The sequence below is a fragment of the Seriola lalandi genome, unplaced genomic scaffold, assembly GCF_002814215.2.
Source record: "Seriola lalandi dorsalis isolate HSWRI2012SDOR001 ecotype SW California unplaced genomic scaffold, Sedor1 jcf7180002054887, whole genome shotgun sequence".
Lineage (NCBI taxonomy): Eukaryota > Metazoa > Chordata > Actinopteri > Carangiformes > Carangidae > Seriola > Seriola lalandi.
The window spans coordinates 1,643,592-1,715,680 of NW_019525439.1; the positions used below are offsets into that span (position 1 = coordinate 1,643,592).

The 72,089-nt window shown below is 40.1% G+C and overlaps 3 protein-coding genes across 5 annotated transcripts in view; 2 read left to right on the plus strand and 1 right to left on the minus strand.

Moving 5' to 3' along the window:
* Positions 1 to 3,399: 3,399 nt before the first annotated feature.
* Positions 3,400 to 31,653, minus strand: LOC111671881 (prolyl endopeptidase). 2 transcript variants are annotated; one of them, XM_087180067.1, is made up of 15 exons: positions 31,615 to 31,653; positions 13,408 to 13,482; positions 13,183 to 13,316; positions 12,933 to 13,063; positions 12,615 to 12,824; positions 12,405 to 12,526; positions 12,194 to 12,299; positions 10,986 to 11,177; positions 7,888 to 8,085; positions 7,361 to 7,464; positions 6,895 to 7,031; positions 5,745 to 5,839; positions 5,479 to 5,610; positions 4,548 to 4,704; positions 3,400 to 4,053 (listed from the first exon to the last, which is right to left on the minus strand). In XM_087180067.1, exons 1-15 carry the CDS (start codon positions 31,636 to 31,638, stop codon positions 3,759 to 3,761), a joined length of 2,112 nt encoding a protein of 703 aa, XP_087036193.1. In that variant the 5' UTR covers positions 31,639 to 31,653; the 3' UTR covers positions 3,400 to 3,758. The 2 variants fall into 2 exon arrangements, with proteins under 2 accessions (XP_087036193.1, XP_023284881.1); XM_023429113.2 differs by lacking the exon at positions 31,615 to 31,653 and adding an exon at positions 16,247 to 16,470.
* Positions 29,694 to 41,657, plus strand: prdm1b (PR domain containing 1b, with ZNF domain). 2 transcript variants are annotated; one of them, XM_023429015.2, is made up of 7 exons: positions 29,694 to 29,860; positions 30,392 to 30,719; positions 34,420 to 34,539; positions 36,031 to 36,271; positions 38,074 to 38,996; positions 39,120 to 39,248; positions 39,722 to 41,657. In XM_023429015.2, exons 2-7 carry the CDS (start codon positions 30,549 to 30,551, stop codon positions 40,295 to 40,297), a joined length of 2,160 nt encoding a protein of 719 aa, XP_023284783.1. In that variant the 5' UTR covers positions 29,694 to 29,860; positions 30,392 to 30,548; the 3' UTR covers positions 40,298 to 41,657. The 2 variants fall into 2 exon arrangements, with proteins under 2 accessions (XP_023284783.1, XP_023284784.1); XM_023429016.2 differs by lacking the exons at positions 29,694 to 29,860; positions 30,392 to 30,719; positions 34,420 to 34,539 and adding an exon at positions 35,600 to 35,721.
* Positions 41,658 to 49,399: 7,742 nt separating this feature from the next.
* The window catches only part of crybg2 (crystallin beta-gamma domain containing 2), a 43,053-nt gene continuing 20,363 nt past the window's right edge, over positions 49,400 to 72,089 (plus strand). The window contains exons 1-5 of the mRNA XM_023429094.2: positions 49,400 to 49,673; positions 55,626 to 55,731; positions 61,130 to 61,285; positions 62,086 to 64,754; positions 71,749 to 72,089. The exon at positions 71,749 to 72,089 is cut by the window's right edge and continues 842 nt beyond it. Of these exons, the coding sequence (XP_023284862.2) occupies positions 49,474 to 49,673; positions 55,626 to 55,731; positions 61,130 to 61,285; positions 62,086 to 64,754; positions 71,749 to 72,089 (3,472 nt within the window). The 5' untranslated portion in view covers positions 49,400 to 49,473. The remainder of the gene's footprint in view (positions 49,674 to 55,625; positions 55,732 to 61,129; positions 61,286 to 62,085; positions 64,755 to 71,748) is intronic.

Sequence of the window (72,089 nt, forward strand, 5' to 3'; positions counted from 1 at the left end):
TATTACGCAACGCCTACCTCTGGACAAGCACTGAGCATATGGGAAATTATTGTAAATGCAAATTAACTTTTGCGTGGGATTGCTGTGGGCAACTGTGTGGGTGTGCAAAAGTGGGCACACTGCTATGCACTTCTTTGTCTGCTCACATGGGTCAGTGTGTGTGTGTGTGTGTGTGTATAAAACTATGTGTATGTGCAAATGTACTGTAAGTGTGTTGCCGGTCCATGGGCATACATCTGAGAATCAGATCTTTTTATTTATCTCATGCAGTCGCTGCAGCAATCCATACTTTTTATATTACAGTCTTATTGGAGTTGAGGATTGGAGTTTGAGACTTAATGAGTTTCATCTCTGAGCCATCGCTGGCTGCTGCTTTCTGAACCTCCCACGCAATCAAACATCACCTCCCTCAGATGCTGCTTAGCGGACCCCGGCTGAGAAGCATTTGAACTTCAGTAACACCGGACTTGGATAAATCATTATCGGAGGCTTATTGCAGATTGATGCTAGCTTGCATTCAAGATGTAATATGATAAAGAAAACACAAAAAAAGATTATTTACATGTCTTATTTTTGTCTTTTGAATAATACTCAGCTCTGGATAAATGTTAATGAATTAATTTAGATGGACAAATAAAGAATTATTCAGATTACTGTATCAGACACATTAAATAAATAAAATCAAAAATATAGCTGTAGAAGAATATGTTGCTGGCTCTAATCTACATAATGTCAATGATGAAATCTTAACAGGCTTGACACTTGACTCCTGCCTGCTGTAGGTCACAAACCATCTCAGCATCTGTACACATGCTAAACCAACCAAAGAGCACGCCTAATCAGCCGCTATCTGCCTCCTATCCCTGTGTGGTGCATTATAATAATTGCTCTTGGTTTGAGTTTGATGTCTTAGTATGCAAACAACATATCCCACAGTAACCCTCCTCAGCGGCAAGGCAGGTTCTGTCTTAGTTGGTGTTTTATTAGGCTTCTCACGGTTGGAGCGTAAATCTTCAATCAGAGATGCCTGTTTATTCACTGTAAATGAGACTGGGACAGGGGGAGATGGGCAGGGATTCTTCCAAGAGATACAAGGAAATCCGTGTTTCAAAATGCAAAAATATAGATTGGAATACCTGAAAAATCCATCACTTTATCTAAATCAAGCCAACACTCAAAAGTATTGTACGGCCTTTGGATAATTTAGAGGAAATTAAAGTACGCTACATGTGTAGATGTATTAATAATGAAAATAATGGTTACTTGCAGCCCTAACTTGTAGGTTCCAGCTGCTGTCCGCCGTTTTATATCATCATATATCTGGTTTATCCCTATATCCCTATAAAATCAAATACAAAACTTTCGCAGTTGAAAAACAAAGAACAAAAACTTGTTTAAAAAAAGAGTCAGAAATATAAGGGGAAGAAATACCAGAGAGGTAGTGGAAGAGGCAAAAGGATACAAAGAGGCACATGGGAAAGCAGACGACACCTCTGTAAAGACATTAGTGATTCCCAGCTGTGTGTTGAGAGCCCTCTCTCCTTCTTGTCCTCCCTCTATCCCCCACTCCCTCTGCTCTGTGTGAAGATTAAAGTGAGCAGCATAAAGGGGAGAGCGGTCCACCTCTAAGCTAGTGTGAAGGGGAAACTTCCCCCAGCACAAAAGTTCTGCTCTGCGCTCTTTGCCAAAGCGTGCCGCAACTCAAATCGGCTTTTAGAAATTAATCCCCGCATTATGGAAAGAGTAAAGTAAACAAATGGAGGACAGGATGGGGACCTGTGAGTGTGAGACAACTGTGGGGGGGGGGTTTGTAGGTGAAAGCTTGTGTTTCTCCAGAGAGAAGGAGATGCGAAGGCCATGTGTGCCTCTACATGTGTGAACAGTAGGGAGGAAAAGGGAGCTCAAGAGGTGACATGCGGGGTGGAAGAAAGAAATGAAGCAGCACAAGTCTGTGCAATCCTCTGGGACACTCCTGGGTGAAGAGCGTCACAGCCTTTTTGCTGCATGATCTCAAAGCCCTTTCTCTGTCTCTCATATGTCCAGCTTATTACTGGCTTTGTCTTTCCATGGCTTCATTCAACCACTTTTTCCCCTGTGGCAAAGAGTCATTGTCTGCAAATCCTCCTCCTGCTGCCTCCTCTGCTTGCCGCTCTCCTTTTCCCATCCTATCTCTCCACTGAGAGGTACTTAGATAAGGCCCGGGGTTCAGTCTGACGAAATCAGAACTTCCCACTGAGCCGAGATTAAACTCTGAGTGACCGAATGGACAACTTCTCTCACTCTCCGTGGTTGGCTGGAAAAGAGTTTCCCTCTCTCTTTTTGACAGTTTAAACACTCGTCTGTCTGTCCGCCTCCCGAGACTCTCCATAAGTGCACTTTAAGTCTCTCCCAGCTTGTCTGCTTGTTGCCTCTCGCTGTCTCGCCATATATCTGCCGTCTATCATCGCTCTCCATCTCTCAACTTCTCTGTAGGCTCTAAAGATCTTTCCAAATCTCTCCTCTGTCTCCTTCCACTTTGAAACTTTACAGCTCCACACGTCCATTACTCTTATACAAGTCCTCGTTCTTGTCCTGTTTTATACACACATATCCTGCTCGTCTATCTACCAGTGATCTGACCCCCCCCTCCACCAATACCACCAGGCGGATCAACCAGCAGATAGATAATATAAAGGATTAAGCAGAGTGGCATCCTGCTGTTTGTGTTTTTTTTTTAAATCCTCAATCCCTCTCAATGATGCAGCCGAGCAGAATGACACTAAACTGACACCCAGCCTTTGACCTCGAGGTGTTAGCAGAGGGTTGAGCTTAAAGGGGAGTTTCTGCAGTCCCATACTGCCACTTGGTGGTGGATGTGAGAAGTTGATTAACTCAAATAATGCACAATATCTGAGGTATGTGTACTTCATTTAAAAACTGTTTTACATTTAACGATGCCTTATAACTCTGCTCCACTACTTTTCATGGGGTTTTTTCTGCTACTTTGCATAATAAGATTTATACAAAACATATGATCATCTTATGATGATGGATTGCTGTAGACTGAATGATACTGGTATATACAGTAGTTAGCTCCACCTGAATCAGCTGCCGCAATAAAATACTGCTTATGTTAGTGCACCAGTAATGTCAATCCAATGATATAATCTATACAATAATACATTTGAAAGGGGCAGTATTAAAGTTTGCTGAAATATTTCTGAACTTCTACATTTTAAAAAGCTGAAACCAGAGATTTTTTTAATCTTGAAAAATGACTTCAATGACAAAGATTAACTGCTTATTAAAATAGTTAGATTCATTTCTAAAGTCTTTATGCTGAACAGATCTAGTTAGATCGACTTTGGGAGGCACCATTTACATTTAGGACACTAAAGATTATAATACGATAGACAGAAATCATAGTGCAAATGAAGGTTTTATTGAAACTTTAAATTCAATTTCAAATTTACAATGGGTTTTTAAAAAATTTCATCTTTTAGTGCATTTTATTAGTTAAAGTAATCTACGGTTAAGAGCTGTTTCATAAGCAGCAATTTTCTGTATCTTTCTTTAACCGTTCACTGTAATTATTCCTCTCTCATTCACTTACGCTCTTGTCAACTCACTCTTCCCTTGTCCCAGATCTCTTACCCATCCTTTCCCTCTAATTGGTTCTCATTTCTACAGTTTAAATAAAAACAAAAAACAAGTTCAGAAAGTAATCATCATCCCTTTAAAAGCCTTTCTCACTGTGCATAGTGGTTACTTCCCTCCCCTCACTCCTTCCAGCTGAGGCCCAAGGTCTCAGCAATGAAAGAAAAGATGTGAGCATCCTCCAGGATGGCTTTGGCGGTGGGTTTCCCTGCACCGTGCCCACTACGGGTGTCCACCCTGACCATCAAGGGCTGGCGCTGCATGGGGCCGCTGCCCACGCCGTGCTGCAGTGCAGCGCAGTACTTGAGGGTGTGCAGAGGCACCACGCGATCGTCGTGATCTGCTGTCAGAAGTAGGACAGCAGGGTAGGGGTGGCCAGAGTAAGGTGGCCGAGGAAGATTATGAAGAGGAGAATACCTGAAGAGAGGGTGAGACACACCAGGTGGAGGGAAAAATGTGACAAAACACCAAAAATAGAGCCAAAGGTGAGTGAGTGACATACAAGTGAGGTGAACTTAAGGTGAACTGCAGCTCCGCACTGAAACCTGATGGACTACTTAATAAAATAATGCTCACTCACACCAACCTGTGCTATTTTACTGTTTTCAAACAGTTATTTACTAAACTATCATTTCCTCCAGTCAGCGCTCCTGAACATGCTTTATCTGTTATTGATTCACATACTATGTTATTTGATCTCCTAGACTTGTTGAATTGGTCACAATGCCAAAATGAGGACTATAACTGGTCCAACAACTGTACTGCATTTCCACCCGTCAGACAGGATGGGAGCGGCAGATCAGGATTTGAACGTAACTGTGATGTATTCTGATAGAAAAGTGTGTTTTAGTGATAGTGATTGTGATTGTGCTGTGTTGTGATTGTGTTGTGATTGTGCACGTGTTTCATACTTGATGAGCCACTGGAACTGCTCCGGCTCGTCAGAACAGCCGTAGTCGGTGGTCCAGGCGTGGCCGATGGTGAACTTGTGGAACTTCAGCATATCCATCACCCCCACCTCCGCCACAGCACAGCCATACAGGTCTGGACGCTGGTTCACGCAGGCCGCTGTGTATGTGTGTGTATTCATAATTTTTGTTACAGATTTAATTTGCTTATAGACGCACACACACATATACATCCTCTTTACTTCACATTGTAGGACACAATCACTCCTAAATGGCCACTTACACACCACAGAAGAAGACATTATTTGGGTTTGTGCGATGCCATATGGCAGTCGCTCTTTGGTAAATGATGTGACTAATCACTGTTTAATGTTCTGTTTAATTGCTTAATTAATTGAAGCTAAGCAGCTAACTGCTGTTAGAAGAATTTGACATTAGCAATTATAACAAAAATGCACTGTAAAGAATACAAAACATTGTGATCAATGCAGCTGGGACTTACAACACACCAGTAGTCTTAGCTTTGAGGTTGATGTGATTTTTTTTTTAGGGTGCAAAAACTTGGAGTGTGCTGTGCCTTTTAGTAGCCTCATGGGTTAAACTGTGGGAGCTGAGCTGTTAAATTGGGAAGAAGTCGAGGTAAAGCTCCATGACGAGATTTCAGCTATAAAAAATAAAGTGCAGGGCTCACCCACACTCTCAGCTCCAGAGTGTAACAATGCATAATAGCTATATACCTTTGAAACCCTTTCACTTTCTCTTGCTCTCTCTCCCCCTCTGGCTTTATCGCTTCATTTCCTACTAAATAAAAACATACATAATGCACAAACACACACACACACGCACACAAACAAACAAACACACACACACACACACACACACACACACACACACACACACACACACACACACACACAAATGATCACGTACTTACCCACTAGCAGCCCTCCGTTAGAGGCGCCATTGATAGCGATGCGGCTGGCTGTGGTGTACTCTTCCTGGATCAGATACTCTGCTGCATACTGGAAGTCATCAAAGCAATTCTGCTTGTTCGCCAAAGTTCCAGCTACAAACGCATGACACAGTGGAAGTTGAAAGTGTCAACCCAGAATTAAATAATAGAAAACTCTCTCCATTACCTCTATCGCTCTGACATGAGTAACTTAGATCTCCCTGGGTTTAGATGTCCTACGCTTGTACCTTTGTGCCAGGTGAGGCCATACTCTCCGCCCCCTCTGATGTTGGCCACTGCCAGAATCCCTCCCAGGTGTCTCACATACAGCAGGTTCGCAACACTGAAAGAGGCAAAACAGACAGAGGCAAGAAAATAAGTACAAACAGGTATAAACTGGAAAACACACTAGAAAAAAGAAAATGATGCTCTCACCATTTTCAAATTATGAAGAAATTATAGAAATGGATTTTTATGAATTGAAATGGTAAATGTAGCAGAAGTAGTGTTTCGTTGAAAGAATACTTTTGAAATCACATCACTGCGTTATGTTCACATTTTGATCACATAGGGTACACAAAGGTATACACAGCTCTTTTTCAGTGGGCATTGTGTACACACAATGCAGTGTTTCTCAAGCACCACTGATGCATTTATTTGCATCAACAGCCAATCATTAACTGAGAAATCAGACAGCAACTAGACCCTTGTGTTTTTATCCTTGTTTTGAAGTATCTGCAGACGGCTGCTTTGTTTACACCAGAAGCGAGAACAAGCCATCAGCTAACCCTCATGTGCTTTTCAATCAGAAATTTCTTATATAATCCTACTGGTGAGTGTTATTTTATACTGTAGGTGCATCTTTTGTGTTCAGTTTGTGAAGGTTCAGATAAAATAATGTTTTTTTTTTTTTTATTATAACAGCTCAGGGGCAGCTGTGGCTCAGGAGGTAGAGCGGGTCGTCCACTAATTAGAAGGTCGGTGTTTCAGTATCTTGACCAAGGTTTGATCCCCATCCTGGAGAAGCCGGGGAATCGAACCTTGGTCAAGATACTGAACCTCACGTTGCCCCTGATGGTTCTTCCATCAGTGTATGTGTGTGCATATGAGTGTGATGTACGAATGTGTGAGTGAATAGGTGAATGTGGCAGGTATTGTCAAGCGCTTTGAGTGGTCAGTAAGACTAGAAAAGTGCTCTATAAGTGCAAGTCCATTTACATTTTATAAAAAACTGGTACGGGCACCTGCATTGTTCACACTGTTCTGGAGTTCTAGGGGCAAGATGACTTACCACCACATCTCTGACAGTTTGTAACTGATTACTGGTCATCTGTGTCTGCTCAGAAAAGATGGTAGTTACAGTGGTTGAGAGATTCTGGATAGATCAGTTGTACTTACTTGTAGTACGGTTGTATGGAGTGTTCAAAGCCTCCATACCCATAAAGGAAAACAGGATGAGTTCCATCCTTCTTCAGGCCCTTGGTGTGAACTAAAAACATGGGGATCTTGGTTCCATCTTTACTGGGGTAAAATACCTGAGAATATATTAGAGATTACGTTTTACAAAACACCTCTTATTGGGGCTCTCAGATAATGTGTGAATGTTTATATCTGATCTCTATTTGTCTATGTTTCTAGTCTAAAATGAGCTGTTTGCACACACACCAGTCACCACTTCCTCAAACATAGTACATTCAGTTCTGGGAAATTGCCATCATTATATGAAAATGCAAAGAGTAGATGTGGTAACACGACATAAACACAAATAAACTGGAAAATAACACTAAAGAAAGAGTAATGGGGAAGTGTGAGCACAGAGACATGGTGTCTGCTCTACAGAAATAAGTAAAGGAGATAAAATGACCTGGGTGGTCTGGTAGTCCTCTTGCTTGATGCCTTTTACCTCCACCTCCCTGAACACTTTGGGCTCTGGGTTCGACACACTCAGATCACAGTGGTAAATTATACCTTTGCACCAAAGAACAAAGGCCACACAGGTTAGAGGCTACTGCAAGTTTAACTCGACAACAGGTACATTTTTATAACTGGCTGCTCACATTTAGTGAAAATTTTCAACATTCAGCATATTTTTTTCCCTGACATGTACTGTAAAATTTAAAGGCAGTATAAGCAGTGAAAGTTGTCATTACAATAGCAATGCAGCACTTTCAGAGAAAAAAAAGCTTTATCAAAAGATATAATCACTAGATTGATCAATAATAAAAGTATCATGAGATGCAACCCTAATTATCTTAATGTACTTTAAAGAGATTCTGCATCCATCGATGGTCATTGTTTTTGTTGTTCTTTTTTCATATGGGAATAACATTTTGCAGCATTAAATTACTAATATGATACAATTAAATATAATTTATCAAATGGCTGAGTTACCTGGTGTAGTGAAGGAGGTGAACTTGTAGAAGAATTCAGAGTGTTTCTTCTTGCAGCTCACACCGGCCACTGTGCCAACATCCAGTGGCAAGTCCCTGACCAGCCGGCCTGTGGACAACTCATACACCTGCAGGATGTCCTTCACGTCATGGACGTAGTTGACCAGCAGGTGGTGCTGGTTGAGACAGGAGACAAAGCCTGCAGAGGGATACAAAGAGGAAGTGGTAAAACAGTGAACATGACAGTATGTAGCTGTTTTTGTTGAAAACTGAGGGAGACTGTTTTTCGTTGTCTGTCTTCATTTATAGCACATAAAATATAGTATGAGCTACCAATTTATCTTGTTGAGTTATCTCATGAACTAGTAACTGCACATGACCTTATCGATTAGTTTGTTTAATTTAAATGTTACTGTACATATGCAGTAAAGAATTAATACAGATATAGACTGTGAATCCTCTTACTGGTGGCCTTTTCTCATCAACAGCCAGCAGAGGGCAGACTAATATACAGTCAGCTCGATACTGTATGCTGTAAATGTAGGACGTTTGATCAGTAGATGGCAGTGGTGCTAGAGAAGCTGTCTTCTCTTGGTTGTTGTGTTTATTAAACACAGCAACCAGCATTCAATATAAGGCATTTTTCTTTGAGTGTCCTCAGTGTCAAAACAAGGACATCACAGGGTAAACTGATGAATGTGTGACTTCATGCTTCACATCAATGATGTTATAGTGAACACTCTGATGCCCATAACCACCAACAAGAGGACTCAAACGGTTGTTTTGGTGTAAAGAAGTGATGTTGGGCATATCACTGAACTTATGTTGGAGCTGGGTCCAAGACAGTATCATTATAGAGGAGACAAGACAATCTTGTCAGCTTATAAAAAAGGGCTGGAGATGGTGCCATTCACTGGCCATGCAGCATCTGCAGAAATGATTTATATTCATTCATACAAAATACAGGAGCTCCATTCAAAAGCCCTGGAAGAGCATGATATTGTCAAATGTTAAGTGTCAACTCCCTACTGTGGATTTCATGCATATGTGGCACATAGGATAGTTATTTAATATTATTTATTAATTTAATTGCCCACTCATTAATGTGTGTTGTTTATATGTATATATGTTTTATATTTTTACAGACACCCCCTGTTAAAATTTTAAAAATTCGTATTCCAGGCACGAGACCACCTGTGAGGCGATATAAGCTGTGGGCGAGCTGCAATCTTCAGTTGGCAGTTAACGTTTTGAGACCAGCTCACCCACAGTGCCTTTGTTGTTTGTCCTCACAGGTGGGTAAATTAGGTGAAAAAGGGTCATACATGTTGTAAATATTGTGTGCTTTCTGTTTTGTGTATTGTTATGTGCTTTCGATAATTTTGCTTATATGTTAAATGTATAACTGTCGGTATTAGCTTAGCGTTTCTAGCGGAAGCGAGTGAGAGGTGAAGTTTGCCCTCCTCCGCTGGTAGATGTGTGTGTGAAAGTTACTGCTACAGTGTTTTGTGGTTTATATTTAGTATGTTTTGTCATTAGGTCCCAATAGTTTTGTTAATTTGTTATTTTATAACTGGGCAGTTAGTTAACGGTATATAACAGCTACAGCGCGAGCCGCAGCTGATTAACAGCACAGCGTAGTTTACCGTTGTTAGGCAACCAGAACGCTCAGACTGCGGAGCTGCAGAAATAGGAAGAGGGAGATTTTCTTATAGATACATTGTAAATATGATTGTTTTGTGATTTAATATATAAAGGGGAATAAGATAACTGTTTATACAGGGAAAGATTATAATTATAAATAGTAAAATTATATAGAATTAACATTGTAAATATCTGGTGAATAGTTTTATTGCATTTTTGAAATAGAGTAATTTTGATATTGTTATTTGTCCTCACAGGCCCTCTTTTTTTTTTTTTTTTAAGTATGTCACCCCAGGAGTACGCAACTTCATGGGCGTAACACACACAGTGAATGTTTGATTCCATGGCAACAACTGTATGTTGCTGTTATACCCAGATGAGACATGCAGGTACACATCTGGAGGTGCAAAACTTGTCTGAAAATGTTTTTAAACATTATTAATTAAAAAAAATATATACATAATATGAAATAACACAAGATCATTAACTTTAACTAATAATAATAAAAATAATATAAAAAAAGCAATATAAACATTAGCATAATCTTTCGGTAACACATTATTAATTTGCCCTATTTAGCATTTATGAGTACAATATACAGTAAACATTTAATTAATTGTTTATAACACACACCAATGTAGTTCCACGCAGCTATAAAAACATTTTCAAGTGCTTATTAAATTACAATATTTGTCAGCAATGATAATTTCTTCACTCCACTGAAGAGTGCTCACACGAGGAGTTTTAGTGTGGAGACAAATACATCAATAAATGCCTAAATCTGCATATTACTACATTATATTGCATTAGAAAGCATTTATTAAATATTTATATCTTTATTGTAAATGCTCAATAGGGGGGACTTCAAATAAAGCTTTGTCCATTTATTCAAACGATTTTCCTTAATATATATATATATATTATATATTGTACTGACGTGTTTGTGTGTGTCTATATTTCCTACGGGAACCGTGAATATTCACTTCTGTATGTTTCATTGATCTTCAGGGACAGTTACCATCACTTGAATGACTCATAGCAAAAAAAAAAAAGAACAAAGTGCTTATGGACCAAATTTCACTTTTTGAGCAGAGTTCCCCCTGACGAAGGTCTTCAACCACAGAAAGAGAACTTCCAGTTGCGGTGGCTGAAATGTCATTGGGACAGAATTCAATGAAACAACGTTTTGCAAGATTTCGAGGGCATGATAGTGGAACTATGATTCCATGTATGAGCCTTTTACGCATTTCTAAAGCTTGGTGGAGTTTTCACACACTCCAGCACAAGCCCGCAGCTGTCATGCCAACAAAGGTCTGTTTTACAAACCAACCACATAACTGCTCTTTTAACTCTCAGACATATTTACATTTCCTCTGTAGTGAACTGGTACTGTATAGGTTGACCACATAGCCGACTTCTACCTTATATTCTAATGAAATTTCCATTTAGTCTCACCTAGAACATCCTTGTTGTGCTGTGGTAAGAGGGTCATCCAGTGCTGCCTGTCTGGTTTCTGGATGTCTATGTTGATGAGACAGTATCGAGGAGCATCCAAATTGGAGCGGAAGGTGAATACAGTTCCCTCGTTGGTGACGTAGGAGTACTGGGCCTCAAAGTTGTCCACAAGTTTTACCCATGGTAGCAGCCCTGGAGGAGCAGAGGGAATAAAATATGATATATATATATATATATATATATATAAAATACAAAACATTTTCTTCTCTATAACACTGACCACTGGGAATTCCAATTCTTTATGACATTTCACTCTGTGACATTGTATTTAATAACCAATTTCACAACACTCTTGCACTGAAAGTTTCAAAATTCCTGTTTGTGAGAGAGATATTTTTCACACCAGAAAACAAACCAAAATGAATTTTGAAATCTCCACATCTTGTGAAGTAACCGTTGAGTCACTGCCAGTGGTTTCAACTCCTCGTCTGCTGATACAGCACAGTCACTGTGTATTACGCAGAGATAAAATCTATTGCCGTTTGAAAATCCATTAATGGTTTTCAATGAAACCATTTTTGAGAAAGAAATCAAATACATTTGTACTATTCTACGACTATGTACTACTAAAAGTAGATACAAAGAAGGAAAACAATATCAAAGTTACAGGTCATGTTTTCATGCTGCAGCTCCTGTGCCACTAATAATTGCTATTAAAACAGTCAGAATTCACTAAGTTGATAACGGATTTCAAGGAACATTCATTTCAAGCTTTTCAAACAACAGGACTCGCTGTATTTCTTTGACATACACTATTTTGAACGGAATATTTGTTGAACAAAACAAGATGTGAAGACATCAACTTGCATCTGGGAAGTGGGACGGGGTGTGATTTATCCAAAAAAAATGGCCAGTTTAGTCAATACAAAAAATCATTCCATCATTTGCAGAAGAAAATCCTTCAAAATGAAGAGAAATTTATGTCAAGGAGGTATGTATTTTTCTAATCCCTCTGGGCTCCCATGTTTGTGGATTTACACTTTGAAAATCTAATATAATTATAGTTTTTCTAGTTACATCAGCTTAACATCATTTTACCAGGGCACGTGATCCTACTTCCTAAAAAACCACAAGAACTGTTTCTAGCTGTGTTTATGGAGTGCTTAGATCACAGTACATGTATGGTGGACACAAGAACACAGACAGACCTGTGATGCCACTGGGGAGCTGCTGCAGGTCACAGTACCACAGCTGGTTGACCGGCTCACAACCTTCAGTGATGGACAGAATGGCATATCGACCATCGTCTGATATCTGGGAAGAGGAGGGAATCAAAATGGGTCGGAAAGTTAAGCTCTGACGAAGCTTTAAATGATCTTGATCATAATATTAAGTGATTTGAGATCATTAAAGACTTACAGTTACTGAGCTGTGCCACTTTGGATGGTCGGGGAACTCAGCAACCAGAATGTCTTCTGACTGCTTGGTGCCGATGACGTGGTAGTAGAGCTTCTGATTGATGTTGCAGGTGGTTTCAGTGCCTTAAGTGAAATACAGAAGGGTTAAATCTTGAATATATTTGTATTAGTCTTTGTGTGGTGAATGGTTGCATTTGTGTCTCTTCCTAACCATCTGTTTTGCCCTCCTGGCGTGGGTAGCAGTTGTAAAAGACGCCCTTTGCATCATGAGTCCAGGCCAGACAGCTGAACTTAACCCTCTCCAGTACATCAGGCAGTGGGCTGAGGTCATCAGCCTTCATGAAATGCACTGTCACCCAGTCTGAGCCACTGCTGCTCAGACCATATGCAAAATATTCACACTCCTCCGACAGACGGCCCACTGGATGGAGAGAAAGGACAAAAGAAAGAGGGAAGTCATCAGCAGTGTAAATCTCTTTCTATTCACCTGTGTGTATGTGTGTTTCTGCACAATACAAGCGTGACTCACTCTTCAGTGCCACAGTGCCATCTTCAGAGAGTTTGTTCGGGTCAAAGAAGATGGTGGCAGGTGCATCCAGAGAGTCCTGCACATACAGCACATCCTGGTTCTGGAGGCCTTTGTTGTGAAAGTAGAAATACCTGAAAAATAAAACAGGAAATAAAGTCAATTTCAGACCTGACCTTTAGGTAAATCCTACTCATAAGTGTAGTTGTTTTTAAATCTGTGCAGTGCCCATCCTTTAAATTTTAACTAGTACCTCTTCCCTCTTTTGTAAGGGCAGCTGTATTTAGGATAGTCATAGAGGTCAGTGAGGCGCTGGTGGAACTGAGCCCGGACAGCACATTTCTCCAGGTACGGCATAGTCACTTTGTTCTGCTCTTCAACAAAGGCCTGAAATAAAAAGGGAGAGTGAGGAGGGATGAAATTAGGAGTGCTTTCGTCAAGAGGCAGCTTCAGCGTTCTGCAGGAGATGATCGCATACCATCGTTTCTGCACTGTCAGGGTCCTCCAGCCATGCATAGGGATCACTGATCTTCGTTCCATGGTAGTCATCCACCTGTTGATAAGACGTCCAAGTTAAACAGGAATAGGACTTTGATCGTTGGCTGTTCTAGACAGATTCTTGATGGATTTTCTTTTTCAATAGCGTGTTTGTAGCTTTCCTGCAGAAACCGTTTCTGATCAGCTGCATTTTATCTGTCAACTGTGGCATAAATATCTGGCTCGTCACTTTGTCCTTTGTCAGTGCTGGCTTGGTGTTTTGCTTTTGAAACACCAACTGTTATGCATCAGTTGATATTGACATGCTAAACAAACGTTAGTCTTTTTTCTTTCTAAGTGCAGGCAGCTGCCCAACTGACTTGCAGTGAAAGAGGCAGATTCCTGTGCGGATGAATGAGAAAATTTGAATGATTTTGCCAAGAGCTGTAGCCAGTTTCCTGAGAATCAGCTCATCAGTATTCCTGAGAATTAATATCAGCTTGGCACCAATTAAAGAAACTACAATCAATGTGAAAAGCAGGCATGCACAAGTTTTGTTAAGCAAGTTGAGACTAGACCTTTTGTTTTTTAATCGATATGGGCATGTCACTTTATTTCATCGGACCTGCAGCTTTCAACATCACTATCAAGGCAGGACCCATCTGATATTGGATGGGTACACAATATTGCTAAATAGCCCAGTTGATGATTTGAAGTGCAGATAAAGAGAAGATGGATCTTTGCATCTCAAACCCTGAGAAGATGGCAGCCCTGTAGTGGGAAAAATTTCTGCAGAGAATGTTTCACACTCCTACGTGTTCGTTCCCAAGAAATTAGGGAGCATTTGCCCAACCAAAAACCTACATGTTCTCAAATGTCATACCGCATAACAACTATCATACACTCCACACTGGTATAGTGTTTAGAGAAAAATATGTCTTACCCAGATAAAGAGCTGATTGATTGTCACATCACAATGGTAAGTGAAGATTCACACATTTCTGACAGCACCGCACACCTCAGGGCCTTCCAACGCACTACAGCATGCCGCAGCTAAGTCAGCAGACACTGTATATGTGAGTTTGTGAGTTGATTGTTTCTCCTTTCAGTGCCCACTCAGATATTATGTTGCAGGGTTTGACACATGAGACACATGGTTTGGATCATGTTTGTTATTCTACTCATGTATTCATTCATACCTCATCGTGGGAGGGGACATGATGAGCTGATCTTTTCTAAGGTTACAGAATTTCTAAATGTAACATGTAGCATTTTTTCTTCTTCCGTGAACATTTTAAAAGTAAATGAAGCTTTATTTTTTCCATCTAATGCTTAACAAATTAGTATGTAACTGTGTGTGTAAATACTTTCCGAGTTAATTCTTTCATTGCGTCAGATGAGACGTGACACATGCACTACCCTGTTTGGGACTTGTGAAAGTCATTGTTTGTGGGGTCTTACTTCACCTGTTCCGCTTTGCCAGTGCAAATGTCCTCTTTTAGACGTTTTCTCATGTTTTGAGACATTTCCCTTTGTTGTATTACATAACTGCAACTGAGACACCAGCAATTCAGGCAATGCCTATTTGGCTCTGCTGTATTCTGAGAGCTCAATCGTTAAAATAATGATACAGGTGTGTCAGTTACAAGCATAACACAATTGTGTACTATGGCAAAATAAAACATAGACCCATGGCCATAGCTATAACCAAGACACTGAGGCCATGTCCTCTATATTTTTTCTGGGAATTTGCACCATTTAATCACCTTAAGAGGAGTTTAGATTTTAAATCTATAATAACTCTGACCTGACATGGAGTGGAGTTCAAGGGCTCATTCTGATGCATTTACAGTTTTAGGCAAAGAAGATTAAAAATCATTAATTTGTTAAATTAGAGTGGAAATTACTAGTCAATCGATAAGTTGATTGACAAAATTGACTGGCAGCTATTATATTTGTTATTTACGTGTCATTTTTAAGCAAAATGCCTAATACACTGTGGCTTCTTGTCAAATGTGAATATTTTATGCTTTTCTTAGTTGTCTATAATAGTAAACTGAATATCTTTGGGGTGAGGACAATTAATATGACAAAACAAGCAATTAAATGAGTTTGGGCTTTGCAAAATTGTGATGGACATTTCTGCACTATTGTCAGGCATTTTATGGAAACGATTGATAAAATAATTGGCAGATTAACCAAAAATAAAATCATCCTTAGCAGCTCATTTCATCTCTATAAAAAACAGACGCGTTTCTCTACTAGAATTAAATCACTGGGCGTGTGCTGAAGGAAACACGTTTTATACCATGATGCATCAGGCAGGAAATTAGCATAAAACATAAATTATTAGCTGAAATGATAAATACATTTTTTGTGCCTAATCTATAATTTCTTTAGTGGGTGTGGATATTATCAAAATCAAAGATAAGGCCCTACGCACACCACACCTGAACAGGGTAGTCATAAAGGATCATAAAACAATGCTAACTGTCAACCAAACTAGTCAGCGTGAAGTAGCTGCTGATTCACGGTGACGTCGTTTCGTGGGGTGTTGGTTTTACTTCACCTGGACTGCACGACAAATGCGTGGAAACGCAACACGTGCTCAAATAGCCACTTCTTCGTGTGTGTTACACTACTTCAACGACTTCCTTTCAGTTGGCCTTATAAGTTTGGTTTTTGTTCCGTCATTCTATCGCCATTCGCTTCTGTAACCATACACCCACATAAGTCGCCTTTCTCTTCCTGGTCTCGCTTTTTCTGCTTGTGAATTTCACCGACAAAAAAGGGAGATAAGAAAAAAAAAAAAAGCTCACAGCAGGACTTTTGACACTGACCTTACTCTCATCTCTTCGAGCAGCCGGGTACTTAAACGCCATTGTGGGGGTTCCTATAGTGCTCCTCTGTTTAGCCTTTCTCTTACTAATTTCTTTTTTCTTTTTTCTTTTTTTTTATCGTTGTGAGTGCAGCGCCTCCAGTGAATCAATGGGACCTCGAAGTGAAAGTGAAATCATTCCCCTCCCCACACACACACTAACAAGTCTGCACGAACCGCCTGGGTTGGTTCTGCAAACAGGAAATGATGTGGCATTCAGGGCACGGCCGTAGTACGTGCTTCTGCGCATTTGTGAAATTAAAACGACACTTTTTACACAATTTAAAATCTCCCCCACCAAAACATTTCATGTGACAAAATAGTACGTGCCTGCAGGCGCAAGTGTCTTAATGGGAATTTGTAGATAAAATGTGACATTGTGGTGAGGGACTCAAAGCCTTGAACTTGTTATTAAAGGGGCAAAATAAAGAGGACGTGTTTGCAGGGAGACTGAAGAGCAGATGAAGCAAAGAGAAGTTGCGCATTGATACTGAGAACTGCAGGCTTGTGGAGACGGCATACGCACTGAAAGACTGTAATGATAATGATAAAAAGCAGTGCTGCTTTTGATTAGATATGATCATCCCCAACAGCTGCATGGTGTCACAGGCCTTTCAAAACCTGCAAACTGAAACTAACCATTACTGTCATTACTGGTTTTAATCTTTTCATTATTATTTATGATTAATACGTAAATAATTTAGTCAATAAAATTACTAAATGAATCACATTAGTCCAAAAGATACTTAATTAAAAACAATGTAAAACAGAAAAGTAGTACATTTTGACAAAGGTAAAGCTATAGTATTTTTACAATTGACCTCAATGATTTATTGATTATCCAAATTGTTGATCATTTTCAGTCAATTGACCAATCAGTTCTAAAGCTTTCACATAAGGCATTTCTTTATCATTCCTTTAGAGTGAACAGAGTGGTAGTATTTTTTTTCCATTTAGAAGTGATTAAAAATAGTAAGATGACAATCCCATTATTCATTGTTCTATCTTCTCCACTTTTCTTTTTTCTTGGTGGGAAGTTGCATTTCTTACGGTAAATGAACCATTAATAGTTCAGTCATCTGACAAGAAAATTAAAGGCCTGCAAGTGTCAACAGCAACACCTGCATTATGTAATTGGTAGTCACACTATGACACAAACAAAACTGAAACCACAAGCATATGATGCACCTGAGTTGTGAAACAAATACAATTTTCAGCCCCAAACCAGAGAAACAAGATAATGACAATTTAATTGAAAATAAAAACAAGTTCTACAGATATGAGTCTTTCACTTTCCGACACCTCAACGTCACAACTATAAATAGTTCCTTATCTCTTTGAAAGGTTTGGTTTTGACATATTTTTGCCTCACTTTTTCCCTAAGAGACACAGTGTTGTTTTAGTCAGTCAAGACGTTCATAATTAGCTCCATTAACCTCCGTCATTTCATCACTTCTATTTGTTGTGTTAGGAATTTACTTGTAACAGATTTAAAACTGTTGAGACATCGTAACTCCTGGATTAATGACCCCCACCTCACCCCCCACCCCCAAAATGGAAGGACTGGAGCTGAGACAGAGAGAAGGAAGAAAAACAGAGTTTCAGACGTGTAATCTGTCTAATCCACAAAGCTGTGAAAACGACTGGGGAGGAAAGGAGGGAGGAGAGGAGGGGAAAGATGGAGGGCAGGGAGTTAGAAAGAGGGCTAATTTCAAACTAATTTAGTTAAGGTGATTAAGTGAGACTGGCTTGATGAGAAAATAAGCTGTTAGAAGGCCTCTGACCTTGTTTCAGTGTATTTACCTCTGTCACATTGTATGTGTATATAATGATTTCACAGAAACCAGATACGATAAAAAGACAAAAACAAAGCGGATAGGTTGTCTATTATAAATTCTATATCTATTAAAAAATAAGAAAATACAAGCAATTATTATATTGTGTCACTATTAACAAAAAGGAAAGCCGAATTGCGTCACTATTCATCATAAAAACACAAGATGATTCACAACACACTCACTATCTGATGGTTAAAATGCTGACAGTAAAATACAATTTTAGTATAGCCACACCTAATTCATGTTATCATAAATTATGATTAAATCTTATGATTAAATTTCTCAATGATATTCTGGGTTTACATGTATATCTGTGTGTATGTTGTCTGTTTTCTGTGCTACATCTAAAAATTCTGAATATTAATACATTTCATATTATCTGACGTTGTGGTGAAGCAGCCCACTCTGAATTGCAGAAGGGATAATTATAAAAAGGCAACATTCGGTGCTAAAGTAGCCAATTTAGCCCAAGCTTTGGCGATTACCTAACAACTGTATGGCAACAAGTGCTTTAATTGGCAGTAAAGTCTACAGAGGGATCCCTAATCTAGGGGGCCGTTGGGGATGAAAGTGGACCAGGCCAAGCCAAAGGCAGATGGGCTGTTACAGCAGATATTTGGGGCCCCAGACAGCCTGAGCCATCGCTGAGCCGTGCAGCAGTCCGACTGCGCTGGCTAGGCCCCTATACGGAGGCCGGCTTCAGCCTGGTCTGCATGGCGTGCTGTGCAGATGGGCCCTAATTGGCTGGAGAGACCCAGGTAGTTTGCCAATCTGCGAAGACAGAGAGATTAGATTAGCCATGTCAGATTACAGCAGAGCAGAGTCAGACAGTGTCGTCTGACTGCCATGAAAAGCTCCAGACTCACCCACTGAGAGAGAGAGAGAGAGAGAGCGAGAGAGAGAGAGGGACAGAGGAGAGGAGGAGGGAGGGGCTGAGCTGTTGATGTTGTGAGGAGGAAAACAGACGGGGTGATGAAAAGTGTGTTAATGAAGGTGTGTAAATTAAAGGGAAGCAATGGGAGAAGACCTAACTTTTTAAGAAAAAAATGATTATGAATAACAATAATAATAATAAGAAGAAGAAGAAGAAAATGTGCCTGGAAGTGAAAAGAAAATATATAATGGGTAGAAGAAATTCAATAGGCCTGTAGGCTTGTATGTATGTAAACATAAACATATAAAAACATACACACACAAGTGAACAACATTACTCACTCCTATAGCCCTGCTCCTCAACAGATGGTGCAGAGCGCAGCCACTGAAACAGATAATCCGTTATTGTTCTGAATATTTTGATTATTGTCCTGGTTGTCATTTCAAAATCATACACAAATCACCTCCTAACCTTAGCTTGATCCTGGGCTTACCGCTGCTCCGAAGCTAATATCGTTGGCTCAGCACCCAAAGCCGTATTGTAATATAACTGAGAGTGCTATTCCATAAGCTTCTCATTTTAGAAATTGATGATGTAGAGATTTGTTCTCTGTATGGAGAGAGCACAAAGAGAGGCTAGGGGGGCGGGGGAGATTTGAAGAAGGTGTTTACAATTGCTGGCTTGTGTTGCTGCCTTCAAGTTGGATTTAATCCATAGACGCACAAAATGTTGTTTTTTGTTCATGATTCCACTGCGAAATATGTCCTTCATTCCAAGTGGCACCGCTGTTTGGCACCATATTTGTAAAATTTTTGGTTTTGTTTATTTATGAATTTCACTTTTATAATTTTTTTTTTTTTTTCATTTCTCAGACCTCATTTTTTTCACCTAGAAAACAATTATTTTCATATGTCTTCTAAAACCGACATACCCCAACCTCTTTTTATTTCAATTAAACCCATAAGCAGTGCAGCCCGACCTTAAATTAGTGATAATCGATGAAGACCATGGTGGTAGTTGAGGCCTGATGCCAAGTATTGATCTGTGGTTAATGTTTTTGTTCTGCGGTACGCATGATGCCCCAGGGACAATAAAAGACCAGTGAGATTAAGACAATTAGGGGGTTGATTGTTATCCAAAAGACGAGAAGAAGAAGAAGATTAAATGAGGAGATTTAGGTCAAAGTGGTGATGTCCAGAGGAGGGAAGGAGGAGGGGCAGGGAAAAAGGAGGAGGGCAAAGAAAAGGTGGGAGGAGGAGGAGGAGGAAGGATTTGGGTCAGAGAAACTGATCGCTGGTAGTGTGAGAGGTTGCCCTGGCCTAGAGAAGAGAGTGATAGAAGGAGGGAGGAAGAGAGGGCCTGATTCCAGGCATGACTACATTGGATTAACCTGGAGAGCAAGGTGGGGTGTCACCTAGTGTACTTCACCTGATTTCCACATTGGGCACACCTGTCTGGGGATTTTCCTTATCTGTCTAGACTTCTGAATCAGCATCGCTGCTGTGAGGTTTTTCTTTTCTGCCTTCTCTCTCTGTCTCACTCTCATCCTGTTGCCCCTGATGCCCCTCCCTCCTCCTTATGTGGCCAGCCTAATTAGCAGACATTTTTATTGATCCGCTGGATTTGGTGCTGAAATCCCCTTCTCTGTCTGCCAGACAGATCTTGGACTAAAGTCTTTCTCTTTAGCTGTTGGTCTGTGAGATTGGGGAGGGGGCGGCAGCACTTGGGCCCACCTGTTGACCACAAGCCAAAAGCGTGCACGACTTTGCTACACCCATACATCACCCATTTCTTGTTCCTGTTCTCCGCATCACAACATCTTTAAGTCTTAAGGACCTCATGTGATCTGGACCTGCTAGTTATTAATTGCCTGTGTTGGGGGGGGGGGGGGACTAGATTTAGCAATAATTAGGGTTTAGGCTTGTGGACTCTCATTAGTTCAGGAAGTAGGGGATTGAGATAAACACACCCTGATAATTAAGTGGTAGGGAAAGATTATAAACTACCAATTAGCTGCCACACCGTAGCTAATAAACTTACATCTGCTGGCACTTGTTGTGTTTGTAAGCTGTTGTTCCTGTTGTTCACAGTGTTATGCAATATGGGATCATTGCATGACATCTCTGGTAAAGTACTTCAGTATAATTTTAAGGTACTTCTACTTTACTTCCCTCTCATTTCCAATTCATGCTACTTTATTCTTCTGCTCCACCAGAGCCAGAGGGAAAATATAGTACTTCACTCAACTGCATTTATTTGATAAGTGTTAGATTAGGATTTTACATGTTTTACATAAAACGGGACTACTTTACTGTAAGTACCTTACTTTTCTGTAAGTAATTCAAACTAACTTCACCTCCATCTGCGACAACAGTAAAATGATGCATCAGTGTTAACAATCTCACAGTTTCATACTGATATATAACTTTTGATACTTTAAGCACATACTTTAACTTCTAAATACTGCTGTATGGCACAGTCGTCTTACTGTTCAGCTTAAAGCTCAAGGTTTCATATTGAAACTGTATATACTGAAAGAAAGCTATGTCATGCCAGAAACTTTATTTGGTACATCAGATCAATTTTGTTTATGAATGCCGGGTTTTTCCCTTTAACAGAAGACTCAAAGTCCCACTGGTTTAAAAGGTTCTTAAATCTGATGAATCAGGTAACAGGATTTCATTACATGTTACTGTAATGTGGCCTGTGCCTGTGTGCACCTGCATGTCCAGCACTGTATATCGGCAACTGCAGGAAATGCACTGCATCTACTTATTTGCAGAACTGTGTATATGGCAAAAGATTGCAATCTTATGTAATCCAAATAATTGTATGAGTTATAAAAAAAATCAGTACACCCCAGTCACATAAAGCACAATGGAATTAGAAAATGAATTTTTTAACAGAGAAATAACTGTTGCAAATACTATGCAAATATCCCCAGCTGGTGCTGTGCTGCACCATCCATGCGTTCCCCTTTTGTCACGACTAAGCGATGCACTCTGAGTGTGAACATTCACATGCATAACTGAGAGAATCACAGCATCAGCTCAAAGATACATCTCACATGTAGCCTCAGATTGAGCCATTTTTAACGACTAATATCTCTCTGAGTTTGTACAAAAGGTGAGCGCTAAAAGGCTTTTCATGTGTTTTTGTTTGTTTTTTTTTTTAAAAGAAGAAGAGCCTGTGCAAATGAGCAGGCACCACAGAAAAAGAGTTGCTGGTAATAGCAAGATCCGTGTCAATTCTCAGAAAAGATAAGATGCAAATATTTGTGGTAATGACGCTGACTGAACTGGACAAGTATATGATCAGTGTTCTTTTATTAACATTAGCATGAGCAAGATGCTAGTTTTTATCATCGTGTCATTAGGTTCATGAAAAGACACAAGAAAACAAAGTTTACAGTACAGAATGCAAAGCTAAGTTAAAGACAAAATATATTATACACTGTTGCTCATAAAGTTGGAATAGAATATATTTTTTACCTCTTTCCATGAAATGATTGTGACAATGTGGTTTATTCTTGACAGATAAAGTGTACAACTTTATTAGTCAATCTCTTCCAAAGTGATTACTGTTGCATTTAAATAGGAATAAACAGAGGATTGTGGCTGAAAACAAAATTATTCCAATTTTATGGGCAACAGTGTATATGTTTTATAATGTGGGAGATTAATACAAACAATTTAATAACACCTATTCAAAATACCATGCATATACTCTGCTCTCAGATTAAATTAGACCTGTGAGCTCCATGCATCAGTTCTCATATGGTTCAAAGTCACTGTATATGTGGTAAACAGAGTGATGATGATAATGCAGATAAGGATGTTGTTTGTTGAGACCTCTGGCTCCTTCCTCCTTCCTCTTCTGTGATGGCATGCGACCCAAAAGGTGTGAAAATGACAGAGGTTATTTTGGTCTGTCATAGTCACTCTCTGAGAAACTATGGCTTCTGCTACAGATGCTGGTGAGAAAGTGTCAGCTCTCACTTAGTGTTAACCTTGTAAGATAGACAGACCAGCAAGAGGCTGAAAAGTGTCAGATTTGTTTAATAAAAAAAAAAGTAATCTAAAGTCACTACGTTTATCTTGTACGGAGGCTAAGTCAAGTATGTCATACACATTTACGGTAAATGTATTGTAGTTATAGTTTTGCTATAGCTTTGAATCATTGATGAACTGCTTTGCAAAAAAGCAGAAAGACACAGACACAACTGATGTATGTTCTGAACAAATCCAGGGCAGACAACAACTCATTTTGCAGCAGAGTGTGTTTGCAAGAGGATGATGTAATGGCTATCAGCTAATAATAGTCATGCTGAAAATACATTTTACTCTTGTACCTTTATCATTATGCTACAGTGTCAGTATTGTGGTAAGTTTGTTAATTAAAGTCTGTCAGTCATTTCAAGGCCACAAATATGTTTTTTTTTTATTCTGAGAAGTGCCGTGCACACTGGTGTCCTTGTGTTTATTTGCCCTGGCTTCTCACAGAGAAAATGAAATTACAGCTTATGTTCATGCATTGTTGGAGTTTTCACACGAATCCACTCTATCGAGGTTCTGTTAATGTATAACCTTTACTGAAATGAAGTTGAACCCCTCCCTTTTTTTTTATCTTTGTTTTCCTAGTTTTGATAGCATCTGCAAAGAGTGAATTTCACCAGCAGACTGAGATAACTGCCCCTCCTTAAAATCTTACTTTTTCAATTGATGTTTTGCCATGTTTCCAAAGAATCGGATGCAGTTCTGTGGAATTGAACAATAACCAAAAAGAAAAAAAAAGACAGTCTGTGGTGGAATCCAGTGGAGCAGGAACAATCACCAGGAAATTGCACCAATCTTAAAACAGGTGGAGAAAAAGAGAATTTAAGTTGTTTTTATTTGACTTCCTATGGTTAAAAAAAAAACACTTAACAACGCTTCTTAAGTCACTGGAGGTGTCTACTTTCATAGATTGACAAAGATTAAACACGAAGATTAAAATTATGCTTTTGTGTTTCAAATCACACCTGGATTATACACGTTGACCTATAGAGCCCATATAGGATTTCTCCCCCCCCATATGCAAACATGATTGCTTCCATAAGCTTTGAAACGGTACTTATCTGTCATTTAGTTGTCCTCAACACACAAAGGCCTCTTCCAATGAATTTATAAATATCCCCTGAGGCAACTTAGCAGGTCAAACAAGTCACAATTATTTGTACAAAGACGGATGTTTGCCAAGTCACGCTGTATGATGTGTATAAACTCTAATTGAAACACAATGTTTTTTTATTTAAAAAAGCCATACAAGGAGATGCATGTAACTGCTGACATAGAAACAATAGATCATCCTGTGGAACAATAAAGCCCAAACAAAAGTGATGACAAATGATTTGTCAAAACAAAACCAACAGGGAAAACTCTGACATTATCATTTCCCACTCATCCACTGACAACAAAGGGACTTCCAACTGCCAAAGACTTCTACCCATTTGGAAAGTAAGCCTCACAAAACAAGGATGCTTCCAGGAAAACAATTGCCAATGCATGTCAGTGATAAAATGCAATAATGTAATCCTACATATTTAAGGTTCAGCTAGCACGGATAATCCTCCTGGTTAAAGGGATCTGGTAGAAAATTAAGCTGGCCCTGGCTGAGTAAACAACAAACCCCCCCCCAAAAAGTGACGTTTCTGTGGCTACTTCCTATAGGTCATCTACTTCCTGGTGAAGTGGGTGTGGTATTTTGCCAGGGCAGCAACTGCATTACCACGGTAACAGTGCATTATCAGACAAATAATCCTCTTTTTCTCTCTGAGGATCTGCTGCTCAACTGTTAATTGTTTACCACAGCAGAACTGGAAAAACATCAAGGGAGGGGGAACACTCATAGAGTAATAAGGAATGTGGACATGTAGAAACTAAGAAAGACAGAGTGGGTGATGTAAACATTGTCATAACCTATCCCTAAACTATCATAAATTTTAGGGTGTGGCATGTTTCAGAGGGACATTGTAGTCAGTTTCTGGCCAAGCAGCTGTAAACAATGTGAGATGTCACATTTGTTCCATGACTTGATTATTTTTACTTTCATTCTCAGTGAAAGAAAACCACAGATCCTGCACCTGACAACTTCTCATCATTACAGTATGTAATGGGCACCTTTTTAATGCCTTGTTTTCTTATGGTGGATTGGAATTTGGGCCATTGTTCATTTCCAGGTACTAGACCACATGAAACTAAGAATCTTACTATTAGAAACTACCTGGAAAGACAATGTTATAATGGATATGCTCTCATAAAATATTGAGGGGAACGCATGATACTGCCAACTAAAACTCCCCTAGTTTGTTTTTGTAGAGAGAGGGTGTAAAAGGAGATGTCCTGTGTGGATTGTGATAGTAACAGAATCAAAAGTAAAAATGATGACTAATGATCAACAATAACATTTCATCTTTCTTTACGGACATGTTTAACATGTTCACACTAACTGACTTGTTTATATGTGAAATGTTACAATTACAATACAAGATGCATTATTTTAACAGCATTTCCTGTTTTAGCCATGCTAGTGCTTAAATAACTCAATAATTTGTACATGGATTGCCATGACATGTTGTTGAGACATTCACAGCCCCCAGTGGATGAATTCTACTGACCTTGGTGGTCCCTCTAGTGCCACCATGAAGTCATTTGTGGTTTTGAGTGAAATGTTAGGACAGCTATTGAATCACAATTAAATCTGGTAAACACATGTTCCCCTCATACCTTTGGTGATCTCTTCTACAATATATGATATATATATATAATATATGATATATATAATACCTAATACTTTATCAGCAAAACGTATGACAAGCTTGTCAGCTGTACTTTGTGTTAAGAGATAATACGCTAACATTAACATGCTAACAGGGTAAACTAATCTGTGAACATTGTAAATATATTATATATACCAGCTAAACATCAGCATGTTAACATTGTCACTGTGTGCATGTCTGCATACTGATGTTAGCATTTACCTCGCAGCAATGTTGTGTCTAAGTACAGCCTCATAGTGCCACTAGCATGGCTGTACACTCTTGGTTAGCGTACTGATATTAGCATTTACCTCATGGCACGGTTGTGTCTGAGCACAGCCTCAGAGTCACTAGTATGGCTGAACACTCCTTGTTAACAGTTGGACAATAACGGAAACTGTAGCTGTAATTGACATTAGTCATGCTTTAACTGTCAGGTGCTCAAGAATAAAAGTCAACAACCCCACCAGCATGTAGAAGTCCCCAGACGGACTCTTCTGGTGACTCATAGAAGGAAAACTGGATTAGCCAATCCACTCTGAAACTGAGTTTGCCTTTCTAACACTCTACCAGCCATAGATCAAAAGTATAGGCATTAGACAGGTAACAGTCACTACGACATTCCCATATTGCACAAGCTTTAAATGCCTTCAGATTCCTGTAAAAGCATACTGCTTTCACTGACAAATGGGGACAGCTCTGGCTCATTCCTGCCATTGCTGCATTACACTTGAATGCCACACCTTCCATGGGCACACATTTCCTTACAAGGAGCTTGTTCAAGAGAAGGTAGAGGTAATTTATGTTGTAATTCCCTAAAAAGAAATCGAAGAGTGTATATTGTTTGGGAGGGTTTAACATGGAAATAAAAATACTCCTTTTCTGCCTACTACTTTTGTAAATTTCTTGGTTTTGAGTTCTGTTTCAACTACTATAAGTCACTTACAGTGACAGTTCAATGTAGGAAAATGAAGATTTTAGCATTTCTGAACCTATATGCTTAGTCATTTTGTGCCTGGCTGTTTTGTCAGTGTTTAAAGTAAAATGAAAAACAGAGCAAAAATATTTTTTCTTTAGCACCAGTTCCCCGTCAAAACTCTCAGTGGTTAAGATTCGATTTACGAGTGTGCTGTGGTAAATTCATTCAGTAGCCACTATGTAGTGTGGGTGTGGGTGTGAGTGGGTGTGAAAGTCCTTACAAGAAATATGTCATATCTAAAAGTTTATTTCACAGAATAGAAACATTTGCACGAGGTGGTACTTTCTACACTATACTCCTTTATGTCTTTTTAAAGTGTCTGTGTCTGATGTATTCATTAATTGTTTGTAAAACAGGGGTAAAAATTACTTAGTTTTCATCTGTAACCAAAACCCTGAAGTTTATATTGTCAAAAGAATAATGACAGGGCCTTTAAGTTTTCCAAATAACTTTACATTGTATTACATGATGTATTATATGTATGTTATTTTTGTCAAACAGACAAAAGTACAACGCAAGTTACACAATTGTTGCCCATTGGTTGGGGTACATATGTAATGTGGCTTGGGGGTGATGCAAGTTGGTGGAATCAGTGGTTATTGATGGGTAAACAATAGGATTATTTACCTTATACCCCTAATTGCCCTATTTGTTTTCTTGTGGCTTAGGGGAACAGATGCAGCCGCCTACATTCTAAACTAACCTTTACTTCTTTGTTTTACTTTGCTTATGATTCAGTTCTTTCACATTGTATATCAGATTTATTTGTGTATGCATGTTCACTGTACGCAAACAACTGTGTGGATTTGTCATCACTGTAGAAATGACTGATGAGTGAACGGAAAGGGTCTTTTTTTTAGCTTAAGGTTTAACTCAGCAAAGGATGTAATGCAGCTCACTTGTAAAATCAACATTTGGTAGAGCAGGTGGCGGCTTTCTCTGCACTGTTACTGACACCAGAGCCGTGCAGAATTAGATGTTGCATAGCAACAGGTGTTCATTTAGACCAGACTATTACGAAATACCCAGGTACCATCAACCTGGTATTATCAGGTCTCAGGTCACATCACTTTGTCTGATTTTCTCCGTCTCAGACAGCTTCAATACAGATGACCCCAGGTCTTTCCTCCACTTATCCTTTTCGTCTTGTCTGGTGCCCTCCCTCCCTCCTTGTGTGAAGGCTCAGTTCCCCTTGCCCTGCGAGTGAGGTTTCCCTCCCTGAAAAGAGCATGTCTGGACCATCTAATGTCCCGGATGTGATGTGTGTCCAGGGGTGAGATGAGTCGGCTAGCCTGTTATCCTGGAGTGCTGGGTCTTTAGCCTCTGAGCCCTGAGCCTGAGTCCAGACTGTCTGCAAATTAGAGAAATTAGCCCAGCCGGGTGCGGGCCAGTGAAAGAGCCCAAATCCCCACTTCCCCTCCCTCTCCCTTCCACCACACACACAAGCACACGCACAAGCACACGCACACACACTCCTTCTACCACCACCATTAACCCCCACGCCGCACTGGGCAGTAAAGCTCCACTTGGAATAGCAGTCTTGCCATATGGCAACCAATTTACTATTTCACCAGCCAAGTCAAGAAAGAAAAGGTGGGGGGGCAGGGGGGTGAATGATAGACAAAAATATAGTTATATTTGAAATCTGTATATCTGTATATAACATATATCAACTACTACTGTTCATCATTGTATAATAAGTTCTCAAATATTTCTCAAGAACACTTTTTAGGAACAAGGAATTTAGGAACTAAGTCCAGTGTCGCTCTTGTAAGTTTGCCGTTTGTGACATTCAGCTGCAGGTTTTTTAACATTTGGTAAATCTAGGTAAAGATGCATGCTATAAATTACAGTAATAAAAACTAAGTAAAGTCATTAGTCATTGTTAAACGTCACCATTGATAAAATGACCATCCAATACAATATGCTGAGTTGCGCAATGTAAGATATCACATGTAAAAAACTTTTAATTCATTTTTTAAGTTAGGAGAAAAAAAAGTTATTTTGCATGTGATGAATCTGATAGATTCATATATTATATACATTTTACAAATGAAAACATACATTTTTTTTTTTTTTTTTACAGTGGGCAAACTGAAAAGTCACATTCTCCTTTTACCCTCCATATGTTGTTTTATCTGTTCTCTCCTTTCCTTCCTTTCTTTATGCATACCGCCAGGTGAGGTGACCCAGAGCTCCATGTTTGGTCTGCTATGTGTGGTAATGTCTGAAAGTAAAGGCGGACGCTCACCAGACAGGTGTCTAAGTCTCTTTGCTGCGTGCTGGGATGACCTGCCCTACATCTGTACCTCTGAATGAGCACCGATCGGCACAAGGCATGTATCAGTGTGTTTAAAAGAGAGGAAAAAAAACATTATTTTTTATACTTTATGTGTTATGTGTGCAGATCAGATACATGTGAAACATTCTCAAGATTTTTTAAAATTCAAAACATAGTCTAAAAATTGTGCTCGTGTTTATTTGAATGAGTCCAGGGTTTATTTTGTGGTGTGTGTGTGTGTGTGTTTGTGTGTATGAGCGGGGTCTTAGGGGTCTTAGTTAAAGACGTTCTACAGTGAGATGTAGGTCAAGGAGATACAGTGGCAGCAGATTGCTCATTAAGTGCCAAACCAAGCAAAAGTCTATGAGTGTGTTTTTCAGTGGCAACAGGCCAGCCATCTGCTCCTCCTTTATTCATTCATTAACATGTCTTCTTTGTGTGTGCCCTGGTGTGTGTATGTATATGTGTAAGCATTCATCACAACAGCACTTGCTGGCCAAGTGTACAACGTCACTGATGTTGTTGTCCAAAACCAACAGTTGTGTGTCAGATGGCTCAGTCACATGACCTCAGCGGCTTGTGATTGGCCTGAGTGTTAAGCTAAAAAAGCTTGGCGCAATCCACTTCATGAGTTTCTGGTGACGGTGACAGAGTGGACACAGCAAGAGCGGATACCCAAAGGATCTAACTGAGAGGAATCCCTGAGGAAACCTTGGAAATAGAGGAGAGAGTATAAAGGGAAAAGAAACAACTAAGGGATGACATAGCCAAAGACATGAGGATCCTACAGCTGAATGAATGTGTGAAAGTAAGTAAATATATTATTTCTTCTTTGCTTGCAAGAATAACCTTGGGTAGTTCAAAAGATGGATAAATGATACAGAATGAGCAGAAAAGGACTGGCTGACCTATTGGCCTTTCAAGAAATGGCTGGTTAAACTGAATGGCCAACACAGGGATGTTTGCCAGGAGCAGTGTCAATGAACTTTGGTTCTTAATGAATGGAGGTGTCTGCTTGAATAATGAATGACTGCCAGGAGGTGTTAAGAAATTGAAAGTGAGCCTAGTGAAGTCACACAATCAGAGATGTAGTTGATTTTGGATACAAATATTGCTCGTGTTGAAAATTAGGGCAAACTATTATATAACTTGCATGTCATATTGTCAGTTTGCAGTGGTTAAAGTGGTAAATCTACTGCCACTTTAAAAAAGGCAAAAAGACTTTACAAAAAACTTTCTTGCTGTTTTCATTCTCTCAAAAAAGTATTTACTTCAATAATAATATAATATATAGATAAACTAAAACCCCATTCTCTCTTCTCCGACCTTCCTTTTTCAGATCTTGAGCTTCAACCAACATACCTAAGACAAGGGACCTCTCCCAACCAAACCAAAGTACTTTTATACCAAAGCAACCAAAACCAAACAGAATAAAACCAAAACGAGAGGTCTTAAAGCCTGAGTCCATCACCTACAGTAAATTCTATATTGTCAAGATGAAGCTGGATAGCACACCAGGAGACATGAGCGGGTGGAGGGAGGTGGACTTCGCCCTCAACTGCACCTACATTGTACCAGACCAGGTGTCGGACCCCAGTTTCAGCTTGCCCAAAGCCATGACCTCCATCCCACGCAATCTCACCTTCGAATACGGCACAGACAACGAGGTAAGAGTAATGCCTTTGCTTCAAATTGTTTGTACATTGAGATATTTTAATGTCTTACTCTTGAAACTTGCAGATCATAAGCGCAGCACATAATTTAAATCATAAACTCTAACATTAACTCTACTTTAAGTTAGTCGCTGGACCTGATTATGTTTTGGGAGAGTCAGTTTTCTGAGATTAAAGCCTTATACTTCAAAATAATAATTCTCTGTTACATAACATTCTGTTGGGATGCCATCTGCATTGGGTTACTTGGAACAAAAGATCTGCTGACTAACGAGTTCTTCACAAATGCAGTAGAATGCACAGGGTGTGTGGGTGTGCATGTGTGTGCGTGTGTGTTTTTGTGTGTGTGTGTGTGTGTGTGTGTGTGTGTGTGTGTGTGTGTGTGTGTGAATGTGGGGCAGTGGACATGAGGTCACTAGCAGCTTGAGGTCAGGGGCCTTATATGTCTTCTGGCCACCTTAACTTCCATGATGTCACCCGAATGTTTGAGCCATTGTGCAGCTTCTTTATATCTCTTTGTGCATGCATGCAGGTACTGTCTTAGTCAGGACATAAACACACACACACGCAGAGTAAGATATCAGGGATCAGTTTGGCCTCCAGCAGGTAGTCTAATTGCATCAAGACTTTCCTCCTTCTTTACAACCGTGCCTGTGCTCTTTACCTCTTGTGCCCTTTCAGGAACAGCATACGCAATATCCTTTTACTATTTTTTTGGTCAGTCAGCTGTTCCCAGTGCAGTAAAATCAGGGATCTGCCTTGACATATCATCGTCTGCAAAGCGCTGCAATCATGTCTTAAAGCAAGGTTTTAAGGAGAAATATGTACTGTACTGCTTAAGAGAAAATGATTCCCTTAAAAGGAAGAGAGAAAGCAATGTCACACTCACTTCTTTTGTAGCCGCTCTCGACATTCAGCACTGATGTTTGTGGTTGACTTTGCTGTCCCCTTCCTCTTTCTCCCCTGCACTCTCTACCATCGTTCCTCTTCTGTCGCTCTCATTCTCATCGCTCCCTCATGCCTCTGCAGCATTAAAAGCATACAAACCATGGTGATAAAATCTCATTGAGGACTAATTTCAAATCCTCAGCTCTTGTTTACCGGCCGACACGTCTTACAAATACTTCACAAGCTCACACTTGAGGCAGCCAAACTTGATTTTGCAGTTTGCTTGTGCTCGCATACAGCAGTGCCTCCTTGACCAATAAAAACTATATTTAAATGTGATGATATATCATATACCCAACAACACACACAATTAAGTGCGTCTGCGTGGGGGTATACATATGTTATCAGCGAGACAAAAAGATATGAGGTAAGAAATGATACATGAAAACAAGCAGGCACTCACATAGTTGCCAGTAATCGACTATGCTTAAACTCCTGTCCATCAAGTGGTTTCCCTTCCTAAACATGGTGTCATGTGAATCTCTCTCCCTGACTCACTGTCGCCAAAGCTGGGAAATTCATCGATGATCGTGAAACACAGCTGCTCCTTGGTGTGGTTTTGTGGGATGCATAAGTCACTGTAAATGAAAAGCACAGTTCACACAATTGACAGGAAGGCTCACAGAGGAAAGGGATTTTTCACACAGGCGAATGTATGGCAGATACAGTGCGATCTAAAGAGCCTGAATGACAGCAGAGAATGGAGTCAGCTCACTTGGATTTACACATGGCTTGCATATCATCATGCAGATCAACATATTGGCTGTACTTGTTCAGCACCTGTTTGGCTAAGATTCCCAATTTGTCATTTTTATCTGGAAGCGTGCCGGGGAAGGCGAAAAAAAGGGTGGAGGGGGCACGTGGCAGATGGGGCGTTAGCAACGGGTGCCAAAGACGGGGGAGAGAAAGAGGCAGCGGAGGGAGGAGGGAGAAGCTGGGGGGAAGAGGGTGTGTGAGTTGGTGGTGGTGGGGGGGATTTAGGTTAAAACCAGATGATTAACTTTCATCAGGGACAGGCAGCCAGCCAGGCAGCCAGCCAGGCATCAGGCTTCAACCTGGCGGACACATGAGCTATTTTGAGAGAACCCAGAAAAGACGAGGGACATGGTGGGGATGGTGGGGGGGGGGGGCGTACAGGAGTGTGATAGCGTGGGTGCACACTTAAGAACGCCCACCCCCTAATTTTCTTCCGTTCCTCAACACCCTTCCCTCCCCTCCTCCCCCCATTCTTCCTCCAACCTGGCTGGACTGAGCGGTTAAGTAGCAGCAGCGGGCCAGCAGCCACAGCGATTCGTTAGTCACGCAACGCCAGCGACGCACAATGTCCCTGTCACACTGGTTCATCACATCCAGGAATCACCTCGCTGGCCTCGGCGGCTGCACTACACACACGCACACTCTCACACGCGCACACACACACACCCTGCTGCCCTAACTGACCTGTTGTTCTTCTAATTAACTGCTTATACAACATTTTCAAAAGGTGACTCCACCCTTCATACTGTGATAAATCATCACAAGTTGTTCAGGTGTTTGTCACCTTGTTTTTGTCTCTTTAAGGCTTGGGTGGAGGGGGTTATTCAAGGATTGAAGACAAAGCTCCTCAAGAAAGCGAGTCTGTGTATGCACCGCAGATGCTGCTGTCTGATAGCGTGTGTGAGTGTGTGAGTGTGTGAGTGTGTGCGTGCGCTTGGGTGTGTTTTGAGGAGGGTTGACCCCAAGCTTTTGCACTCTCTGTCAAGTGTGAATCATAAAGCCACACTAAAGGAGGACATAAATGTATTCTTACCAATGCTGTTTTCTCATCCAGCTCACTAAAAATAAAACTACCTCTAAAGGTCAAAAATGATGCAACAACCTGTAGAAAATAACAGAGCATGCCACATACCACACAGATTACCAAATACATTACTGTATATCCCAGGGCAACATATTCTCATGGGAGAAAAAAAATGTCCCCCACACGTTTCCTTTTTGCAATTTAAAATGTGTTTGGACAAGCTTTGAAACACCTTTTCCAGAGAATCCAATCGTTGGTCTTACTCATTTCCACATCTACAGACAGATCTGAATCAGATGTTTGACAAGGCTTTGTAAGAAAGGAAATAAACTTTTCCGAACAGCAAGCAGATGGCGAGCAAGATTCCGTCTTTGTGGCTTTTGATTCAAACATGTAGTGTTAATTTTCACTTAATGATTAACAACACTGAGTGAAAGCTGCAGAGTGCAGCATTCGTGAGGATCACAAGACAAACAACAGGTGACATTGCTTCCTGTCTCTCTCTGTGCGTGTGTGTGTGAGCATTTGTGTGTGTCTGTGGTTGTTATGAGGACAGCAGGTCAGTGGAGTAAGTCAGAGAAAGTGTAATTCTCTTCATTCGTTTAACTCGTTAAGTGTAGAAAGTGGGTCACCTTGTGAGCTTCAACGTGAATGTAGAGCTGTCTGGGTCAACATGGCAAAGCCACCGCGACTCCAACTCAGGCCAACAACCTGCCCGATATAAACAATGGACGAACAACAAGTGCTTCACTGTGTTGTATGTGTAGATTTAAAATGACGGAACTAGTGTATGGATAATTCCTATATGAGAACTTGAAAGATCAATGAGTGTGTTCTTGTGGCTTGAGGGATGACTTTTTATGTCTTCTATGAAGGCTGAGGGTTAAGTTATTCCACATAAAAGAGGAGAAAGATGGGGAATAGACTCTAAACCTAATGATATACTGTATTTGTCCTGTTTTCCAGGTGACAGGTGTGTTCAGCAAAGAGTACATTCCTAAAGGGACTCGGTTTGGTCCCCTGCAAGGAGACATCTACACCAAAGACAACGTACCCAAACAGGCCAACAGAAAATACTTCTGGAGGGTAAGAGAAACAAATATACACATGCACATATCTACATAGATACACAATACATATGCACAAACTCTCTCTATATTCACATTTTGGCATCAAAACTACAAATCAGCTCAGCATGGGACTGGTTAAACTGGGGAAAGTCTTAAATGTAGATGTGAGAAAATGACACTGGGAATAGTCTAGGAGCTATTATTCATGAAAAAAAAAGACATTGGTTGCTTGGATACAGAAGTTTCACTCGATTCCAGGTCCATACGTCAATAAGGAAACAAAAACGCTTTCACATACACTGAACAGGCGCACAGGGGTTTTGGTCAAAATTTTAGAGGAAGTTAGCATGTGTGGATTCACTCTCACACAGTCATCAGAGTCTTACCGGCACTCAGGTCCTATGCAACAAGTGTCACATACACAAAGGAAGGGACTATTGTTCAATGAACACACACACACACACACACACACACATACACTCAGACAATCCTTGTATTTCCGCCCCCATGTAGTTTTCCAGTCCTCTGTTTCTTTTCTCACACATCCACACTTTGTTTGTGTCATTCAGGATTTTTTTCTTTTCTGCTGAGTCAATTCCCAAAAGGACTTTTTGCTGCCACCCTACGTATTTTCCTTCCGGCTTTATTTCCTGTAAACCTGTGCAAATGGGTGTTCCTGCAATAGTGAAAGTCTGACGTTCACTTGGCGTGATTATCTTATCAACCACATGACACAGGTGAACACAAGCGGACGTGCTGCCGGAGGCATGCCTGCATGTGTGCGCATTTGGCAGCCTGCCAGCACCTGTCTTGTCACGCTGCCAACTATCACATTTCTCTTTAGTTTTGTTTGGTTTCATAAGTCAAAGCACACATTCCTGTTCTCGATCAAAGAAGTGATTGTAAGTATGTTTATCACAGGCATGTCAGTCATGAACTAAAATACAAGACAGTTATAATAATATTATTAAGATATGAGGAGGAGAGAGAGGAAGAAAAAATAAGAGGAAAAGAGGGAGAGTGAAAGAGGCAGTAGACAGGCCACGCCTCCATGACTCAAATACAGTGACGCTCACACACAAACACACACAACAGTTAAACTCTCAGGACGCAAAGAGCACAGCTGTAGGGCACAGACCAAAGGAGCAAAACACTGTTACCGAGGAGGATACATTGTATTTAGATGTACATGGCAGAGGTGATTATTTTGACTTTTTTCTTTCTACTCTTGATATATTTAGTTTATTTTTTAAATATCGTTTTAAATATTTTGGGGGGGGATTTTAATCAGCATTTCATTTTAGTTATTTCAAATTGTGGTGGTAATAGGATCAAATGCTGTCATTAATGGTGGCCACTGCAGTGGATGGTCAAACAGTATAAAGGTTAAACAACTGATACTTGTTATATTGCACACAAATCAGCTGCTTTACAACAAGTGTGTCTTCTTCAAGTTTCTCATATGTGAACATATTTGAACAATTTTCTTTCTTTTCTTCTTCTGCAGATTTACAGCGGTGGCCAGCTTCAAAACTTCCTTGATGGCTATGACGTCCACAGGAGCAACTGGATGCGTTACGTCAACCCAGCCCGCTCACTGCCCGAACAGAACCTTGTGGCGTGCCAGAACGGCCGAGACATCTACTTCTACACCATCCGGCCGGTGGAGCCCAAGCAGGAGCTGCTGGTCTGGTACAGCCGGGAGTTCGCCCAGAGGCTCTGCAGCCAACAGGACGACATCAAACAGAGTGAGTGCAGCAGGAGGGGAAGCTTTGTTATAATTGTGGATGGAGATGTAATGGTCTTTGTAGACAAGATTAACAAATATCTTGAGGCACAGGAAAGGGACGGAGCTTATGTTTGGTTGTTTATAATGTGATGGTTGTTGGACGTACAGTACAGTGCCCTTGCTGTTTTGTACCTACAAACAGATTTGCAGCCCACGTACACCCAAAACAACAACATGTTTGGTGAACTTGATTCCCCCTGTGACCTTGCATTTGTCTTGCTGAATAATGAGTTGGCGGGAAGGAGTGAAAGACAGCTGATTGTTAGCTGTTTTGATGTGGAGGCAGCACAATGACACACAAAAAAAATCTCTGTCAGTTCTTACTTGCTCGAGCTGATAAAATGACAGATTTAGATCTGTGCCATGACTAAACACATGCTTCAGGAGATTTTATCAGCGAAATTCTTTCATTTCAAGAGTGTATAAAGACACACATTATGTCGTAAAGAAGACCTGATGGTATCTTTAACCAACAGTAAACATAGTTGGTTTGATGCTGTTTCTTCCTGCCTGGCTCACCCGAGAGAGCCAAATATTTATGTAAGATAATGTGGAATGCAAACACCACACATAGACCAAACAAATCTCAGTATCACTCGAGATGTGGTAAAGAACGTGAGGTTTGAAGGAGAGTGGAGAAGCCTGAAGGGACTGATGGGTGGTCAAAGTACCTATGTGAGTCATTTGTCTTCAGCTATAAGTCATACCCTCATCATCCCGAATGATTGTCTGCTGCTACAAAGTCTGATGATTCACACTAACTGGATACACCAGATGCATCATCAGATCAGATCATTCATCTTGGTGACTAATGCTAAGGCGGGATCATTACATTGTTTTATCACCTTAAAGGATCTTAAAAGCATTCAGCTACCTTTAAGTCCAGGTATGCTGATTGTTTGTCCTCAGGCTTGATTTTTCTGATATATTGTGAATGCAATCTAGGTGTTGGTTGTCAAGCCTTTGTGACAGAGCTTTAACACACAAACCCAGGGGACATTTTGAATCAGTTTGTGCTTTCAAATACATTAATCTAACCGGGATGTAACTTTGACAAAGAATAAAAAATGAGGTGATCTATCCAGCACAGGTCTCACAAGCTGATTTTCTTATTTAAGTGAATGGCGAAGGAAAAGAGTTGGTATCTTTAGGATTACATTTAGATATGTAAAACACTACGGTATGCTTTGGAAAATGGTCCACGATAAATAAAAAGTAACTACAATCTATTTGCAGCAAATAGACTGAAACATGCAAAAATAGTGGTTTGGCCTTTTAAATGACCTTATATGTAACTCACACAATGAACACTTGCAGGCACACCTACACATATAGTGCTTAGAGACAAATTTGACCAGTCAGTTGAGCAAAGGCTTTCTCACAAAGAGAAAGAGAACGAAAAAGGGAAGAGATGTCACTTTATTTTTTTGGTGACCAATACGGTAAAACAGTTATTCTCAGAAAAAGTTTCAACCAGCGAAACTCAGAGTCTTGCCGTACAAGTGCTCGTACTTGACATGACACATGGACTCCCACACACTTTACCACCAACCCATTCTCCCACACCAAAATCACTACTATAATTGACAAATAGAAACCTACACTGTATGATTTACGTGTCAAGTCAAAACTGAAACTACTATCATTTACCATAAGAGGGACTGCCTTCCTCTGTGGGCGGATGTCTCCTCAAACTCCTGTTTAATGCCATTATCAAAATCTGTGACGATACTCAATACATTTTCATTTTCTCGCTCACAGAATACATGAGTGCTGATGAAGACCGCGAGCCAGAGTACACTAAGCACCTACCTCAGCAGACATGGCTCAAAGAGAGAATGATGGAAGACATGAAAGAAGAGAGGGATGACGAAGGAGAGGAGAAGATTGATGTGGAGATGTTGGAGAGAGACACTCCGCCCGACACCCCTGACGAGCAGATCATGGACTTCAGCAAAAAGGTTGAGAAGGAGGAGAGGGGCGAAAGGGATCCAGAGGACCTGGGGATCATTCCTTCCCCTCAGCCTGAACACAGAGAACCCGGCCTGGGCTTAAATCACCCATATTTACCAGATCACCATCCGGCACTCTCACACAGAAATCTCCCCCTTCATCTCCACGGCCTCTACGGGCACAGGGAAGGGCTGGTGTCATCTTACCCTCTTTACCCCCAGTCCAGACCCCTCCAGCCCCCCTACCAGCTTCTTCCCCCGTACGGCCCGCACTATCCTCGCTTCCTCCTCCCCTCGTACTCCCCTCCCTTTCCTGGGATGCTGCCCTCAAGAGGATCCCTCCGATACAGCAGCTATCTGGGCACAGACGGAGTCCCATACCCACCTATCGGCTCACCTAATCTACTTCCAGTGTCCCTCCCCTACCCTCCGTCCCCACAGGGAGGTCTGAAAGAACTAACGCCAAATGTATCACCACCACGAGGCGCCCCAGCCACTCCAGAGCTCTCCCCTCTCCCCAAGACCACCAGCCAGCATCAGTCCCCTGAGCAGTCTTCCTCTGGCTGCGAGGAGGCCATGAACCTGAGCCTGACTACAACCAAAAGCAGCACAGCGCCTCGCAACGGCCCTGGCCACAAATCCCTGCCCTACCCACTGAAGAAGCAGAATGGAAAGATCAAGTACGAATGCAATATCTGCTCAAAGACCTTCGGACAACTGTCAAATCTCAAGGTAACATTCAATTCCTCTGTTTTGATTCAGATTTATTTGAATGTATTCTGATTTATAGACCCATCATTTGCCATTCAACACCAATGCTCATTACATTTCTTTGTATGACCTGTGTGACTGTAGGTCCATCTCCGAGTGCACAGTGGTGAGAGACCGTTCCAGTGTAACTTGTGTAAAAAGAGCTTCACTCAGCTGGCCCACCTCCAGAAACATCACCTGGTCCACACGGGGGAGAAACCGCATGAATGCCAGGTATGTTGAAAATCATGACCCATGTCTGTGTTATACAAGCTTTACAAGCATCTTACTGATCTCACTGTGACACTGATGTACAATCACGAGTGAGAAAAACACAAAAAACACAACACAATATAAAATATGGATAAATGCACTCTGACTCACATACCTTTCTGGTAACTCAGTGTGATCCTCATTGAGCCACTACCCACCTTGTCATGTAATAGCATCTGTATTGTATCTTTTGTTCGCCAATGTGACTATGTGGGTGTGTGTGCTTTGAGTTTTGTTGGATAGAACTGGTCTTACAAAGAAAGAAAAGTAGTCCCTCTTGTTTATGAAAGTGAGACATGGAACAGGAATAACATGGTCAACCCTGATACTATACTAATAATAACACCAAGATGTTATCATACTGCCCTGCTAAGTTTTTCCACAATAACCTTAAACACAATCCATTCCTAACCTCTCGTTTCATGTTTTTCTAGGTGTGTCACAAACGCTTCAGTAGCACCAGCAATTTGAAAACACACCTGCGACTCCACTCTGGAGAAAAACCTTACCAGTGCAAGCTGTGCAGCACCAAATTCACCCAATACATCCACCTCAAACTGCACCGCCGCCTCCACAGCAGCCGCGACCGCCCCTACCGCTGCCAGCTCTGCGCCCAGGCCTTCTTCCACCGCTTCTCCCTCCGCATCCACCAGCGCACCTGCTGCCTGGCTAACTCCAACGCTCCTGTCAACGTGCACATGAAAGAGATGGTGGAGCGGTTTGACGCAAGCCAGGAGGCCGACACGCTCACAGAAACGGCATCTTCACCACAGGTGGGGGAAGCTGTTGAGCGTTGGTTGGCTCGTACCTTGGAGGGCGAAGGGAAGGAAGATCAGAAGGAGGCAACCATACTGCTGAAAGCCCTGACAGCAGCTATTAACGCACCAACAATGCCCATGGTCCAACCAGTGGTACCCGCATCACATCACAGCCCTCAGTTGGCCTATCAGGAGAGGGCCAGTGTTGTCCATCTCCACAAACGGCCAACAGTGAAGACGGAGGGACAGTGAGAGGAGAAAACATAAAGATGAACATACAGCATATCATCAACAAAGAAAACAGAGGTCGCCAAATAAAACTCCCTATATTGTCCATGAGGGGCATAACAGGGAATATGTACTTTCCACTGAGCGCAACACCAAAAGAAGAGCATTCCAAAGACTGGGCGAGGGTATTCAGTGATTGTACTTCCTCCCGAAACTCAGTTTAGAAAATTAAAAGAGGAAGGCATTGTTAAGCTGTGAAGTATTTAAAACTCTTTTCACTCAGGTAGAGAAGTGTTTGCTTTTTGTGCTTTAACTTATTACTTTTTTTTTTTATTTGAGTCATCTATATTTATGTAGTTTTATCATAGTTTGTCTTTGCTGTTAGTGTTTTTTATTTTTATTTTTTTGACATGTTGACATTTCCAAGGAGATCTGATCTCTTAGGAAAACCACAAATGGACTCAGGAACAATAACATGGCATAAACCTGTGGATAAGTCTTCACTTCTTATATCATGTATTGTTTTACTTTGTTGTGTGACAGTGTGTATGAGCTTCTGGATGCATGTGTACAATGAGTGGAAGTATTAATGAAAGACAGGGTACAGTGATAGCACAAACTTTTTTATTTATTAATGATTAAAAAGGGAAAAAAAATCAGGTATCTTGAAACTGTTTTAATAAGCAATTGCCAAAATTACAATCAAAGAACATGTATGTGTAGCACAATTTTTGGATTACTATTTAACTGATTTTAACATTAGGAGAGACAAGATTCAGAATACACATTATTCAAGTCATGCTTTGGTTATCCAGCAACTTCTCAAAAAACCAAATGACACCAAAAGAAAATATTATAGATTCGATGTGATCACATTATCACAATGAAATTTTTACATGGCTTCTATTCTTTGTGTATTGCTATGTAGCTCTTTGCAAAAGTCAAGTGTTTCAGCTATTTCTCACATACAGTACAAAGCTTTACTGTGAATGTCTGTAAAGTCGAGCTTCATCCAAATCTTAATTCAGACGTTGGTACCTCATGTTCAGCACTGGACAACAAAAAACAAGCAAAACAGGAGCACAGTCTTCCAGCATTGTTAATATTTTTGTCACTTAGTACTGGAATGAAAATGCAACTAGGTCTGTGTGCTTTTGGTGTTACCTTAAATGAGAAGGCGGGAACTGTTCTTGAAAATTTGACTACTGAGTCAGTAATGTCTTTTACCATTTTGTAGTTTCTCTTTCTTTTATCCAGTATGTTTCGATATGTAGTTTATTTTTTAAAACAGGTTATGAGATGTTAAGAATTTATATGTGAGAGAATATTTTGATGATACTTTTATATTTACACGATGTAGCATATTAAAAATATTGTTTCTATACGCCTGGTGTTTCGTGTCTGTTTTCATGCTTGTGTAAGATTTTCATTGGGGAACAATACAGGGACTGTAAGGGAAAAAGTAATAATTTCTGAATTCCCATGATAAATGAAGCATTATTTCAGGCAGTGCACAAATGTCTCGCTAACAGTCATATGATAAGCATTGCCTTATCCCTTCATGGAGATGATGAGGCAGAAAATAACCAAACCCAGCCCCAGGAAAACTACAGTTTTGGTTAAATCAAGTACTTAGAGGAGCTACTTTTTAAGTTGTGCTATTGCTACATAGCCAGCGTTAGCATTAATAGCTGTTTACTTAGCAGTGTAGAAGAAACGTGAGTTCAGCATCAAACTTAATTTCTTCACTCGCGAACAACTTTCTCCAGCTGTGGAAAGTAACGCCAATGTTAACTCTCTCCATCACGTCTTTTCTTCAACTGAAGTTAGCTTTCTAACCAGCTAGCCACTGTCCGTCACTTCCGATGTCACTGAAGCCTCCAATCTGCCCTGAAGATGTAGTGCTGCTCAGAGAGTGTATTATAGCAAAGATCCTCTATACAGCCTCTTGTAAAGGCAACAAAGGCTGAAGCTGCCGCTCCCAGCAGGGAACCACGTTTTGTGGCAGAGAAAACGTAACTTTGCCTGTTTAAGTTTAGGGAAACACTGTGGTTTGAGTTCAAATGACTACTTTGTTAAGGTTGACTGGATAACTGGAAATGAACAGCAGTATCCTGTGTTGAAGTCTGAGTAGTCACCAGATTTCAGAATTTTTTTTTTTAAATACACAGTAAATGATCCAGATCTTTCCTAAAATGTATGTAGTCTAATTTGAGTTTGGTGCAAATCAGTTCAGTACTTTTTGCGCAATCCTGAAGACAAACAACAGACATGGGTGGAAACATAACCTCCTTGACAGATGTAACAACTCCTCAGGGTACATTAAGTCTGTAACTTAGTGTGAACAACTTTCAGACCTGTCATTTGACACTCAAGTATATAAAGTAGGGCGATTATGTTTTTCTTCAGTTGACACTCTTTATCAAGAGTAGACTTATCCTCTCACATGCAAAGAAAGTCATATCTGCTTTTATTTCTTCCAGGATTGTAAATCCACTGACTGCACTCACTAAGAGAAATATCTCTTATACCAGCTCGTTACTCTAATTAACATGTGTCTGTATATGACTTTTAAACTGATTTTAAAATAACATTACAGATTGTAAAACCTTTTATTCTAATTCTTTACAAATTTTGTTATCTGGTTATTTTGACACATCAAAAAAGTCAGAAACGCACTCATGTGGGCATTCTAATAAAATTCTTGAAAACAATAACTTGGTGACACAGTGTCTGGGATTGTGTATTGTAGTAAGGAACACAATGCATTTGCCCTTGCAACATCTTGCTTACCCCCCACTTCCCCTTCTTAGTAATAATCTCTAGGAAGTCCCGCACTAGAGCCTCCTGACTGGTTTTCAGACTCTTTCCCTAGAAGTGAGAGACTAGCCAGTCACCGATAAAACGCAGAAAAAAGCATTGCCTACCTCATTGCACTGCATAACAAAATCAATGTGACAACAGATATGGATGTTATTGTTACTGTCATATAACACTGCAGAGTTTAAAAGGAATGAAAGGGGTGTGAACAACCAATGTCGTCAGCAATTACATGAAGGAACATTGCAGGTGTTATGTCATATCGCCTGTTTTGCCTTTGTGACCTTTGCGTCATTCAGATTTGAGTTTAATTTTCTTCATTGGAAGAACTGGAAAGTCAGACATCTCATTTGAGGTCAAAGTGTCTGATTATTGCCTCTAGATCACCACTTTCCAAACAAGACATTTGTAGATTTAAAATCTGAATCTCTTCCTCTGCTTTTCTTAAGATAACCATGTGGTATATCTACAGGCACCAGAGGCATGCCTGAATGAACATGAAACCTCAAACTTGATCATTTTTGTCCCATGACAATGACACATTCTTTCAATCAACAGAATTTATAGCAAAGTTACTGTAAGCATGATTTGCTCTTTACAGTAATTCTCTCTCAGCCTGTCTCTCTCTCTCTAACTGTCTCTTTCTCTGTTTCTCAATCTCTCTGTCTCTTAACCACATTCTTTTTCTTTCTGCTGTGCAATGACTCTTCATTCTATAGTATTTCCTCTTGTGATCTAAACACCTACACACCACTGACCAGAATAAAAACACCTCAGACTTTATAAAGTGTGCAGTCAAACTGCAGTGGTGACAGGAAATCCTCTTGCTCTGCCAGGCTGCCAGCTACCACCTACACATCTATCCTATTGTGTAATTAAGAAGGAGAAAAAATTATATACATGTGTATTGTTCTCATACAGATTGCGGGGCGCCCCAATTATTCACCACATCCTTTGAAACATAAGGTACATATGCAGCCTTAAATCACACAGAGCCCAGGACTGGGTTGATCCACTCTTTGCAAATGTATTACAAAGTTTGTGTGTAAAGTGCTTCCCACATTCAACATTTTCATTTACAGCTAGTTTGAAACTGTCAAACCAAATCCGGTTGCACCATTAGAACTTCAGAAATGTCTAAGCTTGTAAATGGTTGCTGGAGAACATCTGCAGCTCCTTCCAATCAAAAGCAATCAAATACGTGAACAGGGATTGCAGCATCACAAGCTGTAACATAACTTAAAAAAATAACAATTTTAGTAAGTACAGCCATATATTAAACTTTACTGCCTGTTCTTTGTAAATCTAAATATAACCTATATATAACAGGAGAAATACATGTTAGTCACATTGATGCATTTTAGAATGAGAAATATCTGGTTATGCTAACCTAAGCCTCAGCCATGTAATCTGAGGTATTTATATTTTCTGCTATTTTTGTGAAATATAAATCTTTTGAGAGGTCTGCACATAGTAGATTGCCCCCATTGCTGTATGTACTCCAATATTACACACTCTCATAACTATAACACACTCCCATCTCCCTGCAGATGGGAAGACAGACAGGAGAGAAGAGATACAGCGCGCTCACTGTCAGTGGACTACAGACTCATTCAAACTGAATTAGAAATGGTATCAGTCATTTAACAATATTGTCATTTGCAGGACTGTTGCCAAGCTAGTTGACAGGACCCACATGAAGCAAAAATCCTGTTCATATTTTCTCCCTCTCTGATCTCTTGACTTCTTGAAATAACAGACACCGTCTGTCAATGGGAAGCTGTAAAGAAGGGCAGCTCCAAAGAATCACAACAGGAAATACTTAAATCCGTATTCAAGCGAATTAAAAGAGAGTTCAGCATCTGGTCACTTGGAACAGAACCTGAACTTTTGAATGCACTATGCAGTCACATAGCTTCCCATGTAGTATACTCTTCACAAGGACATTTTCTTCAGTACACATTAGTATCATTGGAAGTCGTTATCTTGTTTTAGGTTTTATCATGCATCTAACCTGCATAAAAAAAGGATTGCTCAATATTTTCTTCTCTTGAAACCAACTAAATCTGACTTCCAGGGGGAAACGGATGCAACGTTTCCAGTATCTCTGTGGAAAATGCACACTGGGAGATTACAGGAATCATTGCTTTATAGTACAATGACACGTTCAACTGGAGTCACTTCCTTTGCTTTCAATACTAAGAAAAAATAAAAAAAAAATAAAAAATCACAGTGTAGAAAACTGCTGTCATTAGGTTGACATTTGAGCTTGTCATATCTCAACAGTCAAAAACCTAATCTGTCGTGCTTTTACTTCACAAACAGCCGGTCACGTCCTCTTGGACTGAATGAGCAGTTCTCTTGATCAGATTGAATTACATTTTCAAGCAAAGTGCAAGTCACTAATTCCAGGCATTTCAGTGTGTCACTACCATTACATTAACAGGAAATTTACACACATTGTTTAGACATTAGACATTTAGAAATTAGTGTCAGCTCCCTCCTGCCACATATTATACCCTATCCTTCTTTCCTAGAAATACTGATAATACCAAAGTGATTCAGTGTATGAAAGAGGCGGGAAGGGGAGGAGAGAAAAGAAGGAAAAGAAGAACAAAGAGTGAAGTCATTTGTGTAATGCTCAGGAAATAAATGCCAGCTTGGAACTTGGTAACATTTACAAGCTCTCATGAACATGTTAAAGAAATATAAATATATATATAAGTAATATAGGTAATACACACACACACACACACACACACACACACACACACACACACACACACACACACACACACATATATATGCATAATAAACATATAGTTATAGTTATAGACAAACAGCCACTGTTTGGTTATATTTAGGCACCATAAATGTGTATATATATATATATATATATATATATATATATATATATATATATATATATATATATATATATATACATACATATTATTTTAAACCTAAGGAGAACCCCTTCTGATCACAAAATCACTCAAACTGGAGGCTGTTGTAAATCAACTGTGACATGTTTTAAGTTTAAAAGTCTTTGGCCAAGTCTACCTGCAACAAAAGTCATAAATTGCATCATATATGCATTACATTATACATATTTTGGACATGAGTCAGAGCCATACGACAAAGGTCCTCTAACCTTGAAGAAGTGCTTATTTTAACCCAAAAAAGAACCTTTTCTAAACGTAAACAAGTAGTTTTGGTGCCTGAATCTAACCAAACAGTGGCTGTTCTATAACCATAACTATGTGTTTATTATTGTTACCATGACAGCAAAGGTCAGGTAGGCCTGCTGCTGGTATGTATTCGAAGTTAGGGACAAGCAACCTATATGGTCGTTTAAGTTGGAGGACATGTTGCAGATGATATAATGCATGGACAGTACCTATAGTGGTGAAGGACGTTGGCAGGACAACTGTGCAGTCTGTATGGTGTGTATGATACAAAGGCAGTGTTTTTGTCTGTGGCCAAGCCTTTTTGTCCCTTTGCCTGAGCTTCTTACTTGGAAGAGGCTTATGTTGGCTAACCACCAAATATCTTTACCGTGTTTCATTTTATGAACTACTCATGTGAATCAAACAGCTTTCTGTTGTAATTCAACAGAAAGATTCAGAGGGTGATAATGTTAAATGGTGTGTGTGTGTGTGTTTGTGTTTATTTGGGTGAGAGTGCACTGAGAACACCAAAGCCAACAGACTTTGCTCCAATGTCAGTGTTCCCTTTCACTTTCAAAGTACTGATAGGTAGTGAGGCGCCTGTCTTTAATTTTATGTTGGGTTCATCATTTATGTTCATAAATCATTGGTCTCAGTTTGTTTGACTTACAGTTTCAGTTATTTTTAGTCAGCAGTAAAGGCCATATACATGGGTGTAGGGCAATGACACATGGCTGTGACGCTGTAGCAATCAGCTAAATGGGTCTAAAGGTTTAATGCATAAAGATAAAAAATGGTGGTTTACATCACCATATTTGGTGAGTTCACTTCAGTAAAGAGGCTTGAAAGTGACATGTTAAGAAAAGTAACCCTGCTACAAAAAAAGAAGAAACGTTTTTTTTAAAATGTGTGCAAAAGAATATGACACTTAGTCCTATTATATGGCAAATCAAGCACTATTAAAACATATTATTAGCATCTGTTACAGTAAAACATTATCAGGAACTTTAAGCCATGAGCTAATTATGAATCTTTAGATATTCTTTCCAAGAATGGAGTGAACAAGGTTGTATTACTGAGAAGGCCTGAACGCTTAAAATGTACTGTGTGTAGGTGGATTTGGTACCAACTGACGGAGCAAGGCTGGATACTAAGCAAAGCTAACCAGCTGCTGGTTTTAGCCTTATATTTAAAGCACCAGTCTTCTTATCTAACTATCTGCCAGAGAACAAATGTGTATTTCCGCAGGTGTTGAACTTTTACTTCATGGTGGTTCCTGCTTTATTACCTGACCCTGAAACCACCTGTCAAAATCTATTATTAGAACAGTCATAATTTCTGCTGATACTGTGCTTACGTGGTGCATTGTCACTTCCTCTACCTGTACACAAATGACTACACAGCAAACCGGGGAGCATGTAACATTCTGGCATTAGAATATTATACACAGTGCACAGATAGAGGAAGGAACGCAGATCAGAGGGACAACAAATCATTTTTTCCCCATGGCCACTATGCAGGTTAATTTTTTTTTCATATTAATTTCCCTATCAAACAGGTAGCTCTTAGGGTTTCCATATTATATCCTTCAAAGTTGCCAAAGGGAACTTCCCAGCAAAATGATGGATACTCTGATGTCACTTTAATTACACTACATATGAAAATGAAGTCATGGAAGATTAGTTTTCAGTATCTTATTACACATGATGATGAACAAATAGTGTGGGTGGTACAGATAAGTACGGATAGTTTTTATTGTCATTACAAAAACACCATAAATCTGAGACAATTTACACCCAAAACACAAATAACATGTAATTTTACTTTACAAAAGACCAGTGTTGCAAAAGAAATCCGTCATTTTTCAAATACATGCATTCTCTTTCTCTAAATGTAGACTCTACTTTCACATCGGTTTAAAGACTTCATTTAAAAAACATAAACTGAAAAAAAAATGTATTGTTTTGTATTGTCATATGAAAAAAAAAAATTAAAATCATTGTGAAATAGTGACATGTGGGGCAGTTGCAAAAAAAAAAAAAACCTTACCTAAAAGATATGCCATAGAATTAAAACTATGCATGTAGCAATATTTTGAAAAAGATTTCATAATATGAATTAAAAATTACACCACCACTCATTGATTCTTTTCTTTTTCTTTTTTTTTTTTTAAATATATGTATAATGTATGTATGTATGTATGTATGTATGGATAATTATTCTCACCACAACATACAAATTCTTTTTTTCTAGTTCGCTCTTGTGCTTAAACCACCAGCACTTCACCCCTGCTTGACGCACAGCGGCCTTCTGTCTGTGATTGGATTAAAGCAAGCCGTTACCGCCATCGTGAGGCAGAGCAAACGACATGCATCTAAACTTGTGCACAGACTGGTCCGAGTGTTTACGTGCATTTAAAACAGATCTGCGATCAGGTTGCAAACTGCATAGAGAGAGCACAAGATGTCGCCGTTGATCAACTGACATTGCACCTACAGATATTTCATAATTGTAGGCCACGTAAGAAACCTAATCCCTAAATTGCTCTGGGAGCCTGTTTCAAGTAATTTATCATCAGCCATGCGACCTATAAAAGGCTATTTAACATATTTATGAAATATGACATAATCAGATTTTGAGACAGACTGATATAGCAAGGATTTTATGTGTGTTCACAGTCCACCAACTTTTATCAATATGGAGGCCGGTTTCCATATCTGACCTTAGAAATACTGTAAACTGGGAACTAAACACTAAAACAATAGAAGTTGAACCAAGGAGCTCGCTTGTGCATCTCGACATTATAAACAGCATATGTATCCTTACATCATCTTAAATGGGTTATGGAGATGATTGCAAGCAACTTAGGCTTTAAAACAAATGAAAAAAAAACAAAAAACAAACAAACTTTGGAACCATTTTCCTGTCATTTTTATGGCATCATGTAGAATTGGACCAAGTGTCATCAAGAAGCAGTGTCACTGGGAGGATGTCTGGCTTGTGGGTGTTGCTCCTCAGGGGCGTGTCGCTGCACCTGAGCTCTGCGTGCTGCACAGACAATGAAGCGGCAGCAGTCTGTCATCCGTCAACAAGAGCCATCCGTGCGGTTTCTTCTGCGGCTACTGATGACCAGATCCTCCGCGGAGACCCAGACGTGACACGTTTAAAGACCTCTTTCCGCCCTCGGTGACATACATCGCCCCATTGGAGATGGCGAAGAAGAGTTCATCCAAAAAGTCTCTGAAAAGTTTGTTCTCCCGGAGCGAAGCTAACCTGGGCGAGTCGGTGGAGAAGGATGCGAGCAAAAATGAGGGAGAGAAGAAGAAGTTTAAGTTCTTCAAGCTGAAGATAAAGTCGAAGAGCGGCTCTGCCCCCGAGAAGTCAGCTGCTGGGAGCCAGCAGGTGCTCAGGTATGCTGGCACAGTGTAGAGATGTTGAATCAGGAGCCAGGCTTCATGCCTGTGCATGTGTCATACGGCCTCCCATGGAGGAGCAGTGCACGTCTCCAGTATTCATGTAGTCTGCTCCAAATATGTAAATTTGTCCTCCAACTCGTTTTGTCTAAATACACATCAGTCAGATCGTCTTAAATCGACCCGTGCATTTGTAGTAGTCTTCGTTGTCTTACATCAGTAATGCACAAACTGTATGTGATGAACTGGATTTGATGTTTTATCAGCTGAGCCTTCAGATACTAGTGACAGATTAAATCAGATCTCATCATACAACAAGCGATTCATCAGCCAGTGCAGAAATAGAAAAGGAAAGGTTTTATGAGGCTGGAGTGTGATAGCTGAAAAGGATCATTTTTAACCCCACGTTTAATCAGTTTGCTCAGATTTGGCCAGACTTTGTAGGACCTCCTGAAATGAGGACTGTGAAATCCATGAAACCCTGTCCAGTCTTTCAGTCGTGAGGTAACTGTGCAAAAGAGCAAATGAATGGTGACATTAAACATTTCTCATTAAGTTTTGCAGAATCTTCGAGGGACATGTCTTATGAACAGTTTTAGAAAAGTATTTTTCTTTTTCTTTCTTTTTTTTGGGGGGGGGGTATATTTTATCCATAATATTATTAGGCATGTAATGTTTTTGCTGTTAAAAAAACATGCATGCTCGAAGTTCTCTTCTCTTCACTATACCAAGTCATGTGCTGCAGACAGGTTGTTTTACAGCCAAGCAATAAACACATTATTCTGAACTGAGCTTCTACGACCATCTGGTAAATTGCTCATCTGTAAACAGTAAAGTCTGCTGGACAATCAATATAGTAATCAATTTAAGATTATGATCCTTAAACAAGGATCAGTGTTTCCAAATAGCGATTTGTGATTAGTCAATATTGACTTCTACGCAGTACAGAGGAGAACTAATAGTGATGATCATTAGTGCAAACTAATGTACAAATCTGGAGCGTTGCTGGGCCTAGTCTTTATGTTGCTTCACTTCATCAATGCTACTATCAGTGGACTGAACTCATGAAGCCGATACACACATCTAGTGTATCTTTTGCTTTCAAAACCTTGAATGGGGACATATGGGGTAAGACATCAAACAGGTTCATCAGACAGTAATGTGTTACATACTAAACAATGTGGCCTTTACATTTTCACCACTTGCAGTCAAACAGAATTGGGGTTAAGGTGGTTGTAACAGTCAAGTGCAAGAAATACTACAATGATCAGTTCAGATGTATCAAACGCCGTTCTTCCAGCCAGCGCTTTGTTTAAGCCTCACACAATATAAGCAGAGGGGTTGTGCATAGACACACAGGTGAGGCGGCGGTTGAGCCACGGGTCACATGCCAGGACTGTGTCATCATGTTGTTCGTGTGGTTGTAGACTCGACTGAGTGACGGCCTGTGTTTGCACAGGGAGAAAAATAAATGATGGAGCTGACACTATGAGAACCGCCTTTGCACACAAGAGCGCAAGAGCAAGGGTAAAGTTTAACAGGGTATGGATGGTACACATTCAGTGTGAAATGATAAACAATAACATACAACAAGCTTCCAGTGATATATTTATATTCATTTCTAGTACGATGAATTAAAAGAGGATAAAAGAATGATAGGTCATTCCAGCCTGTTATCCACTCATTGTCAGATACATTCACTTTTTAAAGACATCAATGAGCTGTTTTGTATTTGCTTTTCTATTAAATTGATTTGTAGTGTATGAATACATTTTTAATTGTTGATATCATAGGTGAATGTCCTAGATACGAGAGTCCAGACATAGACTAAATCTGTTTTTGTTGTTTAGTCGAGGATTTAGTTTTAATCCATGTCAAGGGTTTTATCTGGCAAAGACTTGAGGATGTCAGGGTCTAAATCTTCAAGGTATTTTGTTTGTTTTGACTTTGTAGCATTTCATAGAGTTGAAGGTGATGTCACAGTCACACTGGACATTAATTGAAACTTACACCCTGCTGTATGAAATTCCAGAGGAAAGACTCAAGTCTCCTTTTCAAACAAGCCAAACACACCCAGAGTTTTAGTATCTGGGGTTTGGTTGTCGGGCTCCTGACTAAAGTTGTGGAATAATAGAGGTACTGTAGAGAAACCTGCAACTCCGCATGCCTATTGCATTGCTATGAAACTACTAATAAATGACCCAAATACACACACACACACACACACACACACACACATCATTGTGCCTAGGGATACATGCTCATATGTCTCAACTCAACAGTGTTGAAATATCTGACACTATTTAGAATAGTTGAGTATAAATGAGTCACTGTATCGGGGAACCTGTTACATCTGTGTAAATTAACACTGTAGTTCCATAAACTGAGCTCACTGCAGAGTACAGTAGAAATACTTGATTAGACCCACAGAAAACCTGCAGAATGAGCTACTGTGACATAGTCAGTGAATGAGGGTCAAAGAGAGTTAAATGGAAAATAAACTCCTCATGAAAATATGTTTTTTCATGTGTTTACATATGAAAGATAAAAGGCTGAGACAGAAAAATTAAAATTTTCAGGACTGATTTACCTTTAACAAACAAATATCCACCGGCTCGGGCTCGTCAAATTTGATCATTTGTTACTACTGTTTTAATTATATTATTGTTGAGAGAAGATCTATTGATTTTGGAGTTTTGGTTGGACAAAACAACAAATGTAAAGATGTGACCTTGTGATACATGGTAATGGACATTTTAGCTGGGCCACTTTCTTTCTATGCTGACCACACAGGAGCTGATGTGAATGAGTTTCTAACTTTCTCTCTGAGTGATCATTTTACAAGCACATGTGGCTAAAATCTCAGCACAGCCGTTGTCTTTAACTTACGTGTTTGGTGACTTTGTGAGACAATAACATGCAGAGCAGCAGTTCGGAAGTGACTGCTGGTTAACGTGTGGTCTTAATGCAATGTGTTTCAGTCACTATTTCATACTTGTTCCGTTGTCTGACAACAGAAGAGAACAGCTTTATTGGGAATTCAGCTTTGGGGATGACACTGATATCATTATGTCAGAGTTTAAAAAAAAAAATCAGAAAATTATATATGTGCCAATAGTTTTTTTTTTTTTTTTTTTTTTTTACATAAACACATACACAGCTAAACCAACATTTTTGAAATTTGATGACAATGAATTGTGACCACAATCTGTATTAACATACACCAATACCCACATAATGTATCTGCAATAAGCTAATATTGGCTGATTGATATTCATCGATATATATGTATGTAGCTATATAGCCAATTTATTGGTCTTGTATTGGTTTATAGACTCAATGGTGAGTCAGGTAATCAAAAATAAAGGATGGAATAACCAATAATGGAAATGATCATTAGATGCTGCACATTATACATCTTTGGGTCTAGTATAAACAAGGTGATGATTAGACCCAAGCAGATCCTACAGGACTACTGCAGTAAAGGCTCCATCCTTTAGGACTTTATTCTCAGGTGATATTTGTCTTTCTTCACCATTGTCTGGCCATTATTGACAGACCGGGTTAGATAGCAGCAGAGGAATTCATAAAGCAGGATTCAGTAAAGTTAAACATGGCTTTGTCTGTAAAATCAATGGTTAGCTTCAAGTAGTAAATCTCTGATACTGCTGTCGAGCTCATTTATATATGCTCTATTCAGTCCATTCATCTTGGTTAAACAGGACTATTGATTCCAAATGACAGCAGGGCTTAAAGAATTCTTGAGCTGACAACATAAAGTATCAGTCAGACAAAAGATATAGATGATCCCTAGTTCAATGGAAGGATCGCTGCGGTCTCTGCACACACTATTCAGTCATTTATTGGCATAATATTGGATTGAACTAAATTTGTGTCCACTAGTGTGCATTCCATCATCTGAGTTTAAGGAGTTTTTGGAGTAGCTTAGGGGATTTCTGAGTTTTAAGAGCCATAATTATTCCGCATGATTGACAGCACATTCTGAAGGTGAAAGCAGCTTCTTTCTGCCTTTTTGCTGTCTCTGTATTTCAAGTGGAGTAAACTGGAGACCAGTTAGTTGTTGCTCATAAAGCAACAGCTGTGTGCTCTGAAGAATGAAAATGGTAAAACATTAACTTTAATATCTCTTTTCTGGTAATAGCACTTGTGCCAAGTAGCAGTAAATAGTGATACAGAAAACGTTTAATTAAGTTGCATTTAAAGCCCAATTAAAATGTCTAAGAAGTCCTGACATACTTTGCCTCTGCAGACTATGGGGAGGAGTGACATACATACTTTAGATGTCTGTCATCTCCCATAGGTCCTAAAAAATGCATCTCACATACTTCACTGAGCTAACATGCAATAACCGTACACCACACGAGCTAACAAAGATTGTTTGAGCAGAGGAAATAGTGAGTAAACTTTCCAAAGGGTCCCAAAAGCCCATTGTATCCCATTTTGCATACAGCGAATATGCGCTTTCACTGTAGCAAGTGGTTGTAGATACTATGCAAATGAATACATTTCACTAAAGCAGGCCTCACTTTAGCTCCCCTCCTCTGTCTCTCTCTGTCTGTCTCTCTACCAGTCTTGTTCTAATCCAAACAAACAACTCTCACATTCAAAGGCACAGGCAGAGAAAGTACAGAAGGGACTTTCATCTCTCAGCTACATCCTGTTGAACTCGATCCAAATCAAGAAGTTCATAATGAGGATTTTTAAAATTTTTTCCAGAGTGTCAGGTGTTGTAAGTTCACACAGTGAAAGGCTTTGAATGTGCCCCTTGGTGATGTGTGTTTGTGTGTGAAGACACAGGATACACAGAAAAGGATATGACTCATCCTTTAATACCAAAAAAAAAAAAAGGAAAAAAAAAAAGAGTTATTTAGCTTGTAGTTTATTTGTGTTACACACTGCAGTGGTTAATTACTTGACTGATTCCCAGACTATTATGCGTTAGAAAGGACAAATACACAACTTTTGGCAGCTGTCGAGGAGTGTGTGAGTGTGCCTGTGTGTGTGTGTGTTTGTCGTTTTTTTTGTTTTTTTATTGGCATGTATGTGTGTCTCTATGTGAGCCTGTCTAATTATACAGGATACACACCAGAACAGGTGTCACCTAGATGAGTACAGAAAATAAAAAGATGAAGCTCCTACCTGCAACAACAGCAGATGAGATTATGTGCGTGTTTGCTGTGCGCACCCATGAATATGCATACGGTTTTGTTCAAGTCACGCTCCAAACTGTCGCGTTGAGACTAGTGTTTGCTTGTTACTTGGCTTCCTGTTTCATCCAGGTGCGCGGAGGTAAACTGCCCGTGTGTATAAAGAGACCTTTGTACCATTTGTTTGATGTGATGACAGGTTTTGATTATTAATGGAGCCTCTCTGCTGACTTGGAAGACTCTGCTTGGCCACACGTTTGGTGCCAACATCCCAGGACACGAGTCGGAAACGATAGTGAAGACTGAACTAAGCCAAAAGTTTTTTGATGCACGTTGAAAAAGTATAATTGTATAATTTTCTTGTTGTAGGTGACAGACAGTGTAGCTTTTTTATGTTGACATATTTTTTCCTGATGGCACAATTAGTCCTTGTTCTAAACAAAAGTCAATCTGTCGTAAGTCAAACTTACTCTCTGCTTAGCCGGTTCTGTTCAACATTCCCTACATAATGATTCACTGCTTTATTTTACTAAGCAGCATGTTTTCCCTCTTTTTTTAAAGGTACCTTTGTACCCAGGATGAGATAGACATATAGTTTTGCACAAGCTTTATCTCACTGCAGCTGTATAGCGAACTGAACATGGACTGATATTAGTGTTTCCGAGCGTTTGTACCCATTTGTGCTGTATATTAACTCATTCAGTAATCATAAAAAGTCTGTGTTCACATAACGGATATATTTTCAAGTAGATTCTGTGTTTTCTGCGTCTGTCCCCCTCAGTGCTGCTGAGCCCAGTAACTCTGCAGAGGATGGGGAGGCCTGGGCTGACAGCATCGTCTCGGACAACAAGAGGTCTGCTCTCTATGGCACCGCGCCCAGGTCAAAGGTCAGTTAAGCCGTCTTCATTGTTGACCCCTTTTCACAGGTAGTTATCAAGAATTGGGGACAGTCCAGCTTTTTCCAGCTTTTAAGTCTTTCAGGCAGCTCAGTCAAACTGGGAAGTTTTTTGTCTGGATCATGTTGAGGGCTGAGTGTTATAGAGACTGTGTGTGCACACAAAGTGGGTGTTTCAGAGAGCTGCATGCACACAAGGAACCAGATATGAATAATTAAACTTTTTGTTTTAATTGCCTTTAGCTTTTAAAAGTAAAACAAGCAAATAAAACCCAAACAAAAAACAGCAGTGTTTTACACTCACACATACACTCAGCATTCCTCTTATTCCTGTTATGTACTTCACAGGGAACAATGTAGTCAGGCAATTGAAACAATTTCAGTTTCAGTCATCTATACTGGCACAGATATAATCAAGCACATTCCCTGACTATTATAAACTTGTATGTCATTCATAGAAATGCTGCAGTGTGCTGCAGGCATGAAAACACATTACTGTGTCTGTGTGTAATATTACTCTACCTATTGCAAATTCACAGTACATTGCTTACAGTTTAGTTTATTTTTTTGTTTATTTTAAAGTTTATTTGTACAGACAGATATTACTTGCTTTGTCTCAAAAGGCTTTATATGTCACCATCATTATTTGTTTCACTCCATTGCCAAGATATAAACAAGGAAAACTCATAAAAGAAAAACACTGGTAAAAGATGCAGAGGAGGCAGTTTCAAAAGGGCTCTTACTTTGTCTGACGGATGGAGGCGCAGCTGTAGGTGAGAAAAGGCAATAACGGAGATTGAAAAGAATTGTAAATTAATTTAAACAGTCATATACAAACAGAAATCAATTATTGATTTGCAGGCACAGTAACAAATGTTCTAACATTTTATGCAAAAGCTAAATAGACACTTGTACCGGTACCAACGGAGCTGAGTCAAAACTGAAAAAGTCTGAAGAAGTCTGATCCGGCTTATAGCAGGTAGTTGTTGTGTATATTGTGTTTTTCCTCAACACTTAAACTTGCAAATGCAGCCTGTCTGAACATAGGATGCTAAAGTTAGACTATCACTGTTTATTTTTATTTTGAGTGATGGTTAATCTGAACCGTGGTTAATGTGTGTGACACAGAGAGAAAATAAATTTGCATTATGCAAAATAGGTTTAGTCATCCTGGGGATTATTGTTCATTAATAAAATATGGGTTTTAATTACATGGGACCATTATCCCGGCAGTTATATGCAATAAAAATATGGCATCTGTTCTGTCAACTGTAGCAATCAAAGGCGGCGGCAGATTGGTACCCATCAGTAACCAGTTCTAAAACATACTTGTGGGCCCTGCCCTGAAATGATTCTGTCTGTGCTTGCAGCTCCCTCATCAGTTCAGATCACAGCTACAGCCAGGATCATTTCTGTAGTAGATATTCTGAATTCTGTTTGCATTTACATCATATTGCTGCTTTGTCTTTGAGGATGGGGCTTGTGTGGAGTTGTCTTCACCCACAGTTTATCAACATCCTTTAAGGGTGGAATAATGTCAAGCACATAATATATTGCTTTATCCCTTTGTTGTTGTTTCACATCCTATGGAATAATATGGAATAACAGAAATCACATATTATAGATTCTGTGTAGGGTAATTGCTTTGGTTGGTAAAAGTAACTGTCGCCCACTCTGAAGAGATTGAGACGAATGAACTAATCTTGTTTTATTTTATCATCCCTAAAACTGATGTGCACAAACACTCGTGACAGTGTCCTCTATATTACTGTTGTGCGTGTACTCACGGCTCTGTTTTCCTCTCAGATTGCAGTCCTGTGAGGTTGTTTCTCTCAGCACTCTGAATATAACTTGTCTGAACAAGATTGAACAAAATTTTGTTTGTGAAAGATGAGCCCCCCCACCCCAGCTGATTTCATGATTCCCTCTTCAACGGTAGTTGCATTCCACCTGTGCATTAAAGAACCTCCCTCGGGGTCTTAAAGGATAATTAACCCCCTTTAAACTCACAAGAACGCAGCCACAGATAGCTCTAATATGCTATGCAAAGGCACACAATCATATTTATCCATTTTTATAATTTAACCATACTCATATTCTTTTAATCTCGACTGAGCTGCTCTCACAAGCTGCATGTCACCAACACACAGGACCCGTCTCTAGAGGGCACCATAGCACAAACAATGGCACATACAACACTTTGTTCTGTTCACAGAGTCTGTTCAAGTTCAGTAAAGTCCCTAGTGATTGTTGCTGCTCTACGTCTACAGCGCTACACTTAAATTTTAGCTGCATGACTCTGGCTGTGTTTTGCCTGTAGTAGATGTAATACAGAGTTAGACAGGGAGCCAGGTGAAATACACCAAAGACTTCTTATTCCCTCCAGAAGAGGGTGCCAGCGCTTCACTAAGCGGCCATGTGGTGAGGATCTGACTGACTGTGATGTGACTGCTTGTAGCTGATGCCTGTTTTTTTTTTTTAATCCTACTCAAATCTTGTACTTCTTAAATTGTAATTCATTGATTGGACAGGTGTTTAAATTGAACAGTTGGATGTATGAATGCAGCTGATGTGCGTGTACACAACCATATTTTGAAAGTGTGTGTGTACAGTACGTTCTACATACAGTACACACACTTTCAAAATGAAAAGTGATGTTCAAAAAAAAATGTAAAGTGACCGGAAGGTTTGATCCCTTGCGTTGCGTGTGAACAGATAATGCCGAATGGACTTTATCTGTTAAAAAAGGGTATGATGGTTCACGACAGCAGGGCGGATTTGAGCATTACCAGTGGATAGACCTTTTCCAAATGTTGCAATGTGGGGCCAGACCTCAGTGGATGCTCACAGGAGAAGTGCAGGATAATCCGATTCATCTAGGGGCCTTCATTTACACCCGAGGCGTCGGGTTACTTTTCGGGAAGATGACGTTAGAATCATCCATGATTCTAGACCAGCACCTTTAGGATGAAGTCAAATGAACTGAAATGGGGCATCGATGGAAAGGAGCAATCAGCCTTGATCTGATTGTTCAGTTTTGACACCAGCAAAAAACTCTAGGGGGCCTCATTTATCGAAAACATTTAAAGGTTGAGATGAACGTATTCAGAAAAATGACCCTTAGCCTGTGGTGAAATTAGTCTATTTTTTTTTTTTTAATTGTATGTCTGTGTGTGAGCTTGTTTTGAATTTAGATAATAATATAATTAAGTGGATGAAGACCTCAGTCTGTCTCCACTAATCATTATAACTCAGAAGTGTTATGATGATTAGCAGTTTCTTGCTTGGCCAACGTACTGTGCTCGGGCACGTAGAGGAATTTATTTTGAATGTTAACCATACACCTACCTTAAGGTGGTTTGATAGCTTTTGCTCTGTGTGCACATCATATGCATGGAGACATTTTTAATGCAGAATTACAACGGTTACCGACCTTTATCAGTGTACCACACTTGAGATGTATCCGACACAGCACAGTTGCCCTGTCCACCCACTGCACACTCAACCCCGGACGCCACTCTGATTGTTGTCTTTACCTTGCATACTTTCTAAAGTATCCATCAGAGGAAGAGGAATTTTTAAAGGCACACCCAGTTTCAAATCTGGCAGATGGCAGTGACAGATAGCTTTGTGCGCCATTCTGCTTTGTCATCACGGATCAACACGCACGCACACACACACACACACACACACACACACACACACACACACACACACACACACACACACACACACACTCGTAAACAAACACGTAATCACCAGAGCATCACCTCTATCTTTTCCCATCAACAGCACAGTTCAGTATCTCCTTGGGAGCAACGCCTGGGTTGTGTGAGGTGCTCTCTCAAGATACTTTCATGTCCTTTTGAATGTTTCTCCTGCCAGATTCAATCAATAAATAGCAAAAGAGTGTGAAGATGTAGATGTTTCCTATGTCAGTTGCAAAGTGCCGCACCTAAACGAAGCGGTCGGTCACTTTTATTGATGATGTAAAGGCAGCTCAATGCTTTTTCTTATCCAAAGTATTGACAGTGTCATTCACAACCAAAGAGCTGTGCATATAGGCCTCAACCTGGACTGAAAAGTTTGTGGAATTTTAGCTAAACAGGACAATTTGGATATTGGTCTACAGTTATTTGGATTACTCCTATGTCCTCACTTATGCAAGCTCTGGGAATAACGCCAGTAAAAATAGAAAGGATAAAAATGGGAGATACTTGCTCAGCAATTAGGAGCGCAGAAAGACAACGAACATGTGACCAGCTGACTGCAAAGTGTCTATTAAAGGCAGAACAGCTCTCAATAGGATCATATACCGGGAAATCATCGAACATGCTTTCATTAGATTTTACCACCCTCCTGAATGTTGCAGGGTTTTAATGTAAAAAGTTGAAGTCGTAATCACATTCAGCTTTTGTTGCACTGTAGTGCGTCTAGCGAGGGGCCAAGCTTTGTTTCAACAAGAATAAGGTTGATAGTTCAGTGGAAAACCATGGACTAGATTTGTTTGTTTTTTTTTAAAAGTGCATGCTTATTCAGGAAGAAACAGAAATTACTAATTCAACATCAGGATTCCAGATGTAACATGAATATCACTATCATAGAGGTCATTTAGAAAAGCTTGTTCGGATGATGATCACTAATCCCTTGAAAACACCAGTTGTCATTCATGTTTTAGAAAAAATGAAATCAGTTATCATCAGATGTTAAAGGTTGTTTTCATTGATCAGTTGAGATAAATTGAAGCTAGATTAAACCTCTGAACTGTGTACAGGATATGTAAACACATACTGCAGTAAGCATAGTAAAAGTAGGACTATTTCACAGGAACTCCAAACCACAGTGTCTGAAACAGAAGCTACCAGGTTTAGTAGATCGTGTTCTACTAGTCTGTCATTTTTTTCAGGGTGGAGCAGCTTTTACTGCCTGGAATGAAGTTAGGGTGTCAACTCTATTCTTGTTTACAAGTGTAAGAACTCGTAGTCTTTGTGGTGGAATAATTTGACAATGTGTAATATCCTCATTCTTACCACCAACATAAGGAGTGTTTGAAAGTTTCGAGTCAACCTTTAGCACAGAAGAAGCCACCACATCTTATGCTTCTGCTAATCAGGGATCTTATAAACAGCAGGCCACACTGCATTCCTAGATATTTTTAGTAACAAGTTATATTCATCTAGTTGTTTATTTTATAGGGGACAATGCATGTTAATGAACATCAGTATAAAATACATAATCTAACATGTGGGAATGTAGCAAAAATGCTCATTTACATAACACAAATAAACAAATACAAATCTAAAATACACAAATAAAAAAGACTACCATAAGATAAAATACATTTTGTATTTCATTTATTCTCTCCCTCCATCTTTCCCTCTTCTTCTCAGGGCAAGGAATTCAGCTACTCAGAGATGGACCTCCGTAAACCCAAACGGTTTGCAACCTTTTCCTTTGGCTTTGGAAAGAGGAAGAAGAAGGATGAAGCCAATATCTCAAAGAGCACGTTCGGCCTTCACAGCCCAGGCATTGAAGAGCAAGCGGAGGTAACATCATTCACTGAGTGTTGTTTTCCTCCAGTAGCTCTGTGGTTATATTGTATATTATTCTGAATTATCAATAGCATCGACTTGTGCCCCTCATATATTATCATTATCATATCATGTCCGTTTTACCACTGCAAAGCATCTGTTCTGGAAGAGTCATCCAGTCGTGATCTTTCCAAAACCCAGTACAGCACTTAAAAGTGTTTTGTAGTTATTTCCAGAATCGTCACAGACTTGTGCCTCCATTTCTGTTAAACAATATTTATCCTGCTGCAAAATTTTAATCATTTTTAATCCATTTTCACAAACCAAAGTATAAAAAATACCATCGGGTATATTTATGTGTGTTATGTTGTTTTCTTCCATTGTTTTTTTTAATCATTTTTTGACATTTTCATTCTTAAAAACAAATGTGTATTTTTCCACATTGTACTGATTAAGGAAAAATTTAACTTCCAACTGCCATCTTATTTTTGTATTATGAAATACAAAAGTTGCAATTTAGGAAACAGTTTAAAACCATTTTATTTTGATCAGTGGACAAAAGATTATTGTTATTGATCATCATTAGAAGAATGTTTCAGGATTTCGGAAAATACAAAACAACCTTCTGAGCGTTTCAAACACCAGCAGGGATTTATCTTTCAGAATAACACAATGCTCAGCTCTGTGGACTTAGATGAAATGATAATAAATGGGAGGCACACAAGGGGTAACTTATCTACATCTACAAATGATTATTGCTTCCATTATTGTCTTGACCGCATGTTCTCCATTATTTCATCATCATCTTCTTCTAGACTGATCTGGACCTCAGGCAGATGGAGCTGGATCAGGCCAAGATGAAGACGACGTTCAGTATGTCACAACCGGAGCTTGACACCAGTGACACATTTGACATCCCTTCTCCTCCCGCTGTAGGCAAAAACCAATCAGGATCTTACTTCACTATCTCTAACCAACCAGAGTCATTTGTCACTGTAAACACCCAACCGGAACCAAAGGAACGTCAAATGAACGGCTCCGAACATTCGGATGTGCAGGAGGAAACGCCAAAGGCACCCATTGCTTCCATTCCAGAGCTCCAGCTGGATGATGAGAAATTGAACACTCCTGTTCATGACAACTCATCCGAAAGTGCTGCCAGATCTCCCGCTCCCATGTCTCACACAGAAAGGATCTCTGTTGTTGATACCCAGACTGCACCGAGCCTTCCGGCTAGCCAGCCTCCGATCGCGCCTGACACCTCAGATCACAAAGCAGCAGCACTTGTCGACCCTCGTGGTAATGATATCCCCCGGCAGCCTTACACAATAACAGAGATCTCTCCTACCGAACCCACCAGTGTTACATTATCACATCATCAAACTGACGCCCCTGACATAGCTGACAGCACAGCTCCAAGTGGTGAGGCCTCCCTGACAAGTTTTGACTCCAGAACTGATGCCACAATTACAGAGTCAACCCCCGTTCCTCACAATGACAATGACAATGACATCCCTGCTCGTAGCGCAGACGCTGCCACTATCCACAAAAGGGTCTCAGATTCTCACACCGTGAAATCTGTTCCCAAAACCGCCAACGGTGTCACCGCAACCCCGGCTGTTAGCAGTGAAAAGAGTACTCCTAACGGTGAGGATGTAGTTTATGGAGCGTTGTACGAGTCGCTTTTCTCCCAGAGTTTTACCTCTGAGATAATGTCATCCCTCCCAACCCCTCCACCTCAAATCCGCACCGAGGTAAGACATCTGAACACCAAACCGGAGCCTGTCGTGGTTAAAACCCTCGACGAACGTCACGCAGAAACTAACGTTACATACTCTCGCCTGTCGTCCTCACATGACTCTGCCGCTCGCAGAGTGGCCGATGCAGAAAGCAGTTATGCCAACACGCGTGCCAACTTCAAGGTTGCCGGGTCGAGTGAGAGATTTACCTCTTACCAAAGTTATACTGCGACTGATCTTCAAACAGATACAGACATCCAGCACAGATGGCTCCCTTCCTCTCTCACTTCAGCTTCTCAAGCAGCTGGTGAAGACATTCCTTATTCAGAGCTGACTCGCTCCCAGTCAGAGATGAAATCAGGCGGTTTTAGCCTCATTCAAGACACTGTCAGGTCAGTCCCTGTGGTTCAAAACTCTGCCCCTCCCACTTCTGACTATGTAACATCCCAAGGGACGGATACTCGGGTTACTGACTCCAAACAGAGAGTGATCCTGGTCAAAGAGTTAGTGTCTAACGAAGCAAGCGCTGATTCTGGCTGTCCCTCTCCTGTGCTTGATAAAATGAGCACAGTAAACGGTCTTGGGTTAAAAATCGAAACAAGGGAAAGTTTTTACGCCGTGTTTGGTTCTGGGCTGACGGAAGGGTGTGAGGGGACCTTAAGCCCGACGTATCTGAGCGTGGGATCAGACGATGGCAGTGCCATGGAGATGTACTACAGCGCTGAAGAGGACAACGCAGAGGAGAGCGAGGAAGACGAGATGTACACCATGGATGACAGAGAAGAAATTTGCGCGCTGGATGCCGTGAAAGAGATGGAGCAGGGGGAGATTGCAGATAAAGGAAGTAGCAAGACAGATGAGGGGGATTGGAGGGAGGTGACTGTCAAAATACAGACTGACAGAGGCAATATGGGTAATGAAGAAGAGATGAAAGATAGCCAAACTGAAATCCAGCAACAACTGAGAGGTCAGAGTTCAGACCCTGGAAAGTCTGAGTTTCTTGTAAGCAGTGATGCAAAGAGTCAGGAGAAAGAAATGGCCACCACAGCGTTGCCAAAGATTAAAGAAGAGGGGGAGGAGGAGGAGGAGGATGGGAGAAAAGAGGAGTTACTGGCCACACCGGTTCAGCAGGTGAACACACTGATGGTATGCGAGGTTGCTCCACCCTCCAGTGAGCCGCATGTGCGGTGGGGGCGTTCAGAGGGAAACTGGACGGTGGACTTGGAAACAGAAGACCACCTGAATGGAGAGAAGAAACTCCCAAGCCAGGAAACACGATATCCGGCTGACAAAGACATCAGGAGCGCTGAATGTACACATGCTGATTCCAGTAACACTAGAGAGGAAGATGTGATCACACCCACATGTAGAGAGGCAGAGGAGCTAGTTTCACTGACTGCAGACCAGAGAGGAGAAGTGAGCAAAGAAGCCGGCGGTAACGCTACAACAAGCGCAGCCACTGATGCTTCCACTGGAGCAGAGGTTGTCACAGGCGTTTTAACACACTGCACTGAGCTGCAATCAGACGCCACAGAGATTGAACACAATAGGGCTCTGCAGAGTAATGAGTGGGCGGATACTATTACTCAGAGCACAGAGAGAAAGGGGACGGAGCAACAACAGGTGGCAGTCGAGCTGTCAAACTCCAGCAACACAGACACACACCCTCCCGATACCGAACCTGCAGAGGCGCTCTCGGAGAGACCCGAGCATCCGGCAGAAGCCCAGCCCGACCTGAATCAGGGGTAAGTGACAAGTCTTACAATGCTGGGAAAAAAAAGTGTGAGTGTGTTTGAGTCCAGGGCTGCAGGTGTACTGGATGTTAAGATCAACATAAATGGGATAGATAGGTAGGTTCAGGTACGTTAAGTAGCTGTCAAGTCTGTGTATAACAGATGGTTTTCACTCCATAAAATTCAAGTTTAGGGAGCATCAGGGGAAAGTGAAGCAAGTGTGAGTTCAGGTGAGAATGCTGTCATTTAGGAAATTGCAGCCTCTGTAGCTTCTGTGTAGGCTTGTATGACATATCGCCTGAGGGGTTGTTAGACGTACATAAGTATTGTTGATATCTTGTTTAAGGGAAGTGATACACACGTGCTTCCTAGACAATAATACAATACATGGGTAAACTTAACTTTCTCGCCTTACCATCTGATAAGGCCCAGAAATGTGTGATGGCTAAACATTTCCTCAGGTAAAAAGGTCAGCGGTGGATTATCTGCCTTGTTTACCAACAGACCTGTGAGGCTTTGAACACACCCTTTTTTATTTACCATATGTTAAGCGTTAAGTAAGGTCACTAATTGTTTTAAACTCTCACTTTCACATACTCTCATCCTGATGAGCCGACTCGGATTGATCAATCCAACGAGCATTTATCGTCCAGAGATCACATGTCACGATCCGTATACAGTGTTTAGCAAGAAGAAGACCAGCAGTAAGTTAGTCCACTCTACGTATGTTTACAACTCTGAGCCGCCACTCGGTACTATGGGGGTGCAGCATTGATTTATGGGGGCGTAAACAACCTACCAGAGGAGATCAGACTTGAAGAGTCAGTTCCCTGTTTTTTAAGACACATTTTATCAAAAAGTTTTGATTGTGTGATGTCTTTTTAATTTCATTTGCATTTCACTTTGATTTGTTTTGATGTTTTGTATTTGACACATGAGGCACTTTTGTTATTTGTATTGAAAAGTGCTAAACAAATAAACTATTATTATTATTATTATTATTATTATAAAGATACAGACAACTCTCACATTGGCCCTCACATTTCAATTAATCGATTAACCGATTCATTTTACAACAATATGAAACATTTGAGAAAATCTTTTAATATTAGAAGCTGGGACCAGTGAATATTTGGCATATTTGATTCATTAATTTATGAATCAATTATCAAAACTGTTGCTGAATAATTTTCAAGTTGATTTGAGTTTGTGACTGCATTCGTCACAGGAGCAGAGCCACACCCCAAAACTCACATATATGCAAGGACCTAATTCATTTTCGATCAAAAGAAAAATAATCAGTCAGCGTTTTGATGATCTAATAATAGTTAAGATCATTTGTCAAGGTACAATGCAAAATATTTTGTGATGTCAGCTTCTCATCTCTGTTTTATATGATTGTACATTGAACATCTTTTGGTTTTGGTTGAAAACAACACGCCATTTGAAGGCTACTATTTTCTGACGTCATTTAGACTAAACAATTGATCAATGAATCATGAAAAAATTATCAACAGATTAATCCACAATGAAAATAACCATTAGCTGCCGCCCTATTTTTTTGCACTAAATGGTTAAAGCTTGTCCTTACTCATCAAATCATGATCTATTCTGGTTCCACAACCTGTCCTGTCACATGTCGAACTGGGCCTCATGCCGGAATGTTCATTTGCATATAATGTTTATATGACACAGTTATGTTCTGGTGCTACAACATCCCATTTTTAGATTTCGCATGACGCTGGCCCTTGATCAAGTATTTTAATTTGCAGGAACAGATAAGGCTGAAGGAAGAGCACGAGTGAGTTTTCGGGTCATGGCCACACCTTGACCTTATGGCTTTCAAGAGAAAATAGCTCACAGCAGAGTGAGCTCCAGTATTTGAGCATGTGTTACTGTGCAGAGGTGTGTGTTTTCCTGGTCCATCTCTTCCTACTTGACTGTTTGGTTTGTGTTAAAAGTGTTAAACATTTGCATACAGAGAACAAGACCTCCCTTCTTTTTCTTTTTTCTTTTTTTTTTTTTTGCTGTGAGGTGATGGGAGAGGTAGATTTTTTTCTCAGGAGGACGATATTTTCCTGGACATGATGTGACAGGTGTGGATGTAATGTTGTAGCTACATTATGTAAAGATGCAGAATCTTTAGGTAGCGCACAACATAAAGGAAAAGCTTCAATCTGCTTTACTGTATTCACAGCAAAAAGGCATGTTTTGGCTATATGTGTATCGCTTGTGTTTTTGATCTCACCGCTTAAACGTTGCTGATTTTTCAGTGTGATTTCCTATTTATTCATGCTGTGTCAGATTATTGCACATCTATGCTGCTCTATAAAACCACTAGATGGCAGCAGAGACATGTTTTTACTTGGCTGGAGGACGCTGGCTGACCGATTACTACATTACAGAGACACAGAGGATTAGGAGATAAGGAAGGCTTGTCACATATGGCAGAAACGAGCAACTATTATATATGTAGTATTACAAGAATAACTCAAACAACCCTCAAAACACATATGAATCAGAATGAAGAACCAGGTATAGTTACTTTTATGAAACATGGCCTATAAAAACAAGGTTTTTATATGAGGAACAGTTGTCGCCTTTGGTTAAGATAGATTTTGTGCAACTGTGTACATGTTGAGTCAAAGTGGTGAACTGGAATGTTGTGGTTACATCTTGCCAAACAGTGTCAGACTGATTGGCAATAAAAAAGGAGTTGTTTTCCAACAGAGTGTGTGTGTGTGTGTGTGTGTGTGTGTGTGTGTGTGTGTGTGTGTGTGTGTGTGTGTGTGTGTGTTTGAAATGCCTATCATTTATAGCTCCAGCTATGTTTTTTTTTTCCATAACCTGCCAACAATCAAGTTGCGGCCTCCAACACCAACATTGATTCTGGTGAACAGGCACGCCAATGTTCACTGAAAGATAAATAATGCAGACAGGCTTCAGGAGTCAGGAGGAGTAAGACATGCTTTTAAACCAAGGCTCCCAAAAGATGCCATTAGAATCACCTTCTTTTTCTTTTTTTGTTCACTGTAAAAATGGTTGCAATATCTGCGACATTGTTAATGCTTGGTGTTGTAAGTCTCTTAACTTGAAAAAACATCTGAAAGAGTTGAGCCAGTTGAGCCACCTGCAGGTCTTTAGACAGAACTTGTGCTTTGTCCTTTGTTTTCCTTCCAAGTGTGACTGACTGGCTGTTGGCTGATAGATTACAGGAGACACAAGTGGAATGACAAACTTCTCTAGAATTCCCCACTGTTGTAAATGACCTTTTATCTGGAAAGCATCTGAAGGAAGTTTAGACCACACCTTAACCTGACTCAAGTCATCTTCAGGAAATCCTACCTCTTAACACCTACCGTTGACAAACCAAGGTCGTAGGCCTAGAGTCTTCTGAGGTGGTTGTTTGTTTGTTTTTCTTTACATCATTTATCACTTTGTCACTAATCAGACGGACGTATTCCAGTCTTTCCGTGTCTCACACCAGAGTCAGTTTAGGGCTGTTGTTGGAGTCTTGACATTTGACCACAATTTAGATGAACTGACGACCCAAATTCTCACTGGATGAATAATATATAACCAAAATATACTAAAAAACAAATCACTTGCTCCAAGTCCCTGACCTCATTGACAGTTGCTACAAACCCGTAATTTACACTGTGACTCTATTTCAAATAGTCAGTCTGAATTACACTAATATGAGCAGCAAGTGAATATTTTAATCTTCAAGAATTGCTGAATTCACTAGGAGAAATCCTACTGTATCATTATTTTATCTCTCATGTGTAGATACATATTGATGGTATGAGGACAATGTTTTACTGGTAGTCTCAATAATGAAGTTAAACACAGGGCGCTCGACTTGTGCATAATTGCTAGTCAGCAACTGAATAGTTGTGATGTTTTCTTGATTGCTGTTACCTTTAACAAAGTGATTGATGATGTGTAAGTTGAGCTCGGTAAAGCTTCAGGGCTTTCTGGTGTTTGACAGCGAGACAGATGGCAGCTCTTTGCAGAAGTGCTCAGCAGTAACACTACTGTAAACTCCCTAAACCATCCTTTAATCCTCCCGCAGATGTGTAGAGAGAAGGGAGGCTAAACAAGTAGAACATGCTAATGGGATACACATGCACTCTTTTCCCGACTCGTAGTTTTCTACAAATCATAGAGAAACTTGACCCGATGTGAAAAGTTTCTTCTTCTTTTGTCCTGAAATCACGTTTTGCCCGGTGGCTTCTCATGTGAGCTCCATCTGTTTGCACAGAGCTCTAAGCAAACACTCAAAATCAATATTACGAAAAGGCTCCGCCCTGGATGCACTTTTTCTAGTCTGTGAAGTTTGTGTGTCTTATGTTAAAAGTTAAAAGCATTGTGTTTTGAATTTGCAGCAATGTTACTGTAGAGTTTTTTTTTTGTTTTTTTTTTGTTTTTTTTTAGGAAAGAGTAAAATATCCTAAACATCCAGCACACACATGGTTGTCATTCTCCAGAGACCACGATGCCTTTTAAAAGGAATGCTTTTCACTATTGCTTTGCATGTGAGGCTTGGTCAACTATGTGGTAACCAAATTCCAACACATTCTTCACACCTGCTATTAACGGCAGAGTATTTTTAAAGATGTTAATCAGTACAGAAAGATTAGTATTTGCTGTTAAAATGGGTTGACCATTTACTAAGAAATGACATGGAGGCAGATACAAATCATTTCATGAATAAACATAATTGTATGGGACGTCTTCCTTTCATGTGGCGCTTTAACATTCCCCTAAACTGAAAGTCACTCTGTGTTCAGGTACATAAGGACTTCATGTCCCAGTTGAGGCTATATATCCAAGCACATATGTGTGTGTGGATCTTGATTCACAGGAGTGCCTGTGCCTGGAACATGTACATGTACTGGTGTGTGTGGGTTATCAATCTGCCCGTACCTGTCTCCTGGTCTTTTTTCTGTGTCAAACGTGACATAATTTAAATATTTCAGCCAACTCTCAGGAGGAGGTTTGGGATCGCTGCCAGAATTTTGTGGGTGCCCTCAGGTGAAGGTGTGGTTCTGTGATTGGACCAGCAGTGTACTCACCATGTCCCAGGAGCTCTTATGGTTGGGAAAAAAAAACAAAAAAACGTGCAAACGGCTTAGAGGGAAAAAAAAAGATGATGTCTGCCATTGTGAGATCCAGATTTGTATGAGATGAGATTTCAGCAAGGGGGGGGGGTGGGCTGTATTGTAGAATAAATACAATAAAACGCCACATTAAAGACTGAATCAACCTCTGGTTTGTGGTTTAGCTACTATGTAGTATCCTGTTGCAGCGAGAGACAATGAACCACCATGTTCATCTTACTGTCTCTATTCATGAGCTTTTGGCCGGATCTACAGAAGCAACAGTTTGAGAGTGACTAATCCTGTGTGGTCAGTGTGTGGAGAGTCTGGTCAGGGACACTGATACTCAAATTGTTTGCACCCATTCACTCAATGATGTTTTGCATTGCTATTCACTGCAACTGAGAACATGTTTTTTCTTCTTGTCAGTATTTCTCCTTTTTTTTTTTTTTTTTATGTGTGAACAAATATACATTTCTAAATCTAATAATTTTGCCCTAAAAAAAACATTTTAATTACATTGTCCTCATTTCTGTTCCGTGGGTGCAAATGACAAGAAGAAAAAAAATACCACACAGGTAGTGAGGCATGTCTAGTTTTATTAATTAACTGATATTCCAACTTGTGGTGGTAAGCTACATGTTTGCAGGCTTTGTTATTATTGTTAATATTGTTAGGGATATTAGGATCCATTGTGTAAAACCCTTTAAGGGGCACTTTGTATCTGTGGCATCAGTATTTTATCCACAAATTCAGCACTCTCTGACCTTTTATTCAATTATACACTGAGGCAATTATTCATGACCTTTGAATAATCCTCCCCTTGGCCTGTACGTTCACGTGTGTGTGTCACCTTGAAATTGTAAAGAGCAATAGCATCTTCCCTGCCAAATAGTTCTGAAGTGTAATGTCAGGGTTGTTGACAGTGAGTCACGATGTACATTCTATTGTCTAATCTCAAAACCTTTCCACCATGTACTGGTAGTCACAAAGTCTATGAGAACAACACAAAACCTTTTGCCCTTTGAGTCAACGAAATGTATGTAACTCCTCCTTGAGAGTGTAGAGATCCAAAGATCTATTAAAGGTCAAATGATTCACTGAGGGAGGATAAAGTCAGATTTAATGCTTGAAACTTCCTGACATTCAGTTTAATAGCTATTACTGGTTCATCAAACAATACTGATGATGAGGAAGAAGTTTTTATTTTTGTTGTAGACACCTCAAATTAATGTAAACCAGATCCTGAATGAAGGGTTTCTGTTTTCAAACAATAATTAAAAACGAATCCACTTTACTTACGTAATCAGATGTGCAGACTTTCACGTGTAGAACACAATTCATAAATTCAGTCTTTGCTTTCTATTCCAGTCAATATCAAACAACCGCTGCAATGTGTGATCGTCTCCACCAGAACATTTCTGGATTTTGTGGAGCTATTTGATAAAAATCTTGATTCTTTATTGTGGGATGGGCAACAAAGAAGAACTTACTTCCAATTTTGACAGTGTGTTTACTTTGAGTAACTCCAGTTGTCAACTGACAGCGTTTTGTTTATGTTGCACTTGATCTTTCCAGTAGAGACTTGTTGGTTTTATGTGTTTGTCTGTAGAATGAATCCAGCTGATTCTCGATTTTCTACTAGAAATTTCTTACTAGAATTTGCGATACAACTTAATTATGAGGCCTTTGTAAACTATACTTGGCATTGCATGCAAGTGGTAATATTCAAAGTGTCTCTGTGTAATTTGCATTGTTGGTATTATGTGACCATGACACCCTGGAGACACTGCAGCACTTTGTGCATTGTGGAACAGTTGCCATTATTAAATCAGACTCTTGCTTTGTCTTGTCTGTTTTTTAACAGACTTTTTGTCTCTTTTTCTTTTTCTCTAATTGTTCAGGTCTCTGACAGTTTCAAGCACCAACGCTGCAGCTTCAGAAGTCTCTGATTCAGAAAGTCAGGAGACAAAAGCCGACCAGAGATCGGTTGACAAAATGAATTCAGGCTACAGCAGCCTGAGCACCAAACTGACCATAAAGAACTTGTCTCCTTCTAGGGAGGATGACTCCAAAAATCGATTCCATAAGGTATCTCTGATCACATACGATGATGATCTCAGCCAGGATACAGTGGATTTCGCTAAAACGATCTCGAGGGAGACTGAGTCAAATGGAACAGATCTCAGCTCAGACTACAGGTGGAGAAATAGATTTGAGGGGGTTTCCCAGTATACACCACACC

Bases quoted from the DNA above. Each gene is read 5' to 3' on its own strand.
- LOC111671881 (XM_023429113.2), bottom strand. From the start codon at position 16,288: ATGGCGTTTAAGTACCCGGCTGCTCGAAGAGATGAGAGTAAG. The intron at 12,527-12,614 runs GTTAGGAAGAGA...ATTTCACTTAAG, and splicing joins CCAGGAGGGCAAAACAGATG to GCACTGAAACCACCTGCAAC. The intron at 5,611-5,744 runs GTACAAGCGTAG...ATGCGTTTGTAG, and splicing joins TGGCCTCACCTGGCACAAAG to CTGGAACTTTGGCGAACAAG.
- prdm1b (XM_023429015.2), top strand. From the start codon at position 30,549: ATGAAGCTGGATAGCACACCAGGAGACATGAGCGGGTGGAGGGAGGTG. The intron at 30,720-34,419 runs GTAAGAGTAATG...CCTGTTTTCCAG, and splicing joins AATACGGCACAGACAACGAG to GTGACAGGTGTGTTCAGCAA. The intron at 36,272-38,073 runs GTGAGTGCAGCA...TCTCGCTCACAG, and splicing joins ACAGGACGACATCAAACAGA to AATACATGAGTGCTGATGAA.